The following is a 72,089-nucleotide window of genomic DNA, read 5'->3' as shown; positions in this document are numbered from 1 at the left end:
CTGTACAACATGAACCCTGGCTCATGACAACTACCTCTAGAGGAAGATTCCTATATACATATATATGAATATGAAAGATATAGGAACTCTCTCTCTCTCTCTCTCTCTCTCTCTCTCTCTCTCTCTCATTCATATATATATATATATATATATATATATATATATATACACACACACACACACACACACACACACACACACACACTTATTCATTCATTCATACATGTGTGTGTATTTCTATGACAGTTTAAGATTCTTCATCTGATGCCTGTAAACTAAATTCAGTCTAGTCCCAGCTGCATTATGCTAATAGTATCTATTTATTAATTCAGGGTTACATCCTCAGTCCTAGTTCTGTAATACATTTTGATGAAAACAAATAAGCTTTTTATTATACTGACACGTACATCATCTGGAACTGGACTTTGCCTAACCGTGGTTCAGTCAAGTGCTGTAGGTACTGTTCTCCTAATTTGTACTTAATTTTGTAGCTGCAAACTACAGCTAACAGTAGCCTCCCATAACTAAAGCCATGAAAAAAAATTTAAACCCAGCGGGCAAGTCTACACATACAATTAATGCCCCTGAATTTTCTTCACAGAAAATTCAGGCTTTTTAAAGCACTTCGAGGTGCATGTTTACACATGCACTCCTGTTGGAAGCAGACTGCACCTGACACAAGTGGCCTAGTCCAGGGCTGCTCCTGCCCTGCTCTGCCCCCCTGCCAGCGCCAGCTGTCCTATCCTATGGATCCTGCAGCTAAGGGGCCCCCTACATAGGCCTGCTTACCCCCCCACCCCTGCCACCAATGCTGCCACCAGCTTCACATCTGGCCACTTGTCCCCTGCTCCCTTCCCACCCCACTGCCACCAGCTTCTTCAGGGCAGGGGGCCCAAATACTATTTCTTGCAAGGGGCCCCAAAAAATTGTGGGCCAGCCCTGCCCCCTGCAGCAGGCTCCCCCAGGTGCTAGCCCTGGGGCTGGCAGGGGACACAGGGACTAGTCCTGATCCTCACATGGCCAAGAGAGCCATCCCCATTCAGCAAGGATGCTGCCTCCCAGCCTCATGGGGATTGAGACTCTCCCAAACTTTCAGCTCTCCCAGCTATCCTATACTGGGGCTTAGCCAAGCAGTACCAGGCCTTCTGCTGCCTGGGCTGACCAGCAGCAAATTGCTCCCAGTCAGCATCTACACATGTGTTACTGCACATGGTTAATGTGCCATTAATCTAGTACCTGTATTTCCTGGTACTAGAAAATGATGCATTAGCTTAATTTACTGTGCAGTAAGTCCCATGCATGTATAGACAGTGATGCTTTACTGCACCACTAATACTTGCTGCGTATTAGTCTAATACTCAGCAAGGCATCTTGTGTAGATTCACCCAGTAAGGCCAAAAACAATTCCTCCACTCGAGTGCAGTGAAACTCAGGTTTTGTTAGCATCTGCAACACATAAGCCCCTGCTTTCCAATACAGACTATTTTGTTTTAAGAGGGCCGTGCCAGTGCCCTCTTTTGAGGAATCCACAGACAGCTCAGAACTAAGACCACTAACTCTTTCAGTTTCTAAAACTCTAGATTTGTCCATTGGACATCCTTGAAATGTAATATTTTCAGGTCAGAGGTTCAGCAAGTGAGGTTCACCCCAAACTTCCCTATATAGGATCATAGGAAATTAAGGCTAGAAGGGATCTCATAAGGCCATCTAATCCAGCTCCCTTCTCAAGGCAGAAGCATCCCTGACTAAACTAACCTAGCCAAGTGTCAGCTAGCCTGATCCTAAAAACTTCCAAGGATGGAGTTTCCACAGTTTCTCTAGGTAGCCCATTCCATTGTTTGACCACCCTCAGATACCCTGCCCAGCAGGGGGCTGGGCAGGGCCTGTCCCACTCCTGGAGCTGCAGCCAGTGAGCGTTCTGCTGGACAAGGATTCCCCAGGAGTGGGACAGCTCCCCTGAGCTCCCTGCTAAACAGGGAAGCCCCACTGGGCACAGGCCTCACTGTCACGTGTATGGAGCCAGGACAGCTCTGCTGGCCCCATGCACCTCAGGAGCATCCCCCATGCCCTCTGCCAACCCCCTGACTAGCACCCAAAGGGAGCCTGGAGCTCCTCCTGGCTGCTGCAGTGGGGCAGAGCAGGGCAGGAATAGCCCTGTACCTGGCTGCTCCTATTAGGAGCAGATTTGCTGCCAACAGTTAGTACATGTGAGATGCACTCCTGGGGAAGGCTTACTGCACAGTATCTTACTGCATGGTAAGCCTATATTGAATTAATAGCACGTGTAGACAAGCCCAGTATTCCCCAGTATAATGACCAATTCAAATTATTCATGAGAAATCCTTTAAAGAACACATAATATAGCATTGAATTAGTTGTTTTAGGAGCACAATGGCCAAAAGCTTATTTTTCACTAAATTTGGAACACAAATTTCCATGCATAGAGCAGAAGTGGGAAGGGGGGATTAAAAAAAAAAAGCAGCCCATATTAAAAGACGACCATTAAATGATCTCACAGCTCTGGACAAATGTCATGCTTTTACCTTTTTTGATCTGCCTAGTGACTTGTTATTTGTTATAGCTGGCATCACTAATTGTGGAATTTGAGTTTAAATTAAACTTAGCAGCATACTGTCTGTAAAATTTTAAGAGAAAGAGTTTATCTGCTCCTTAGCTAACTGGCACTACCTTATGCTAGATTTCATAGCACTGGATGAAGTAGGCTGTAACCTACTAAAGTTCATGATGGTTTGAACAAGTTAGTCTATGCAAGGCAGTGATTCTAAAATGGAGTCCCGTAGCAACCTGGGGTGCCTTAAATTCTGGAGTGTAGGTTGTAGCCATGTTGGTCAAAGAACACAGGCAGACAAGGTTCTGGATGCTTACATTCTGGATGTTTTGTTGCTGTGTTTTAATAAACTGGTTTGAGGGACTAAGTCACCTCTGTCCTTGAGAGGGGTTTTTCTTTCTTTAAAAAAAGAGACAAGGATTTCTTAGGGTGGTGCCTTTGATTGGGTCAATTGCATAGTTGGGATAGAATTAGGTGAACTTTAAGCCTATAGTCTCTGAATCAGAACTTCCTAGACCCAAAATATTGGAGGCTGCAAGTGGGAAAGGAATGGTGAGGAGGAAAAAAAAAACTCCTGATACATTCGGGTCACTCTCTTTCAGCATCCGCTGTCTGCCACTGTGTGACACAGGACACTGGACAAAAGGGACCTATGGTCTGACTCAGTACATTGCAGTTCCTATGGTTTTTCTTATGTTTCCAATGCAAGACATTCTTCAGCAGGCCTGACCAGAGCAAGCAAAACACAACCTAGTTAAAATGTGTATTTTCTAAAGTGACTGGAACTGCAAATTAATATTGAATAGTCAGCTATCCTTTTTCCCCAAGAAAACACATAGAAAGACCCCACCAAAAAGATTTCCCCCCCCCACCTCCATTTTGGAATGCAGTCTTTTAAATTGCATTTCCTTTATAAAATCCATGAAAACTGAACATTCTTCAGTTTTGCCCTCATGTCTTAACCCAATTATTCTCAATCAGGGTGCTACAGCACCCTAGGGTACCTTGAAAGCCTTTTGAGGGTGCCGTAGGGTGCCACAGAGTGTTGGCATGGTTAGATGTGCAGACATAAATCACAAGATAATCCAAAGATTTCAAATGGGATTTCACAGTGTTAGAACCAGTCTGATCTGTTGTGGTCTTTCTGAATTCTTTGCAACAGAAACAATGCTGTCTTATTTTTCTATAGACAAAAAAAGAAGTGAAAACTAAGAGCTGGCAGTTTCTGAGGGGTTCCTGGAGTCTACCAAGGACAACCTCAAATCTAAAAGGTTAAGAACTACTGCTAAATAACTGCTGCCCTGCCTTCTACCTGACTTCAGACTAAGATAGTTTATCTCTCTCAGCACTAGATGGTGGTATTCTACTAGGCAAACAATTTTGCAGTTTTATTTATGTATTAATGACTGCAAAAGGAATACTGTCATTTTTTTCCACAGATTCCTTGAGTTGTATTATTTTTCCCCCTCTCGTCTCTGTCATATTGGATACATCCACCCCTATTCTTAGCAAAGTTAGGCTTTACACTCTGTATGATCAAGTGGTCTAATATCCCAAAGTGCTGATAAATGCTCAACAGTTACCATGTGTCAGATATCCAGGTTGTAGCCATATTGGTCTAGAGGACAAAGAAAAGATTGTAAAAGTTCATAAAAGTTTCTACCCAAGAGAACTTTCAATCTTTTCTGCTATGCCTGAAAAAGGGTGCTTGTGCGCAAAAACTTGCAAAGAAAGAAATTTTTTGCAAAACTTGAGTTGGTCTAATAAAAGATACCACCTCTACCATGAGTTCTGATTCCAGCGGTTACCATTGTTTTTAAAATGTTTACCTTTCATAGATTCATAGATGTTAGGGTCGGAAGGGACCTCAACAGATCATTGAGTCCAACCTGCTGTCTAGGCAGGAAAGAGTGCTGGGGTCAGATGACCCCAGCCAGATGCCTATCCAGCCTTCTTTTAAAGATCCCCAAAGTAGGGGAGAGCACTACCTCCCGTGGAAGCCCATTCCAAATTTTGGCCACCCTTACCATGAAGTTCTTTCTGATATCTAGCCTAAATCTGCTCTCTGTCAGTTTGGACCATTGTTCCTTGTTACCCCAAGAGGTGCCCTGCTGAACAGAGCATCTCCGATCCCTTGCTGCATCCCCCTAATGAATTTGTAGGTGGCCATAAGATCACCTCTCAGCCTTCTCTTGCGGAGGCTGAAGAGGTCCATGTCCCTCAGTCACTCCTCATAGGGCTTGTCCTGTAAGCCCCTAATCATACAAGTGGCTCTCCTCTGGACCCTCTCGAGTCTATCAACATCCTTCTTGAAGTATGGTGACCAAAACTGGACGCAGTACTCCAACTGTGGTCTGACTAATGCCGCACAGAGGGGAAGTATCACTTCCTTGGTTGTATTTGTCATGCATCTGCTGATGCATGATAAAGTGTGGTTAGCTTTGCTGATGATTTCATCACACTGACGACTCATGTTCATCTTGGAGTCCACTATGACTTCGAGATCCCTTTCCGCTTCTGTGCTGCTGAGAGGGTTGCTTCCCAGCCAGTAGGTGTGCTGGATGTTTTTGTGCCCTAGGTGCAGCACTCTGCACTTCTCCTTGTTGTACTGCATCCTATTGTGTACTGCCCACTTTTCTAACCTGTCCAGGTCTGCCTGCAATCATTCCCTACCCTCTGGAGTGTACACTTCACCCCACAATTTAGTATCATCTGCAAACTTGGACAGAGTACATTTTCACACCCACATCAAGGTCACTGATGAAGATATTGAAGAGTACAGGTCCAAGGACCGAGCTCTGCAGGACCCCACTACTCGCATCCTTCCAGGTCGATACTGACCCATCTACTACCACTCTCTGCGTGTGACCGCTAAGCCAATTTGCCACCCACCGGACCGTGTAAACATTTATGTCACAGCCTCTTAATTTATTTATGAGACTAGGATGAGAAACCATATCGAAGACCTTACTAAAGTCCAAGAAAACAACATCCACCTCTACTCCTGTGTCTAAGCACTTTGTGACCCTGTCATAAAATGAAACCAGATTGATCAGGCATGATCTACCTGCTACAAATCCATGCTGGCTTCCCTGCTGTCTTAATTTTCCTGCTGGACTCCCACAAATATGATCCCTCAATCTTTTCAAAGACCTTTTCAAGGATGGAGGTGAGACTGACTGGCCTATAATTAGGCCAGTTGGATCCTCCTTCCTCCCCTTCTTGAAAATAGGGATCACGTTGGCCCTTTTCCAGTCCTCTGGGACCTGACCCGAGCACCATGAGCACTCAAGCAGCCATGCCAGTGGTTCCGCTAATTCCTTCAGTACCCTCAGATGCTGCTCATCCAGGCCTGCTGACTTGAACACATCCAGTCCATCCACATGACTCTGCACCAAGTCAGCATTGACAGGTGCAGGCATGACCTGGGTAATATGGATCAGAGATAAACCTGCTCTGGAGTGGCATTAACTTTAAGCTGCCTAAAGCACACTTAAAACTAGCTGCATGTGTTAATGTGTGGACAATCCAGGGGTTAAGAGCTCCAGGAGCTGCCTAAAATTAATGTGCAATGAGGCCCTTTGTCTTTAGGAAAATCTTGACATTATTTTCACAAGTTGACACGTGATTTATTTTTCTTTAGTCTGTAAGGAAAATTGAGTTATACCCATATTTCAAAGAAGATACAAGAGCCAGATATCTAGCAGAACCAGATGTCATGACCCAGAGCATAGCACATAGATGGTGTGAAAACATATGGCATACATACTCTTCCCTTGTGGGAGTCTAAGTGCCAGGATAGTACTCTGGACTTTTTCATTATTTGTTCCTGAATGCAACCTGTGTCAGAGTTTGCTGATGCTTCAGTTTTCTTAACAGAGCAGGAATCCTACATCCTTCTGCTGCTCTTGCCTGCCTTCCTGCTTGCACTGCCAGAGGAAAATCCAGGCAATCACATTACTAATGGGAGAATTCTCTCTCTTCAGAAAGAATTTTTTTCTACCTTTCTTGAACCACCCCAGACTCAACAAGGATGTATTTATCCAATTAACTCCTTTTGTACCGCCATCTGAAATGAGGCAGTATTTACAAACTGATCAAAACAGACCTATCAGTCTAGTCTCTTTTTATGACCAGGTAACGAAACGCCTGGATACAGGAGGAGGGGTGGATGTCGTGTACTTAAACTTCAGGAAGGCCTTCGATATGGTATCCCACCCCAAACTGGTGAACAAGTTAAGAGGCTGTGACTTGAATGACTACACAGTCCGGTGGGTGGCTAATTGGCTAGAGGGTTGCACCCAGAGAGTCATGGTGGATGGGTCGGTTTCGACCTGGAAGGGTGCGGGCAGTGGGGTCCCACAGGGCTCGGTTCTGGGACCGATGCTCTTTAATGTCTTCATCAGCGACTTGGACGAGGGAGTGAAATGTACTCTGTCCAAGTTTGCAGATGACACAAAGCTATGGGGAGAAGTGGACACGCCGGAGGGCAGGGAACAGCTGCAGGCAGACCTGGACAGGTTGGACAAGTGGGCAGAAAACAACAGAATGCAATTCAACAAGGAGAAATGCAAAGTGCTGCATCTAGGGAGGAAAAATGTCCGGCACACTTACAGCCTAGGGAATGACCTGCTGGGTGGCACGGAAGTGGAAAGGGATCTTGGAGTCCTAGTGGACTCCAAGATAAACATGAGTCAGCAGTGTGACGAAGCCATCAGAAAAGCCAATGGCACTTTATCGTGCATCAGCAGATGCATGACGAATAGGTCCAAGGAGGTGATACTTCCCCTCTATCGGGCGCTGGTCAGACTGCAGTTGGAGTACTGCGTGCAATTCTGGGCGCCGCACTTCAAGAGGGATGCAGATAACCTGGAGAGAGTCCAGAGAAGGGCCACTCATATGGTTAAGGGCTTGCAGACCAAGCCCTACGAGGAGAGACTAGAGAACCTGGACCTTTTCAGCCTCTGCAAGAGAAGGTTGAGAGGTGACCTTGTGGCTGCCTATAAGTTCATCACAGGGGCACAGAAGGAAATTGGTGAGGATTTATTCACCAAGGTGCCCCCAGGGGTTACAAGAAATAATGGCCACAAGCTAGCAGAGAACAGATTTAGATTGGACATTAGGAGGAACTTCTTCACAGTTCGAGTGGCCAAGGTCTGGAACGGGCTCCCAAGGGGGGTGGTGCTCTCCCCTACCCTGGGGGTCTTCAAGAGGAGGTTAGATGAGTATCTAGCTGGGGTCATCTAGACCCAGCACTCTTTCCTGCCTATGCAGGGGGACAGACTCGATGATCTGTTGAGGTCCCTTCCGACCCTAACATCTATGAATCGGGGTCCGCTAGGAGTGTTGAGGAAAAATACTCTTTTACCTCAAAGTCAAAACACTTAATATATTGTTTTCAAGTACCATATATTATGTACTAGTTATACCTAATTTCAAAAATCAAGCAGGATGACCCTTAAGAATTACTTGCACAAAAAAAAAAAAAGAAAATCCTCATGAATTTTTAGATGATTTGGGTGTCAATCTTAAATAGCAAAAATGGCTTTCTGCAAATGGCTTTTTGGTTCTCTCAGAGCCGATGTATTTCTCCGGTTATAATCTAGGCACAAAAACATGATAGGAAAACTACAGCGCATGTGAGAGGTGAGCAGAAACAGCATTTGTTTGCATTACTTTGTGATCTAATCATTAGAAGGTGTGGATACTGTGGCACGTGGCTTTGAGTTGATGGGGAAGGGTGAGTTTATGCTTTGATATGTGCCCACAAACACAAAGCCACCAAGAAATGAAGCAAATAGGAAAGAAAAAAAGTATTTTGAGACTGCTTTAACAGACTCCCTGTATACTATGGCATTCACACTTCCCTGGTATGAATGCTATTCAGTGAGCAACTTGGGGCCAATTTGGAACTGGAGAATGAATTGCACAACCAAGGTATCAGAACATTGGCAGCAATTCCAAACGCACATTGAATAGAAACCTACAATGAATAAGGTTTGAGACTGCCACCCGAATCATCTAGCTTGGGCTTGTTAACCTTTCTCCTCTCCTTATCTCTCCCAAAAATACTGGCTCCTGAAATCTACCACTTGTTGTCAAACAGTGCTAATTTGACTGGGCCTCAAAATCTAAGCACAGTATCGAGGAGACTGATCTTTAACTACAATATCAATAGCTCACTGGACTGGGAAAATTCAGATGGGAGTCTTTCTGAAGAGAAGACAATTCAATGTGGGATACAATCCTAGACCATGCTTGTCTTGATAACCTATAGTTATTATGTCATTCACTGTTTGTACCATTTCTTAGTTTTATTTCCTAGTATTGAGTTTGTGTCTAGTAATCTATCAACATTCTAGTAAGTATTACTGCCCTGGGAGAGAGATGAATGTATGTCAATATATACAGAGGCATCAGATAAATATATAGCAAGATGAAAGTGGAAAAGCAAGATCAGTGCATTATTGTCATTCCAGTGACTTATTATATGAGTTTTATATGCATTGAATGTAATGCCTGTGAAGCAAAGATGTTAGCCAATATCCTATGTAGTGTTATGTAAAAAGGAATTTATAAGGATGTAATCTTAGTTAAGTATTCAGAAGAAAACTGTACTTACATGAAGTTGTACAAATAAGACTTGGATTCCCATGTCTTTCTATTAATGCTAAACTTTAGGGAGGAAATTAGTAATTGGATGATTATGACCTCTAGGCCTTATAAAACTTACCAGGAAGACAGAGTTAGAACCTTTAAGTGAGGTATACAGAGTGACAAAAGGGAAAGCTGTGAGAATGTCCTTGTGAAACTTTTAAGATGAATGCAGAGCTAAAAGAAAAAATGACATAATGAAGATAAATATTCTATGGGTACTCTACACATGCATTTACTCCAGCCTAGATTTACTGTTCAGTAAAATACTTCACAGTAAGGGTTTTTGAGTAGGCATCTACATATGCAGGGATTAGGAAGCAGATTTGCTCCCAGTTCCCTGCAGCCCTGCAATGTACCCCCTCGAGGGAACTCCAGGCTCCCCCTGGGTGCTAGCCCAGAGGCTGGCAGGGAGCACCAAGCCAAGAGACAGCTGTCTCTGGCCCTAGGGGGAGCTATCTGCTGCTGGGGTGGAGGCTAGATGCTCCACTGGGGGATCAGGGCAAGGGACTGCGACCTGCCCCACCCCTGCAGCTCTTTCTAAGCCCTATGCCTCGATCACCCAATTGGAACATGGGACTGGGATCTGCCCTGACCACAACAATTCTTAACCAGCACTGGGATGCACAGGGAAGTCTGCATGTGTTTCCCTGCGCAGCTTGGGGCTGGTTGGGAACTGTCCCAGTCAAGAGCAGGTCCCAGCCAGATCCAGGCTGGGTGGGGAATTGTCCCCATGTGGGAAGCTCCCAGCCCCTACTCCACAATTGCAAATGCGATTGTGGAGTAGGGGCTGGGGAGCTTGTAAAAAATTATTCAAAGAAGAAAATTAAAAAATATTTCATGGTCTCAAATTAAACTGACTTACCAAAATTAACAAACTAGTATCTTCCTCTTGTAATGTTGCCTTCAGTTAATTAGTTCAAGTTTACCTGCAATAACTTTACTCCCACAACCATTTTCATACAAGACAGTTTTAGAAAGGATTAAAAATCTACATCTTTTGTTTTAGAGCAAAATAGCTGTGTAAAAAACATACAACTTATATCCTGAATGTAGCTATTTAAACCAAAGAAAGTATATGAATGTTCAGTGGGGAAAAATTAATTCTCTTTAAAGCCCTCATGGACGTTACTGTAACAGGGGCTTATGTAGAAGCCCCGTTACTTGGATAACCACAGGGAGCATTTGATGCAGGTGAAGGGAGTCCGCACACCCTAGGAGTATCAGGGTAATTATGCCTGCTGCCACCTTCATAAGCCCGGCTGCGCGGGACCGTACTTTGCCCTCGGGCACTGAAGGAAGAGGAGGAGACCACAAAGAGACGAAGAGCGAAATGGAGAGCTGGTACCCAGAGGAGAGCTGGGAATCGGGGATGTGGGGACGCCGCAGCCTGAAAGTAAGGAGCAGGGACACCTACCCAAGCCCTGTAGTCGGCACGGACCAACCTAGGAGAACCCAAGGGGTCTTGAAGAGCCAAGTGGAGGAAAGAACCCCAAGGCAGGAGACTCTGGAGTCATGCACAGAAAGGGGAAACCACGTGAAGCCAGTCCCCCCACCAAGCAGTCAGGGCACATGCCAGGTTCAGCCCCAGATGCGGGAAGCCACAACAAGGACGCCACTCTGCCGGGCTATTTGATGGTAAGTTCTACATCCCGTCAATGAGGTAATTGGTGGTGAGAGCCTGGCCTGAGCAAAAATTGACTAACGCAGCCGGAAGACTCCCCGGCTCAACAGTTAATTGGAACAGCCATATCACTTCCCCGCTAATGAGGCAATTAGCGCAGGGAAAGTAACATTGTAACCCTGATACAAATAAAGTGAGCACCAGCAAGTTAACCATCTGGATGGTCTGTGCTGTTTTCTCCCCATCAAGTATTAACGCTGAACATCTTTCCTTCTCAATCAAAGTAGTGGCAGGCTAGTTCTGAGGGGAACTGCGATAGACACAGCCGCCCTCCCACAGTTACTTCAAATTCTGAGTAGAGAAATTTTGTAGAGACGTATTAAGGATAACCGCAGGATTGCAATCTACTTGTGAAGTCACTGTAATAGGAGGAAAAACACCCAAGATAATTTTTCGCAGGACTTTCAGAATAGAAGGTACGTGCAAACTGCCATATTCCATGCAAACCGCCAGAAAAGAAACTCTTTGAACCAACTGGAAAATATGGAAATAGATAACATTTCAAATTTTGACAAATCTGCAAAATATTCAACAGAATTTTGTGAAGTTTTACTCATTTTTCAATCAACTCTAAAACTGACCTTATTCAAAATCTTCAATAAAAAAAATCTTAGAAAAAATTGCAAATTTACGTTCTAATCCTGGACAAAAAAGGAAGTCTTAATACAATGGAAAAAAAAGATGGATGAATGTCAATGCATGAAACTTACAGGTTATTAAATATATGTAAATAAAGTAACACTCTAAAAATTATCTGTTTCCTATGAAAATTACTCCAGGGTTTATAACAACAGTAGTAAATCACACAGCACATCTATCCAAGCTGGTGTTTGCATCACATAAGCTAAAACCCCCAGCTTCCTACAAACTGGAACATGGGTGATTATGCAGTTGTCAGATACATATACTCAGTGAGCAGGACACTTAGGGTGGAAACAGACACTGCCTTTCATTACCTTTATGGTGGCATGGAGGCCAAGAAAACAGATGTACATGCCCCATCATGCCATTATTGCCAACAATTTGTTTTCTTTGACAAAGCTAGCATCAATTTGTGCCTCTATTTAGCAGTGTATGGCTACTTGTTCTGGGGAGGAAAAACTCAAACAACTCAGAGTTCCCTCACTCTCCAGCCATCCCAGACAGGTGCTCCAGGGGCAAAAAGGGCCCCAAACCTGCATACCTTGGGAATTTCCCACTCCCCAGATCACGCTGAAGTTCCACACTCTGGTACAGTCCCATAGCTTAGACCACCCATCAGGTGATTGGCAGTCCCAGCACACTGGCCACACGTGCAATTTAAGGCACAATGGGAGCCAGCCACAAAATTATTACACATACTTTCTGAAATAATTTTTGGTTTATTCCCCATTTTATCATTCCATTAATTGCATGAACATGTGGCCAGGTCACTATGTAAGGTGTGATTAAGTGGATTAAGCTGTGATGGTCCAAGAAATATGTAAGGGGCAATGGGTTTTTTTGGTGATATCTTTATTGGACCAACTGTACAGTTAGGAGAAATGTTAGACAAGCTTTTGGGAACAAAGTGCCCTTCCTCAGTTCAGCTCAGGACACCTGACTCATGCTGTCCATTAACTGTCTCTTTTCACTTGTGTTTCACAAAACCTAGTCACCATTCTGAGACAGCAGTGTAATAGGGTTTTAAAGATTGCCAGGAGTGGTATTCCGTCTTAGACCAATAGTGTAGTACCATGGTTCTCAACCTTTTTAGACTCAAAGTACCCCCTTGGTAGACTCAAGGTACCCCTGGGAAAATTCTAGCTCTCAGCTTTCACTTTTTGACTACAAAAAAAAATAAAAACACAATTCTTCTGTTGCAAAGAACTCAGAGCGCCCACAACAGGTCAGAACGTTTTTGGCACTACAGATTCCCATCTGAAATTTCTAGGTTTATTTGTAATTCATGTGTAGGACTTTGCACACCTAACAGTGCTAACATTTCACAACACCCTTAAAAAGATCTCAGAGCACCCTGGTTAAGAATCAATGGTCTAATGATTAATGTACTTGCTCAGTAAAGATTAATTACTTTTTAGGGATGTTTTTCTAGGAAAAAAAATGACTTCCTAATAATTGGTGACTAACACATTGTCCTGTGTAGTGAGATATGTGGTTCTTGGCTAAGGAGAGACAAGAACCAATTTCTTAGGTTAGAGCTCTATCCATAAATGCATAGGGCTTTTTTTTAAGCATTTGCAGATTTCCTTTAAAAAGGGAACAGACTTGTTACTTCATGGGGGAACCACAGAACTTGCACAATCCAAATAAAGAAATTGAACTCAGGAAAAAATAAGTGAAACTTCACAATTTGTTTTTCCATCTCCCAGGGATAGTGGTTATGAAAAACAAATTGGGCTTTCTGGTCCTTTCTTCAGTGGATACAACGTATACTGATTCTCTCCACAGTTTTTTATTATGTGAGAAAAATGTACAGTTAGAACTCATAGGATCCCTAACAACATAGACATTTCTATATGAACAGGAAACTAAATTTACATTTATTCATTTCTCCATCTTTCAAGTCCTATTCATGAGTGTTCTCATTTGCAAAGAAGTCTCTTCCTCTGGGTCCATAAGACTATCATCTCTGAACCAAAAATTCTAGAGTTTTGCATTTCTATTGGTCTCAGACCAACACGGCTACCAATTACATCCCTGAAACATCGAAGATGCTGAATTTTAGTTTAGACTTTAAACTTCATTGCTGAACAACAAGAAAGATTTCTACACCTCCTTGCCTTTCTACCACATGAAACGACCAGTGAAGGAATCCTGCCTTATCTGCACATCAAAGAGCAACTCACAAAGACACCACCTTCAGCTTCCTCTGTGCAAAAACAAAATTGATTTTCTACCTATGGGGACTTTTTACCATCTTCAATTTTCCCTGAGCCTGAGGATGTACATGTGCCCAAAAGCTTGCAGAAAAAGATTTTTTGCAATTTCTTAGTTGGTCTAATACAAAGTATAATCTCTGAACCAAGAGTTCTAGAGTTTTGCATTTCTGGTTTATTACATTCCATTTTAAGTTAGACCAAACTGTGTGTGCTCTCACTGTGTTTTACGCGGGTGTATCTTAGCTTAGGCAAAGGGGTTTGGTTGTTCAGTCATGTACTTGAGGTTACAAAGTGCTGTGTTCAATACATGCTTGCTTTGGAGAAAGGATTGTTCTTGTTCAAGTTTTTATGAATTCAATCCCATCTACCTTTTTACCCACACGCCCCCCTCCTCAGCCTGGCATCAGCTGTCCCCCAATTTGGAGCAGAAAGTGGGAGGCTGGGTGAGGTGGGGCAGAAGCCTGGCAGGCACTGCCCAACCCTGACCCAGGGTGGGGTCCCTGCCTGGCTACGCCCCTGCTGTTGTTGCTGCTGTTGCATTGGGTTGTTTGGGTTTTTTTTAACTTGAAAGCTTTGGGATATATCCCCACAATTGCACATATGCAGTTTGCAGCACCACAAGCTGCATTCGCTGTGCTGCTAATTAGCTAAAAAGTAGGGTGGCGCGTGCAGCAGCAGCATGCACCACAAGAAAGAGAGCCTGGCCAGGCTGACTTGGCAGTGCTGCTGCCCTGTAGGCCTCCAGGGCCCCAGGTAAGGCTGCTGGGTCCAGCCCAGGTGCTGGCGCCAGCCTCCCCTACCTCACCCAGGTCAATTTGCCAATGCCAGATCACGTGTGAAAGGGCATGCCCTGGGACAAAAAGCAATGGCACAAATGTGTGCTGCTACTATTTGTCCCACGGGGAATGCGTGCTCGTGGGGATGCACTCTTTGAGTTTGTAATATACATCAGGAGTTGATGAAGGCAAATCATCTCCAGCAAACATTTCCAAATTAACTGCTCACTATCATCAAAATAATATATCAGCTTTATTTTTCTGTTGTTCCATAGTGACTAGAAGAGTTTGGCAGCAAGAATACTTCTGAAAAAGGGATATTTTTGTCTGGGTAACATTTGATATCACAAATTTTCTAGAATTTTGTATTTGCTAACTAAGATTTCACAGAGAAGTCCCATTTCCATTGGATAGCCCCATGCTTTTGTTTAACTTATTTGATGTGTTCTGGCATGTTTATGTAGTTCTCTATTTTTCCCAGTTCAGTCCGAATCACTTTAATTTCATCACAGATAAGAGCATTGTACGTGGCTAATTGCTGTTCAGAGGTCTCTTCTAACATGTTATAGCTAGAAATTTTGGATTCTAGAATTACCATGTCTCCTGCTTTGTTTGGTGTTGTCATCAATAATATCAACCACATTTGCAAATAATGCAAGAATCATTAAATATTCCATTTAAAAGTTTTAACTCAAAATATCTTTCTGTTTTTAACAAAGTACGTATTTATGGCAAACTGTCTGGCTTAGAGGCCTGGTAAGTGCACAGAGCTGTTCATCCATTGTTTATTGGTCTGAATCCAATTTACATCTGTAGTAAGAAAGTGATTTCCATCGATGTGTATTTGACATTGAGATCTCCTTGTAACAGGCATCCACTTCATAAATACCCTGTACTTGCACTAATTGGTTCTCTTGTTATCACTGAATTGGTACTTGTTTGAATAAGTAATAACCATCTTGTGCTATTGTCTCATGACAGGGAATTCTCTACAAGAAACAGTTGTCCTGAGACCCTCAGTTCTTAAAAATGGTGAAAGATGAAGTCAACAAGGCTAAATTAAGTTCACAGAAAGTCACCCATCTTTTTCTTTCTCAACATAAACTTTATCAACATAAACAACAGATCTTAAAACAATATGTCCAAACATAAAGACTGCTTTAGGTCTTAGAGAGGCAAGATGGGATCTGAAGTATGATCCCGACAGTTGCACTTCTTGGCATACTACACATGCACAGCAACAGACATGACTGTGGGACAGAGCATCAAATCTCATCATACCACATTGCTGGTGCAAGAGAAGCACAGGATCAGGATCACTGCCGCTGCTGGGGCCCCGTCAGTGATTGGAGCTCCCAGTCTAGGGGTGCACCATGCACTCCCATGACTGGAAGCTCCAGTGAGCCATAGAAGCACATATTACCCCCTGCAACTGAGAGCTCTGATCACTGAAAGGGCTCCCAGGCACGGGAGTGTAAGGGAGTTGATCACATCTTAAAGGTACCATGTGTCAGGGGCCCTAGTTTGGTAAACTCACATGCTTGGGGAGTAGGACATTATATGGGCTCCCCAAGAATCCAATGAATAACATTATAAATAGCCAGGTAAGAAATCATGCTTAACCCTTGCCATGAGAGCAGGGTTTTGGCTTTAGTTTTCCTGGGCACAGAGCTAGGCTTTAGCTCCTCAGCCAGCAGATTGAGTAAGTGCTGCATTCTTGGGTTTAAGATGCAGGGTAAGATCAACTTGTTGTTCTGATATTTTCTCTTGTTTTCATTTGTTCTTCTTTCTCTGTTTGTATCTAACATATGATTATTGATATCTTGTGTTCACTCTTGTTCTGATAAGAAATCTTTTTGTTATAAAATATAACACACTTACTGTTAGTAAAACTGATTGACAAGCATTACACCATACAAGCAGGCTTCTTCCCAGGAACAGGGGATCTATCTTTTCTGAGCATATAACTGGATACAGTTGTGTTCCTTTTATCTAACACAATCCCCTGTGCTGAGAGCTGATAAAACTACATGAGGCAGATAAAGTTGAGGCACCACAGGTCAGGGAGATTACCTTGGGAGAATCTCAGTCTGTCCTCAGTAGTCAAGTAGTAGACTGCTAAGAGGGGTTTAGGGCCGAAGGGCATCAGTGAAGGTGTGAGAACACCCTGAAAGTGTCTCAACAGTGCACCTGACTTTATATGGGGTCATGGCATGTCACAGGGATGTGAACTCACCTCATGCCCTGGGCTGGATTTGGACCACGAGTTTTCTTGCAGGCCAGAGCTAGCCTGTGGCACATGGCAGAAGCTCAAGCATGGAGCATGCAGAGCTTGTAGCAGTCATAGCTTCACTTCTGGCACTGGGTATGGTGACAGCTCCAGCTTTGGCATGGGGTAAGCAGCAGTAGTAAGGGTGGCATCATTGGCCAAGGAGGTAGGGCTATGGTAGTGGTAATGGGCTAGGTGGCTGGAGAGTGACTGGAGCTATATCGGCCTTTGCTTGCCTTCCTGCCACTGATCATCATGTCCACCAGGGCCCAAGAACTTCAGCAGGTCATTTCCCACTTGACTATGCCCCTCAACTTCTGGTTGACTACTGGGTAACCCAGCAGGTTGGATACAGCATCTTCAAGGGTCAGATATTTCACACCCTTGCTCTACTAAGCTTGTGCAGATAAGTTTTCCATAGGCTTCAAACCCAGTCCAATCTAGACAGGTATCTGCAGTAACAACAAAAAGTATGCTTCTCACCCAAAGTCTACCCCTGACAAATATAAAGTACCAGCTTCAAAACTTAAGGATATTATAGGCTTTGAGGAGAGGGAGGGAGGGGTCAAATGACTCTTATATCATGAGCAGAACATTTTCCCAAACTTTGTTCTCAGAAAGGACTGAAAATTCCTCAACAGCTCATCTAAAGTCATACTGCAAGCATGAAAAAGTTCAGCCCAAATGGCTAACGTCTAGCTACGTTAAGTCATGGAAAACAGGATGTTACAATAGAAAGTATTGGAAAACCCAAATAATAAGCGGTGCTGCCAGCCCTCTGATTTTAATTTTCAAGGCTTGCTCATACCAGAGAAATGATGCAACACTTCAGCTCCAAACCCATTTGGAAATGCTCTTATCTTCCTCTTCAAAAACTCTGCTTTTATAATATATACCAATGTCTGGGTACATACAGACATTCAGGGAGGTTAGAGTGAGGTTGGATTCCATTAAAAATGGCCATCTAATCTAGCTTAGTTTACCTATGTGTGGACCTCATACTTAGATCCCTAGTTAAGTCAGTTTAAGTGCAAACTGTACAGAAGTCCCGAGAAGGTTAGATCCGTCAAAAAATAGCTGACCCAATCTAATTTAACTGTAGCTCAAAGGTTCACTAAGTTAGATCAGGTACAGGTAGACTGAACTTCTCTACAGCTCACAGCACAGCCCCTGGGTTGAGAGAGCCTAGCCAACGGCCCCAGCCCTGGGGTTGCACTTTTCCTACCCCTGCCTGCCACCAGGCTATTTTTAGCCCCTTCAGCCCCTTCCCCCAAGGAACAGCCTCTAACCCACCCCAAGCCCACCAACCCCCCAGTCCTGCAAGCCATTCCTGGTCCTGGTTTTACTGGTGTTTGCTGGTGCCAGGAGCCAATCAAAGTCAGGGTGGGGGGAGGAGAAGGCAGGATTGCTATGGGGTTGGGGTGGCTAAAAATAGGTCTTAGTCAGGTGGGAGAGCCCTTCCCAATTATGCCAAATCCCCCCATGAATCTGCCAGCCCCTTTGATCTGCCCACCCCCTACACCAAGATTTACTTCACTTGAGCTCCCAAGAGTGGTGAATGCTGGTAAAACTGGCCTAGGAGCAGTTTGCAGCACTGCAGGGCAGGGGGCGGAAAAGGGGGAGGCCCAGGGCAAAGGTGGGGGGGTGGGCCTCTCCAATCCTGCCAACCCTTCCCAAGTCCTCTGATTCCCCCCCATGGACCCCACTAGCTCCCCAATTCCTCCCAACCTCCCCCACAGACCCTGCTAGCCTACCCAGTTCCTCCAAGCTCCCTGCTGACCCAGTTTGAGTAGCTACAATTTCAGGACTCACTGAGCCTTACACACAGAACTTGGTGAGTCTACTACACTACATATTTGCCAGGCCAGAGTGCAGACTTACTGTGCATACTCAGTAGCTGCATCAACACTTACTAGTTGTCTAAATGCAGGTCTACTCTGGGTACATTGTGCATGCCCAAGTGTTGATGCAGCTACTGAGCATGCCCAATAAGTCTGCACTCTGGCCAGGCAAATATGTAGTGTAGCAGACTAACCAAGTTATGTGCGTAAGGCTCAGTGAGTCCTGAAATTGTAGCAGCTCAAACACCTATGTCTAGCAGAAATGGAATAATAATAAAGATTACCAACCCACCTCTTTGTGGTGTTAGGGGGCCCAATTGAGATGCACACTGTGCAAATGCTATTTAAAAGCTTTAAGTACTTGGAAAAGTCAGGTTTCTTCTCGTTGCTTCAGTTACTCCCCCCCACCCTGGAAAGGCAAGTTCTGGCCTCTGGAGGGATCTGGAGTGTGCTTGAACCCTGTCCAGGAACCTGGTGAAATGTTTGTCATTTTTCTAGACAAGCCAGGGAGACATGCCCTTGCTGAAGTCCGTTAGAGGCTATATCATACAGCCTGGATGGAAATGAGGTGATTTAACAGACTGCTTGATTTCTTTTTAGGAATGGAAAATGCTTGAATGGAAAAGGTTTATCCCTTTGAATGAATATCTACTGGTCAGCAGTGCAAGTGGACATGACCAAGGAAACTACACCTGCAAAACATCATATACTTACAAGGGGGAAAAAGCACAACATTTCACAAGACATCAGCCTGTTTGTTACAGGTAATTTTTTTTTTTTTATTCCTCCGAACTATGATCTAAATTTATAACTTATCAGCAATCCTACATATAGAATACATAACTGTTGTTGTGTAAGAACTGGTGTCTTTCATATTGGTGTGATTCTGCTGCCATATGCCAGGCAACCTGGAGAGCAGCTCCTGCAGGTAAGTTTGGCGAGGGGGAAGGAGGGATTGAGGCTCCCATAGGGAAGGAGGGAGTTGGGCAGGGCTGGGGCTGCTTCCCAGCCAGGTGGTGCCTGGGGCTTGGGGCTGGAATACCCCCAGCCCCAGGGCCCCAGTGGGGAGCAGGACAAGGCCACGGGCAGCTTGTCGAGGGGTGGGAGCATGAAGCCAACTCCCTGCTGCTGAGTGCACTGTGTGCAGGGGGGATTCATGCCCCTCAGACCTGTGCGCAGGGTGGGGAATAAGGGGCACCGGCTGGGCTGGGGGGCTGTGGCAAGGGACTGAGGGACTTGGACCTGTGTTCTGTGAGCAAAGGGAAGGGGGAGCTCTTATTTTCCACGATAAAGAACCCCAAATCAAATGTCAAAATGTATAGGTATTTAGAATTTATTTTATTATAGTGATTGAGGCACTGGTAGACTTCCAAATTGCTTTAAAATTGTAAATATATCAATAAAACATCATGTTCAATTGATCTCTCTCTCTCTTTCTCTCTCTCTCTTTAGATATAGATATATCTATATCTATAGAGAGAGATAGTGGCATTTCATTTTAATTGTGGATGGGGGGTGGGGGTGTTAATCAGATAATTTGTGATTTATTCTCTAATCAGAGAAAACCAGAATCCTTGGTCATGAGATTTTATGTTTGTATTTTTTCACATTTTGGTTACATAATTATGTGATGGTAGCATTAGAACACAGGTGTAATGGGTATATAAGAGAGAGATTTACAGTATATGAAGGTTAGCACACGTTTACTGTTTCAGGAATGATAAAAAAAAAAAATTGAGATGTGCTGTATAGGCCTACTGCTTTATTTTAATTTTAAGAATCACTAATGGTATTCTTAGACTTGTACTCGAGGCTATTGGTATGACCTGTATTTTTCTCATAGTAGTTGACCATGGTGTAGGTACAATGTAAAATATGTATTAAAAAAATAGTCAAACAAGTGTCTACATGACCAGTAATCGAAACCATCATTCCTTTTGTGGTGTTCTTCATTTACAGCAACCCCATGCAGCTGAGTCATTTTCCTAAGGCGGTTGTTTTATTCAGTTTTGTGTGGCAAAATTGAGTAGTGAATTTCGAGATCATGTGTTGTGCTTTATTTATTAATGCACCTTGTAAACATTTAATGGGTCTATGTATTAAAAAGCATTAATAAATTCATATTTATAATGGGGTGTAGGGGGGCTGCATTTTTCTGCTTTCCCAGGGCCCCAGTAAGTTTTAATCTACCACTGGATACAAGGAAGTTTTGGGTGACTTCAGCTACTTTAACCCCTCTGGTTTATTCTCTAGACATCTTCCAAGTTATGCAGCAAGTAACACCAGTCTTACAAACAGCTTCATGCACTACACAATCCTGAATAATTCACTGAGCACCTTCCATTTTCTGCACTGAATGAAGCAGGGGTCTCATGGCCAAACATTAAAAACCATGAACATGTTAAAAGACTGTACCATAAGGAAATATTCTGTCATTTCATGGGTTTTAAGTGATTTACTTTGCAACATTAACAATATTCTTTTATTTTTATTCTGTCATTTTTGTTTAGAAAAAGCAAATTCTATTTGGCCTAACAACAAGAAGCAAAACAAATTAAGGAGCCACTAGTAGCACTCCACACTTGGCTACATGGGCACGAGTAGCCCCATTTTATAGACAGCCCAGCCAAGCACAAAGACTGGCACATGCTTTCTAAGTAGCCATATGGAAAAGAGGATGAGACTTGAGCCTGCCAAATTTGAGGTGTTTCTGTTCATCTGTTTCAAAACTGATCTTGTGCAGCTTCTCAGTGGGGACGAATCCTAGCTCATTAATAAGGTTTTTGGATGACACTAGTCAGTAGAAAAGCAGGTCTAGAATCCATGGGCTCTTAGCTCTCCAACTAGCACACCTTATACAATGCAAGAGAGGATCTGGATGGCAAGGCGGAAAGCAACTACAGCAACCACTGCTATTTTTAACATACCATGTTCTTATAACTTGTAGAGTTAAGGAGCCTTAACACAACAGGGAGAAACAATGACCCCATATTACATAACCACTTCCCTAGGAAAAGTAAGTATTCACTTAATTCTCCTAGGAAAACAAAACTTAGCCAAGGTAGTTGCACCTCATTTTTGAGTGAGGAATACACCACCTGCTGGCCATCTGCTTAGAAATTAGAGCTGAATTTCTGATGTAGTTTATTAAACATGAAGCATGCACTAAACATAGGAGTCAGTAATTAGTATGCATCTTCAGAGGACAAACCTAAAAGTTAATTTTTATATAGTTACTTCTTTGAGTTTTTCTGAAAACACTCTTTCTATATTTAAACATCATTGCATTTTTTCCATTACTAGATATAAAGATCAATAATTTGCATTTTAAAATATTCCATTTTAACTATCAGGACATTCTGACAAAAATACTATTTTTACCTTATACCAATGAATGGGAAAGATAACCTTTTCATCTTTGAGATACTTCAAATGAGGACACACAAACTTTGCACTGGATGAAATGAATGTCTCCTCTCCAATAGCATATTTTTTATTAAAGTAAATAATAGTCTTGAAACTGTTAATGTCAGATATGTTTTGCTATAGTTTTTTTAAATTCCTGCAATGAACATAAAATAGCCAAATTAACAACTTACCATATTTTCTATGGTTACAGCCTCACAATTCTAATATGGAGCTTCTCAGGAAGGAGGGGATTGGAGGGAAAATGACCTCTGCCTACATATTCTATATCGGCTCATTGTGAAAGGATGAAAGAATTCTGATCATATTCTCTATTATATTAATTTAGTCCATCGCAACATTTGTGAAGAAATATAATTATACACTTAATTGCTACCCCAACCCTACAAAAAGATCTATTTAGATATTTTAATCAATCCCTTTGTAGCTCACTTCTGCAATAATACAATTTTTGTTTAAAACAAAATTTCACCTTATGATGCATTCATAAGATCCTGAATTTTCTAAAACTGCAGGAAGAAACCAAATAAAGTTCCTGCACTGATGAATTCTAGAACAGGGGTTGTCAAACAGGGGTACAAGTACCCTGAGGGGTACATAAAAAGATCCTAGGGGGTACACAGACAATGTGGCCGATAAATGCCGCATGCATGCGCGCAGCTGCAGCACAGCATGCAGGTGGCCAGAAGAGCAGCCAGGTCCAGCTGTAACTGTGTTGTGAGGACCTGGGAGGGGGCAGATTAAGGCCCCAGAAGTGGGGAAGGGAGTGGGGCTGGGGCTGCCCAGCCAGGGTGGGGCACTGAACTGAGCCATGTAGGGGACAGCTTCTGCTGCTGTACGCACCCTGGAAGGGCATGTCTCCCAGATCTTTGCACAGGGTGGGCTGCCGCTGCAGGCTGGGCTCTTCCCAGCAGGGGCTGGGCCAGGCTATGCTCAGGGGCAGGCAGTGGCAGCGCTGGGAGGGGGGCGATGAGAGGGGCTGCAGCCACTCCAGAATTCACTGTAACCCCGCCCCATAGCCCTCTCCCAGCACCACCACCCACCCCATGTGCAGCCTGGCCCAGCTCCCCACTGGGCACAGCCCAGCCCCAGCCCCACCCCACACGCAGATCCAGGGGCATATGCCCCCATGTCCTCCAGGGTTGCGTGCCCCTCCTGAGCCCCCTGGACCAGCTGCTTGCAGCTCCATCCCACGCTCTGCACTGGCTGTGCAGTCCCAGCCCCACTCTCTCCCTCAATATGGGAGCCTCGATCTGCCCCCCGCTTAACAACAAGAAAAAATATAAAGGGGTACATGAGCTAGAACTTCAAGAGAGAAGGGCTACACTTGTTTAAAAAAGTTGAAAACCCCTGCTCTAGAGGAAGACAAAATGAACAACTGGACAAAAGCTTAAAACCTGTAAAACATTATTAACGTAGAAAAATAATAATAAAAAATAAATAAAATAAAGTTGACTACTGTTTCCAAACTCATCCTTAAATTAGTTACAGGACAGACAAGTATACTTATGCATCTTCAGAATGGAAATGTCATCTAGTTATATACAAACAGCATGAGGGATGTAGTTAGGCTGCTCATTTTTTTCCGCCCCTGTATACTGAATGCAACTGTCTCCCTTTCTTGTAGGGCTGCTGTTTTTGTGTTTCAGCTAAGGTAGAAAATACTAGCAAATCATGTTTTCACATTCTCACAAACAGACACAGAAACTTTGAGTTTCCCGTCTTTCTGTTTCCATCTTATTCTTAACTTCATCTGAAATTCAAGACAGAATAATGCATGTTCTGATCTTTGCGTATGAAAGCACTAAAATCAATGGAACTTTGAAGTTTAAATTGTTATTGTACAAATGGTTGCCATAGCAACCATTTCCATGTGAGCATTAAGAGTAGGATTTTTTTAAATTTTTTTTTAAGGTTCTCAGCACTGGCAGGATTCGATTTCCATTGAAGTCAAAGAGGTTCAGAAGGGAGCAGAGTTAGCCAGTGGCAAGCATTCTTTAAAATCCTTGTCAGTGAGCTTTTCGTTAGGAGACAGCAATTCTGATCTGGAGGTAGTGTTGCATTCCAGCCAATAATTACCTTCTGGCTATCCAATACTCCTGTCATTTTTAATTGAATAGAATATTCTCATCTTCCTGCCTTTCTTCTGCTACTGTGCATAGTTAAGCTGTTGCTATAATCCTTGTCAGAGTGAAGGATAAGGTTGATCTTGTACCTATAGAGCCAGAACCCTCTCCCCAAAGCTATATTATAAAATGCATATAAATACTTAAAAACATAGTGAGAAATTGAGATCATCCCCTTCTGCAACAAAACTCTAAAATGTTTTTTTTTTTGTTTTTTAATTCCCAGGACAATGTATTTAGAGAAGCCATGCTCAATGCCCTTTCATAGAGAAGGTAAGTTACAAGATGCATTTACAGGCAGAGAGGATAATGAAAGGACCATTACAGCCACCATGGGGAATGAAAACTAAGTTGTACCACATATGAATGACCTTTCCAAGGCCACAAAGACCATGTCTAGAGCGTGGATGTGTAGTATGTGGTACTGTAGATCCATCTGTGGCACCAGACACCACACATGCAGGCATTCCCCATGCTGCTACTTTGCTGAAAAAAGGGGCCGGCTCATGTGGTAGCAGTGTGCACTGCCCAAAACCAGAGCCTGGCCAACTGGAGCCACTCTGGCTGCCATCCAGACTCCCTGCTGCAGAAGCACCATGGTTGCAGCTCCCCTAGGCCCCCATAACCCCAAGTAGGCTGCTGGGGCCAACACAGTTACTGGCCCCAGCCTCCCCTACCCCACCCAGGGTAACCTGCCCCATGCCAGAGCATGCATAGCATGGGCGTTCCCCAGAGACAAGTAGCAGCGGCACAAGGTGTGCCACTGCTACTTGTCCCCAGGGAAATGCGCATTCCTGCTCGTCTGGACACAGCCAAAGTGTCTATACAGAGACAGATACATAATTTGTGTCATCTCCAAACTCATCCCTAAATCTGTGTGCTGCTACAAGACTCTGGATAGGAGGATATCATTTGGTATGTTATCTGTAAAAGCACTTTAAGTTATTTTCACATATATTTTCACATATAAAAGCATTATGATCATTCTTACAATAGTATGAATATGATAGTGCATTCTTACTACTGTTAACAAAAACCAGGTAGCAATGAACAACGTACGATATTACTCTGCAATTAACCTGCTAACGCAAAGAATTTTTTTTTCTAATTGTGGAGGCATAGAGTATCACTTAGGAATTGGAAGGGTCCATTGGAAGGGCCATGAAATCTAATCCCCTATTGCAGGTACCATGCCACAGAAATCTCTTACATAAACTTGCCCATATTAAAGCAGCTAGGTCTTTTGCCTCAACTATCCCATTAAGAAGGCTGTACTTGATTTGATTGCTCTGATGGTTAGGAACAGTCTTCTGATAGTTATGGCCATTTTATACACATTTGTTCTCATCCATTAGCTAAAACAGTTTTATTCTTTCCATCACATTTACTCTACTACAGGAGTGTAACTAAGGGTGGGTGCTCAGTAAAAGGGGGTGCTGGAATGGAGGCAGGCAAGGGGATACCAAAATGAAGGCAGGTAGCATAAAGGCTCCTGCCATGCAGAGAGCAAAGGTACCCTCATCAGCTTCCTCCCTCCCTCTCCTCCCTGCCATGAGAGGTGCCATTGCTGGAGGGGTACTGTCACTGCAAATAGCCAGATTATTCCTTTTCTGGCCCTGCAGCTGCTATCAAATGAAGGGCTTTGCATCATCACTCAGCATATAAATCTGTAGTGGCTGCAGAGCCAGGGAAGGGTCAACCTGGCTGTAGTAGCAATGCCTCCCGTAGGAAGGGAGGACAAGGCTGAGGCTGATGAGGAGACTGCTACACCCACTCCATATGGGTGGAGACTGAAGTCCCACTACCTCCATGCTTGCACCCCAGGACATAAATCCAGTCAGGTACGCCTCTGCTGCCCAGGGGGCAAACTACTGATATAATCATAGAGAGTAACTGTAGAGTGCTCCATTCCACTCAACATTTGGTTTATTAGGCTAAAGCAGCCAGGCCCTTGCATGTGGGTGCAGGTACATATAACAATTGAAACATTCCCAAATATCACTGATTGGGAACTGGTTCACAACTGTGTGTGAGATGTGACCACTCTGCCACCAGGGGTTGGAAGTGAGCACCTAGCCAAGTATGTCTTACAGTGGTGAGGGGGGAAAGAACCTTTACACCAAAGCTTTGTGGGTCCCAGGGTATTAGTGACCAGTAGCCTGGGGTGTTTTCATGTTTCTGCTTTCCCTTCTCCCCTTACACAAGTTCAATAAACTTCAATAGCATTCAATTGAAGTCTGCAGTGTGCTTCCTAAGGTCCAGGGGATTCTGACAAGTAGGGATCTACCTAAATTGTGCCAAAGTGCACTGTGCAGTGGCTCCTTTAATTTTCCTCCTTTTGCCCTGTGCCCCTCCTACACTGCTGATTGACCAAGAGGCCCCAGCAGTCCTGATGCTCATCACTGATCAGGTGGGAGTCAAAAACTGCCAAATATTTTGCCTCCCAGCTGATAAGGAGCAAGTGGCAAGTGGTGGGCCTGCCAGGGCACCTCCGCCCAACAGCAGCATAGATCCCTAATGATAAGCAGTGAGGTCATAGCTAGTTCTTAGGATGGCTTTTATTGAACAATTGAGCTCATTGATAAGGAGGACCAACAAAAACAAAAAGGAGGTGGCAGTAGCGCTCTGGCTGGCTACCAGAGCAACATTGCAGCAGGGTGGGCAGAGTGAGGGGCAATGCAGTGTGGGATGCCTGGAGGACTGACTAGACCAGTGCTTGATTTCCACACATAACGCTGAAGTAGTGCACTGCAAACCAGTTCAAAATAGTACCTCGCTTTCCAGGTATACTTTTCAACTATTCTGGGCAGCTTTAAACTGGCTTAACAAGCCTACAAGTCTCTCTCTCTCAGGTTTAAACCACATTTAAACAGGTCTGAGTGATACATGGCCCTGCCCTCAGTCTTCTCTTATTCAAATGGGTTCTCCGTTCCCCTGAACATCCCTGTAGTCCTTCTCTGAACCTGACTCAGCTTCCATTTGTTTTCCAATAAGCTTTTTTTTTTAATAACTTTATTTGTATGGTATCAAACACAGGTACAAGAAACTGGGCTCTTCCCCCAACCCTCCTATTTTTTTTTCTTTCAGAAGTCTAAACTCTGAATTCCTCCTATTACAACAGGTGATGGAGTATTTTCTGGTTACCATCAAAGAGCAGGATGCTAACTGGGACATACAGAGTGCCTATAGATATGATTGTTAATGTTCTAATTAGATTAATTGAGTTTGTTCCAGGATTAATCAAGTTTGCTCCACATTCTAATTAGAAAGCTCCAGCGTTGCCTCAGCATCACATGTATTAAGTCCTCCTGTGTTTCAAAATGGTGGGGATGCATTAACTAAAGCTTTGTTGAATAAGCTTTAGTTAAAGTGCCCCCATGGCCATTTTTAAAAGGGAGGGAGGGGGCTTAATACACATGACAGTGAGCTATTTAAATTAGAGTGGCTGTCCAGGAACCGTTTGTATTAAAACACCCTCCCCACTTCCGAGTACGTGTATAGGCAGCCACAGAGACCAGCCTGGAAAGAGTTGCATTTGTTTCAATTTCCGTTAATGTGCAAGTTGTGGAAGCGGTGATATTCCATGGAAAGTTAGGTTGGGCTGCAATAATGCATGTCCCATCAGCATCTTATTCAAACCTTGTAAATTAAAAAGTACAAAATATCTAAACTTACCTACCTTGATTGAGGAGTAAAAACAGTTGTTATACTGTAGGAAAGCAACATTGTTGCTGTCATGTTTTTACTACAGGGGAGCAAAAAAAAAAGAGAAAGAAATAGAAAAACTTCTATTCGTCTTATATTGACTTTTAGGAAAAAAACCTTTTCGTATCTGAATTTCAATGTTTTTATTAATGTGATATTATTGTGACTATACATTATTCATGGACTGCTTTATAACAGAAAATTCTCATTGTGATTTACATGTTTGCAACCTATTGGAGTGAATAATCTACCTGCTAGCAAAGTACATCCATTCAGGAGCATGGCAAGGGGGCTGTCCCTCTCCCCAGTCCTTTGGTTGTTCTGTGCATGTGCAATGAGCTCCAAGATCACTGCCCAATCGGCACAGGGTAGTGAGCTCTGAGCTCTCCAGCTGATCGGGATGGGCCTGCCCCAATAACTCTGGAGCCCAGAGGTTGAACGCTGCCACTATTCACCTGCCCCTTCCCTGCTAAATTTAGCAACAACAGAAAAAAAGCAACAAGTGGAGGTACTCATGCCCTGGGCTCTGGAGCCAGTGAAAACAGGAGCTCTGGACAGATCCTGCATTGAGAGCTCACATGCACAGCCAAAGTGGGATGAAACCAAGCTGCTGCACCCCCTCTGGATCTACCCCTGCCTCCATCTTTTAGATGGAGTAATGTGACCATTATGCATCAGTGCCAGTACACAGCACCTCTATTAAAAAGGGAAGTGAAAAATAGCAACTGAAGTTAAACAGAGACTGAAGAATGTAATTACTTAAACTGAATTATGAACAGGATAAATCAAATCTTGTGGCCATGGATTTAGAATCTCAGGACTCAAAGCATGCTTTCAGCTGCATACTCTTTCATTGCACTAGGCAGAAGGACTAATGACGAAGTGCCAGCACTGAATCACTACTAATTCTTGCAACACCAGCCTGCTTCACCGCCTTTATATGATTCTCTTCCAAGTACTGAACAGGCCCAGTCTTGCTTAGCTGTGGCTTCCACAAATGTTGAGCACATTAAGCATTAAAATAAGAGACTTTTAAAACTTTGTTTCTACAAAAAGCCTAGTATATTTATTCACTGTATTCATTACTTAACTTGGAATATCTTGATCGAATGTTTTTTTTTTCTTCTTAACTCTTTTGAGTGTTGATCTAAGACTACAACCCTAAATGATTAGCCTCATTTAAGCTGTAAAGAATTAGGCCCTTCAGAGACCTTTGCATATTAATAATCATTTCTAAGTCATTCCTGAATGCCTTCTCATTAGACAAGTGGATGGATGGAAGGAAGTGAACAAGTCCTATTTCTGCAACATGAAAAAATTAACAGGAAATCAAAATGACATTGTTGTTACTTTAAAATAAGTTAATGCATATTTTGTACCAGCAAATATACACACACACACACACACACACACATATATATATTAATTTCCATGAACCCGGTTGAGAATCACTGGATTAAGAAATGAGAGCAAAACTGAAGAATGTTCAGTTTTCATGGATTTTATCATGGAAATGCAATTTAAAAGACTGCATTCGAAAATGGAGGTGGGGGTGGAATCTTTTTGGTAGGTTTTATTGGTGTGTTTTCTTGAGGAAAAACAGACAGCTGACTGTCCAATATTCATTTGCAGTTCCAGTCACTTTAGAAAATGCACACTGTAACTAGGTTGTGTTTTACTTGTTCTGATCAGGCCTGATGAAGAATGTCTTGCATTGGAAACATAAGAACATGAGAAAGAATATAGAAACTGCAATTTACTGGGTCAGACTGTAGGTCCCTTTTGCCCAGTCTCCTGTGTCACACAGTGGCAGAGAGTAGATGCTGAAAGAGAGAGTGAACTGGATATAGCGGGGGTGGGGGGAGGGGTGTCCCACTGTTTCTCTCCCACTTGCAGCCTCCAATATTTTGGGTCTAGGAAGTTCTGATTCAGAGGCTGTATTCTTAAAGTTTGCCTAATTCTATCCCAACTATGCAGTTGGCCCAATCAAAAACATCACCCTAACAAATCCTTGCCTTCTTAAGAAAAAAAAACAATTCTCAAGGACAGAGGTGACTTTTTCCCTCGAAGTGGCTTATTAAACACAGCAACAAAAGCATCCAGAGGGCTACCACAGGCCCAATCCAGATGTGCCCGCATGTAAGTCCCAACATGACGGTAAGGATTAAAAACAGCTGTGGCATGGGCAAGCCCAGAGCTGGCTTTGCTCTAGTGCCCTGGGGCAGTCACAGTTACCTGGAAGGTTTGCAGGCAAGCAGGTTCCATATATAGCAACTTGTTCCCCTAACAGCCTGTTATGAACCCACTCTGTTGGTTCTTCAGCTTTCCCAAAGCAGCTGAACAAAGGCAAGACCCAAGCTAATGCAGTGCTGGCTAGCAGGGTCCAAGCCTCCTGTAGGGATGCACCTCCCTGCACCCAGCAGCACCAGGGAGGAGGGAACACATGGGCTGCAGCTGAACCCAAGCCTCCCCCTCTCAGCTGAGCCCAGAGCAAAGTGCCCTCAGAGGGCAGGTGCAACCAGGCTCCACGCTGCTTGGGTGCCCTTCCCAGTCCTTTCCCCCTTGCACTCAGCTGGGTTTTCTGGCTGCAGAAAACTCCACCCTCATGCAATTCAGAGCCCACTGGGGAGGGCTTGTCCCTGCAGGCAGAATAGTCCTGGCCAGCACTCCCATGACAGCTGAGGAACTTTCACCAGCTAACACCCACTCAAAAGTGACACCCATGATCCCAAGGTGGACCTTACCCTACTGTTCTCCTGCTATATGGAGTCACTGTCAGGTCTACTGTTCCCTTGCCTATTTCACAGGGCAGAACCCTGCTTCTACTCAGTCCATGGGCTGACTTTGGGGCACAGTCCATCATCTCCTACGGGAAAGGAAGGACAGGGCTTATTCATGCTGTTCACAGAGGGAATTAGCCTGTTAGTCTAATGTCAGTCAGAAGGCAGGGTAGATTTGATTTATAGATTTCTTAAGATATACAGAGAGAGCAGAAGGTTTCATGAAGCCAAGTTCACTGCATCAGACGCTGTGAAAGGACCCCTGCTGCTCCTACAGGGGAGTGATGTATCAGGAGTATTGCTTGGACTCCAGGTTATAGCCTCTTTCTTAAATAGTTGAGAATACACAGATGGTGCAACTTGATGCAACAGTGTGACATTTCCTTTTAAATCTGTCAGTTCCAGCTATTGTAATTTCCTCATCCCACAGGATATTGCCTCACTTTTACATAAATACAATGCATGAAATTCTCATTTCATTATATGCAATGGTTTTGTACACATACCATATCTGAGAGTCATAGAGAAGTAGGGCTGGAAGGCACTTCCAGAGATCATCCAGTCCAACCCCCTGCTTAAGGCAGGTTCAGTCCTATCCAAACCATCCCATATAACCATAATCTAAACTCTACATATGACTACCCTCAACCCTGACACAACATAGACCTAACATCCTAATCTGCCACAATTAAACCAGGAGAATGGCAGCCAATGTCCTGCTTCTATAAAATGTTGCCAACATACGCTCAAGAGGTCTAGGGGTATCGAGTCATGCCTCCCACTACAGAGGAAGGCACAAACTCCCACAGTCCATACCAATCTGGTCATGGGATAAAATTCCCTCCTGACCCCAAATGTGGTGATCAGTGAGACCCTAAGCAGAGGGGCAAGACCTTTAGCCAGGAACTCTGGCTTTGCTCCAAGCAGGAGAATAGGCACACCCCAGTTAAAGTCCCCAACCTTAGCTATATCCAACAACCAATGCCTCTGGGGAGGTTTAAAAACACTCTGACACGTATAGCAGGAAAAAAAAAAAAAGGGGGGGGGGGGGGAGAGGGCAGGAGCAACCAGCAAAGCCCAGAAGCATGGGATATACCCATGGTAGAAAATGTGCACAGCTGTACCTAGATCATGCACAACCACTGGCTGTCCAACCTCTTTTTGACCAACTCCAGTGATAGAGAGTCCACAACTTCCTTAGGCAGTCTATTCTACTGCCCATTGGCCATGCACTGGGGGTGCACACGGGTGCACATGCACCCCCTGCAAAAAGGTGCCGCTGACGCTGCCAGCAGTGCCTGCAGGCTGTCGCCACTTGCCCCTACCCCTGCTGCTGACACCGCCAATGGCATCTGCGGGTGGTCCCCAATTGCTCCTAGCTGCCGCCGACACTGCCGGCAGCATCTGCAGGTGGTCACCACCCCTCCCCCCCGGCACTGACAGCCCCGTGGCTGCCTACAGGAGCTCACCGCCACCACGTTCCCGCCAACAGGGCCACTGCCACCTACAGGAGTTTGCTGTGCCCCCCCAAACTCCAGCAGCACGTGGCATTCATGCTACTGCCTCACCATTCTTACAGTGAAGAAGTTTTTCTGGCTATCTAATCTAAATCTACTTTTGCTGCAACTTCAAGCCAGTGATTCACATCCTTCTCTCTGGAGCAAGAGAGAAAAGGAGTTTTCCCTCTTCTTTATGGCAGCCCTTCAAGTATTTGAAAACTGATATCCTGTCCCCTCTTAATCACCTTTTCCACAACCTGAATGTGCCTAGCTCCTTCAGCCTCCTATGATTTACCTTCCAAGCCTTTGATTACCTTTGTTGCCCACCTCTGGATACCCTCTAAATTCTCAATGTCCTTTATAAAAGTGGAGTCCAGAACTGCACACACTGCTCTAGACAAGGCCTAATCAGTGCTGAGTACAGAGGCACTATCACTTCCCATGTGTTGCACCTAATGCTTCTGTTGATGCAGCCTAAAACTACATTTGCCTTTTGTGAGGCTGCGTCACGCTGCAGGCTCATATTGAGTGTGTGATCTATCAAAGACACCCAAGTCTTTGCCATTGTGCTGCCATCCAGCCAGGTGTCACCCATGATATATTTGTGTTTATGATTATTCCATCCAAAGTTTAGCACCATGGGCAACTGATGCCTCCTGATATGGAGAGGGGGGCGCACCAGCAGCCGATTACCAAAACTGGAAGTGCTGCCGGCAAACCCAGAAGTGTCTCTGGTGTTTCTCTCAGCGCCCCCACAATCTCAGGGGGAGTAGCAGCTGTCACCCCATACTCCTCAGCCAGCAAGGGCCAATCTCAGAGGGAGAGCATATGCCCCCCCATGTGTCACCTATGTGTAGCACCTTGCATTTTTCTGCACTGAACTTTATCCTGTTAGCTCTAAACCAACTTCCCAATCTGTCAAGATCCTTCTGAATTATGCTTGTATAATTATGTTCATAATCCTTCCCAGTTTTGCGTGATCCACAAACTTGCTTAAAAACCGGTCTGTGCTAGCATCCAAAAAGCATGTTGAACGGCACCAGACCTAGCACAGGCCCTTGTGGGACTCCACTCCTGCCATTCTGACATAGACCTGTTAATAATTACCCTTTGTTTACAGCTATTGAGCCAGTTCTCTATCCATCTTGTAGTAGTTTTATGTAGACCACATTTCTCCATGTCCAAATTCCACTCTTTTCCCATTTGGTTTGTATTAAAAAGGCCTAGTTTGTTTGCTTGTTTTTAAATAAAAATCCAAGTTTAAGTAAGTAGGCACCCTTTCAGCTAGTGTTTCCTAATTGTATTTATTATAATTATAAAAATAGACCCAAATATGGCTTTTCATTATTATTTTTTTTAATCTACTTTTTACATCGGAGATAGAAAACATCAACTTTTGAACTTCTCATGGAGGATTCTGACCACTTGAAAGACCTGAATGGTGAAGTTAAAGGTAGGTGGAATCTAACCTTGCAGGGCTGTCACTGCCCCTGGTGGGAGGGAGAGAAAGGTTGTTAACCAAGGCAGAATTCAAAAGCTGCAATCCCAGTTTAGGCTTCCAAAGATGTCCCTGTCTGAAATATAGTCAGAGTCAGTGGGCTCCAACAGATCCAGATCATCCATCATCAGTGTAGAAGCTAGGGGAGAAATACCTGGCCTGGAAAAGAGCCAGATGACAGGCTATATATATATCACAGACAAAGAGATGATGTAGTGGGATAGCAGTTGGTTGAAGCAGACTTCAGCTGCTTGCTACAGGGTCCCTGGAGTGCAACTTACCTTAGAAGAACAGCTTGCATTCCTCTACCAGCCACAATAGAAGATGGCAAGAAGCTCTCTCCAAGGAGAAAAGACCACCAAAAGCCCTGAGACAAGGTCACTGAGCTCTACTAGCATTGGAAGCCAAGGCCTGATATGAAGTTGCCGAAATATTGTTTGTATAGCTACCTGTTCACTCCTTGCTGACCATGACCCATCTGGAGGGCTGAATCACAAAAACAGGTAGACCTCACAAAGCTGCAGTGGCTGTTGCCAGAAGAAAAACTGTTATGCCACATCCAGCCACAAGAGGAAGAAGGTGGACCAGGCAGTTTAAAGCTGCCCTTCTACAGTCTCAGGCTACCTTGTTCTCCCAGGAATTGTAGCTGAGGTCTGGGTCTGAGCTGGAACTGTCTGGGCTCAGAAACTGGGCCTGAAGGTTTGATACTGCATATGGTCACAGCTTGTATTCACAAGGACAAAAGGGTCTATATACCAACCTATGTTCCGCCACAAAACTGTTGAATTCTTGGCAGAGCCACACGCAGGCATAGGCTAGCCGGGTGGCCGCCTGGGGCCTGGACAGAAAGGGGGCCTGAAAATAGTAATTTTTTTTATTATGATCATCATTATCTGTGGCAAAGGGGGGCCCAATACTAAAAGTTCACCGGGGCCACCAGGAGTCTAGGTATGGTGCTGATTCTTGGACCCGTAAAAGTTGTACAGACAGATACTCTCTTCGTTTTCATGAAACAGAATCCTTCACTCAAATGCAATGAAAGGACAAACTGCTGCTCAGCTTGTTAGGCTGGTTCCAAAGCTTAAATCTCAGTTGCCTAGCTAAATGCTTCTCCAAACAGATTCTTCATTCCACTTAATATTTTTAAATGACAAATCACCAGAGACTAACATAGCACCATCTCACCAACACATCCATCTCACTATTGTAACAATTAACAGGAGCAGCAAGTGAGGGACGAAATTGTGATAATACATCCAGTAGTGGAAGAGTAGTCAGCCATAACTCTCTGCAAATAAAGAGGTTTGGGGATATCACTAGAACATGATAATCATGAAATAAAGTTACAACTCTGACACGTGGTGGAACTAATAGAACTCCACCATCTATGCTGTGGTCCCACTTCCTGGCTGCTGGAGAAGGCTGAAAGCAAATAAGGAGAGGCTACCAGAAAGCCTGAAACAGAATCTCTTATAAGGGCTGTTAATGTATAGTATAAGGAAACAAAATTGTCTATGATTAGTATGTTGTGGTAAAATACCTATGAATGAGTTACCTCCATGTATATACATTGGCAATATATGTATGTATATTGCTGAGCTACCAGCAGCAGCATTGTGGTCAGCTATCAGATGCACTGGTGGCTATTTTTTACCCCAACAAAGGCTGAGTTTCTAATCATATCAACTAGGGCAAAAATAAAAATATCACTAGGATAATCTAATGTAAACCTGGACCCACATAAAGAGAGAAGCAGTCGTTTTTCTTAACCTTCTTTTGTTTAATTTTCTGGGAATTGCTACTCAGTTTCTCTTTTGAAAATATATCCTTTCAAAAGCTTTTCAATATTCTCAAAGTTCTGCTGTGTTTGGTAGTTATTCTGGTATCCTTATAATACCTTCATCTTCAGTTATGCTATTGCCCCACAAGAAGATCCTGAACTGCTCTATGGGTTCTTTGCTTGTTTGTGCTTGTAGGCTTTTGCTTGTGCAAGCTGTTGCCAATAATATGTTTGAGGTTACCCACCATTTCCCTGCCATGTCAGAGGGTGTGGGTATTATGCAACAGCTGCATAATACTGGCAACCTCAAGTAGCTGTTTGCATCATTTGCCAAGGTAACTGACTTTTGCTAAGCTCATTTTTAAAAATTAAAATTAAAAAAGTAAATATTGTATGTTCATGGACAAGTTTGTAGAGGAAAATATATTTTCCTTTTCAGACCCTGTCTTGCCTGCAGGGGAAAAGTCCTATACATTATCTTGGTTTAAAAATGGCAAAAATAAAAGATATTAAGAAATATTTAACAAACCTAAGTAGTGGCTGACCTCTGAAATTATTTTAAAACAGAACAGCAATCTAGGATAAGAACTTAGAAATACCAGGACTGTTTTTCACCCTCAACTACAAAGAATTACTGAATCAGACTAGCTTTAGCAACTTATTTTCAAAACAAGAAAAGGAGTTTACAATTAATGATCAGACTACTTTGCATTTCCAAAGTATTCAACATCTTTAATTCCCAGCATTCCTCTTAGGTTAAGTATTATTCCCATTTAACTGGCTGGGGAACCGAAAGTTAAATCCTTGTCCCCTTTAATCAACAGGGGTTTTGCCATTGACTTAAAATGGGCCAGACTTTCCCTCTGAGTAGCCACTATTGAAAGGACTCCTTTCATGTCTCAAAATAGGAACAAGGACAACCTGTACTATTGTGGTTTTAGTTCCACATCAGTATTTGGGCTGAAATCTGTGCATGTTTAAAAAAGTGAATGACTTCCAAAACATGATGTTAAGAGATTCTTAACCTCCTCATTGTTAATCTAATCTCATTTGCTACCAAAGTAATTCCGTCCTTTTATTGTTGAAGAGCAGCATGTAGGCAAATGTATCCTCTAAACCAGGGGTGGGCAAAACGCGACCCACAGGCCAGATGCGGCCCACCAGGCCATTCTATCCAGCCCACAGGACCCCTGAAAAATTTAGAAAATTAATATTTATCTGCCCCTGGCTGCCTGTCACGCGGCCCTCGATGACTTGCCAAAACTCAGCAAGCGGCCCTCTGCCTGAAATAATTGCCCGCCCCTGCTCTAAACTACCTTTGATCAAACCCAGTTCAGAGCACATTGTAGGGCTGAAGTTGCTAAGATACGTATCATGATAAAACCTCAAGACTGTTACTTTTAATAATGTTGGCGAAGATTGACACCACACCTCCTGTGAAGACTGATAAGTATAAAGCCAATTCTAAGGCTTGGATTTGCTCCTTTCAAAGAAATAACAAATGTAATGTTAGGAATCGGAACCCGTCCTATACTTATATTCCTTTCCACTGGTCTTGCTTGCTCCAACAAATTTTGACATTTGCCTCAGAGCATGACTTACTATTATCTAGGAACTATATAATCATTTCCCACATCTGGTTAACTCTTTACCCATCTCTTCCAAATCATTTCAAAATGTCCAATAAAATTATGTTTAAAGTTCAATTGCCATGATATCACTCAAATGAAACATCTCCATCTTTCACTGTTCAGTGTCGCACATGCTGCCAATAAGGTCTGTACAGCAGAGATTATTTTTCTTTAAGCTCTGAAAACAAAAACATTCTTAAGTCTTTAATCCTCAAAAGTTTCCAGTGAAACGGCACTTTTACAACACACGAGAAATTCTGATAGTCCATCAAAAGAAAATGTGCTACCCAGAATCATTAAAATGACATGCCTCATCTTTGTCTTGTCTGAAAGGTGTGTTCAAGGTGACTGGTCGCAAAGGTAGTTCTGAAGAAGCAGAATACCTGGGTGGCATTCGGTATTGCACCTTTTTCCAAAATCTTGTACTTGTTAAGTATGATTTCTGTGTAATGTCTCCTTCCCATTGGATAGCTCCATGCTTTTGCTTAATGTATTTGATTGATTCTGGCATGTTTGTGTAGTCTATTGTTTTAGCTAGCTCAATCAAAATTACTTTAATTCCATCTCGGATGAGAGCATTGTACAAAACTAGTTGTTCTTCAGGAGAGTCCTCTAACAAATTGTAGCTTGATGTTTTTGGTTCTAAAACAATGATCAGTCTTCTGCTTTCTTTAATTGTTTCATCAACAACATTGACCACAGCTGTAAATATTATAAGGAATAATTAAAACACACCAACTTCTAAAGATATAAACATCTCTCTCTCCATTAGAAATAGATGTTTACTTTCCCTTACGCCAGCAGTCTTAAAGTGACAAAGCCAATCTAAGCATAGATACAGTAATACTGATATGAAAGTGCTTATGTGAATTTATTTTACTTCAGAAAAAAAAGCTATATCTGAATAAGCATGTTTATATTGTGTAATGTACCTATACTAGTCAGGTTTTGTTCATTAAAAAAGGATCATCCTTATTGACACAATTATATTGTTACAATTTTAGTTATAAATTTGCAATATAAAGTAAAACCTGATGCATTTTGGGGGGCAGGGGCTTGGTTGGGGTTTTTTTGTGGGTTTTTTGTTTTGTTTTGTTTGGGGGGGGTTGGAGTAACAAAATAAATTTTCAACATTGCAGATTAAAAACATGAATTTAAAAAGTCAACAAAAATTTAAATTACCTAGACCAGGGGTGCTCAAACCCAGCTCCATGGGCCAATGCAGCCCACAGAGCCATGGCATCTGACCCATGGGGCTCCCCACAAGTCAGGAAATTTGGCAATGGAAGAGTTGTGGCAATACAGCAACGCCCCCTGCTGCCAAATTCCCAAACTCCAAGCCCTGCACGGTGGGTCAGAACCAGGTCAACCACCATTCCCCACCATTCCGTGGGTCTGGGTTGAAGCCAAGTCAAGCCCCTATCCTCCTCCTTGCAGCTGTTCAGTCTCACTGACAAGTAAGCCTTTCCTCCTTCCCTACGTACTGCTCTCCCCTTATTTTTTGGCTAGCCTGGAGGAGCTGCTCCTAGGATCCCATCTCTGACCATGACTACATATTCCAAAGTGAGTTGGGAACAGACTGCTGCCTAATGAAGATGGTAAGAATAACACCACAAGGGAGCACTAGGGGCAGACCTCAACATTGTCCATGGAATCAAGGAAGAATGGTGTATCATGAGGACAGACAGATTAGGCAACTTAACTGAATCTGAACTGGAAGTTAACTTAACTGAATCTTCTCAAAAAGAGGCAAAGATGTACAAAATGTCAAGGTCCCGATTAAGATTCAGAAAGGAACTTAGGCACAGCAGAAATCAGTGTTCCCACACCTCAGAATTAGACACCTAATACTACAAGTGAAATTTGCAAACTTGAAGTTAGGCACCTACATGCCACATATTTTAAACTAGGAGAGAGAGGCACTCTTAATACAATGAGATGGGGGAGTACTCTTAAACCATCCAATAGGAAGGGATGACAGGAGGGGTGAGTTTGAAATCGTGCCTCTCCCCTGGACTTGGACTACAACTAAGCACATATGTGAAACAGATTCACATCTCCAAATCCCCACCTATACTAGATAGCTTAAGGCTGCCAGGAGATGTTAATTTAGTCACATCAATAAGATCTAACTTTATCCTGGATCCCACAAATCCAGAGAGTGGTCTGAGAGTGGTCAGGCACTGGAACAGGCTACCTAGGGAAGTTGTGGAATCACCATGCCTGGAAACTTTCAAGAGCAGGTTGTACAGATACTTGGCTGGGATGGTTTAGTCAGAGATGATTCTGCCTTGAGCAGAGGGCTGGACTAGATGCCCTTGTGAGGTGCCTTCCAGCCCTACTTTCCTATGATCCTATATTCCTAAATCATGTGTTGTGCCATGCCAGACTTGTATGAAAGGATGCATGATTTTGGGGATAAATCTCTCAGACCCCATCACATATGGCCAGACCTTTAAAGCTGCACCACGCAGCCCAATGACAGGATTTAGACTTGGATCCTAGGTCCCTGCTCAGCCTGAAAGGGTTCAAACCCACATCTCCCACATGCCAGAAAAGTGCTAGTCTGGTCTGAAGATATTCTCCATCTCTCATGTTGCAGCTGGGCCACCGTGCAGCCACACATGCACAATTCATGGAGCCAAAAAGAGAATACAAACAAGAGAGGCTGGTTCTGTAGCCCAGGAATAAGGACAGTCACTATGGATTACACAGCAGGGAAGTTCTGGGCTATAGTCTCTGTTCCCAATCCAGAAGTGATAGTGGCTGCTGAAGTAAATGGTGGCAGCTGGTAGTAGGCATGCTCTAAGCACACCTATCAGACTGGGGCCCTTTTTGGACTCTGATGCAGGGCATCTAGTTTAGGAATCTCAAATATCTTTAGGCATACATTAGATGCCTAATTATTCAGCTCAACCAAGATGGGCATGCACACTATGTGAACTTTAAGTACCTAAACAGATTTACCAGTGCAAATCTGTGTGTGTTTGGGTCTGTGTGTGGTTGGGGGGGGGAAAACAGATGACAGGGTCCTTAGGTTATATCTACATAGGGTTAGGCAGCACTGTGAAAAATATACCTGAGCTTTGTATATCCATGCTAGCTCCTGAGTGAGAATGAGAAGAGCATTTTTACTGAGAAACAAGGACTTATTAACTTGGCATGTACCGGAAGAATATAGATGTAGCGATAGCAAACCTTATTTCAAATGGGCTAGTCCTACTGCTGAGAAGTTCAGAAGGGGGGGGGGGGGGAAAATGTTTGAACCATATGCCTCCCACACCTAGTACATGATACAATCTGTGGTTCTATGACCTAGCATGAAATGCTCTTGCCTTATTTTAACATCCAATAAAAATTATGAGAAAGTCATAGCTTTATTTTAAAGACAATGATTTTCCATTTTACCTTTTCCTGGTAAATCATCCCTTCCAAATATAAAAAGTGTATATCCACATTGTCTCTCTAAGACCTCAGGAAGCACCCTGAGCACAAAGCTATCTGTTACACAGCTGCAGGTGACTTTGCTGGATTTTGGATACAACACGTATGCATCATATATCTTCCCATCTGAAACTGAACAGAAAATAATTACCATAAATGTGTTTTTTCCTCACCACTTTTGCTTTAAATTTTACTCCAGAAGCTATTTGGCTAAGACATCAAATACTCAGCATAGCTATGTAACAATCTATATTAAATACTTCAATTGCAGTTAATTATTCAGTCAAGTATGAAATTGCCCAAATATGCTGTTTATTATCTAATATGGAAAAATAGTAAGACTTACAAGACTGTTTAGGACCTCTTCAACATTTCCTATCTTGATAGCCCCCCACTTTTAGTTCTAACACTGAGCAACTAATTGTCTTACAATGGCACCCCGTAAACTGCTGGTGACATCAGGCTTTTATTACAAGATCTGGTCTGTAGTTGGGAGTATTGTAGTTAGAACACTTTCTGTTAAAAATGTCCTCATTAAAGCAGGGAATAGGCACAAACAAAGAGATGGGGTGTGTTTCTATCAGATCTTCATACCCACATATTTCTACATGTAAAAGCCAGTGTCTGCTAAACATACAAGGCCTTTCACGCCCTCTGATTAGAGTACATTCAGTCCCAAATTTTCCAGAGGCAGACTCGCTTTGTGCTTTCACATTTTGGCACCAGCAAAACTGCTCTATTTTTTTCTCCACCCAAAATGAATCATCTTACAGTTCAAATTGTAAACTTTTCTAGCAAGCACACTTTCTCCCATGCCGCCCCATCTCTAATAGGTGCTTTCTGCCAATGTCTACAAAATGACACTATTGTTCTTCAAATCCCTTCTTTTCTGAAAAAGTCAGCTACTAGTGTGCTGCTTGAGTGAGAACCTGAGGGAAACTATTTACATACAAAAATGTCACCTGATAGGAATAAGCCAATTACTAGAGATCCAAGTGAAGATGATGGGGACATGAAGTTGGCTTGAGGAGAAAGAGAGGAGGCTGCACAGACCACTCAAAATTCACAAATGCTGAACAGCAGGAGAGCAGACAACTCATAAAAGAACAGGACTAAGAGGAAATAGTGGTAAAGATTAGCTAATGAAGGAGAAAGAGTTGAGGATGAGGTATGCTGCACCAGAGAATGAGGAGCAGACAGCCAATGAAGTGACGAAGAAGAAAAGAAGAGCAACCAGGCTTTCAAGGAGAAAGGAAGAGACAGTGGAGATAGCAAGGGACACAGAATCTGAGGAGATAATGACAGAGAAAACAGAAGACAAAGATCTGCACACACACTGAAAAACAAAAGATATCAGAGAGTCACTCCAACACAAGGAAAAAGTAGGTTTTTGTTACTAAGGCTTCTTAAGGAGAACAGGCCAGTTATCAGAGTGGATCCACAGAAGAGAAGCATGTGCTGTCTTTCTGAAGCAAAGATACAAGGTGCAGACTGGAAGCTGAAAAGCTTCCTAATGGTAGCAAGGAAAAATTCATCAACTGACCTTCATGTTGGGATACAAGACCAGATTCAACCATATTCCCCCTGGAATTGAACAAGGACAACTCTATGCAAACCTGAAGAAGATGATTAAATAAGCAGAGGCTCAGCTGATCTTCAGTGGAATCCTTTCACTTCCAAGAGAATAATGGCAAAGATGCAACAGGATAACAAAGATCAACAGATGGCTCCAGGACTGTTGCTATGATGGAGTCTTTGACATATTTGATCACTGGGAAAGGAAGGAAAGGAAAGGAAAGGAAGAAAGGAAGAGACAGTGGAGATAGCAAGGGACACAGAATCTGAGGAGATAATGACAGAGAAAACAGAAGACAAAGATCTGCACACACACTGAAAAACAAAAGATATCAGAGAGTCACTCCAACACAAGGAAAAAGTAGGTTTTTGTTACTAAGGCTTCTTAAGGAGAACAGGCCAGTTATCAGAGTGGATCCACAGAAGAGAACACTTAGGGTGGCATATTGCAGTAATGCTATAAAGAAATAAGAAAAGATTGCATAAACCAAATACAAGCCATTTGGGTCAAAAACGCTTTGGGGAAGGATTATAAAAGAGGCTGTGGTGGTTGGGACTTGCAGTAGACCTCCTTTCCCCCTCTCCCTCTTCAGATCTGACCTGAGTATAACTAGGCTTCTCTAAAGTAACTGACACAAATACTACCAGAAGTGCTATCCTTATAGAAAACTAGCTTCCTAGCTACAGGTTGGAAGACAAATGCTACTAATAATGGTAGCGCCCAAGTCTTCCTAGATATAACCTCTGACAGATTTCTTCCTATTCAAAGAACACAGGAACTATAGAAAAATCTGGTCTTAGAAAATAATCTTGGATCAAGTGACCCCTAAGCATTTTTAGTTTAAATTAAATGGAAGGAAAAAATGTGTCTATACCTAAGCTTTTCCATTTCAAAATGCTGAGAAATTAAGGACACTAATGATGTTCTGAAGAGCTCCAAGACTTGAACATGGAAAAGGCTTAGAATCAAGGTCAAAATGAAAAGCTGCCTAAATTTTGCAACTTAAGCATGTGGAAAAAAATGTCACCTCAAAGGGTATTAGGAGTAAAAACTACTGAAATTGGGGGGGAGGGAGGGCGGGGGGGACACGACATTTTCTTTGCTCATCAGATATGTCCTAGAGATCAAAAGTCAAAGTAAATGAAACAGTAAAAGGTTCTTTAGCCATATAAATTTTAAAAAACATGCTGTAGAACTGTGCTACTGTAAAGAAAAAAGAAAATAAAGATGATCTAATTATGGCACCAAAATTAAATGAACGTTTTTTTTCATTGTTCCTACTAAGAAATGAGATGTTGAGTGAGGGAGGCAAAGGGGGAGGCAAAGGCAGGATGTCTAATAAGAGTGAGAGTGTAGAAAAGAAAATTACAATATCCTAGGCAGAAGGAAAACTCAACAATCTTAGTATGCTGCAGCTGAGCCAACTGAATAATCTCTATCCTAGAACAGAGAAAGAATTAGCACATGAAATTAAAAGTCTGCTAAATGGATTGTTTTTAAATAAATGGTATCAAGTTATGAATGGTACCATATAATTAAAGAATAGCAAATATATTAACTGTATACAAGATTTTGAAGGCATGATTAGCAGTAAATGGAAAAATGGGATAAAATTCAGAAGAGTTTTACTAAGGGCAGACTATGCCAGACAAATGTGGTATCTTTAAGGATCTAGTTACCGTTGTTTAGAAAAATCAGTTGATCAGGAAAACTAGAGAAAGGGAGAGATTAGGATGAAAATCTTAATATGGGTAAGAAACTGTCTAAAGGGAAGATAACAACAGGTAATCAGGTCGTGCAGAAAATGGAAGTACTAGACTGGAGGCATGGTATTAGTGATTGGTCTCATTTGATATTTTTATTAGTGATGCTGGACTATGCTAGTGAAATCAATAGCACTGTAAAGTTGGGAGGCATCTTCAACACAAGGAGGATCAGCATATTATACAGAAACAATCAGATGAACTTGAGGACTTGTCTGGGATGAAATTTAAGAGGATGATGTGCAAGGTCATGCAGTTTGATACAAATAGGAAAAAAGTTCTGGAGGAGGCTCACAGTTTGGAATAAGAGAAGCCTAGGTACAAAAGTCAGTCACAGGATGCTTAAGATGTGGCTATAAAAAAGCCAAGAGTCATTGGATGCATCAGAAAGGTATTGCTGAAAAAAAGGAGAGAGAGACAAAATAATTTATACTTTTGCAAAAGGTGTGCATCTCTCCAGAATACCAGGAGACAAACAGCAGAGAGAGAGAAGAGTTGTTTAAGCTAAAGGACAACGCTCAGACAAAAATCAGATAGGTGTAACCTAACCACAAATAAATTTAGGTTAAGAATCATATAAGGTTGTAGAACAGTATTTCTATGCACTAGGGAAGCCTAATGGTTTTCATGATGGAGCCTTACAAATTTATGAAAGAAAGTATGTGGTTGTCTGTATCAAATGACTCTGGACTCCGTGACACAGGGAAGACTCTTTAAATCCTGTGTTCCTATGAGAATTCTGGACTTGGGGTGTTACCACAATACAAATAATAAGCATAATTCATCAACATCACTGAGATAGCCACTATCAGGTAGCTGGCAAGGAGGGGGGGGGAAAAAATCAAGAATGCAGATCTTTCTTAAATGTTTATAAAAATATGCAAGAGAAAATCGTGTCTACTGTCTACCAAAAAAAGATGGTGGGCAAAAATTTAAACAACAAATCTAGTGCTGAATCTTTTAATTCTCTTCCCTCCTAAACAGATCTAAAAAGGCAAAGGAACCTTTTAATGTCTTAATAAATCCTGGAATTGTACACCATGTACTCTATGACTACACAGACAACATACCTTCTTTATTCAGAAAAGGACCACAGGACTTTCGATACCAAAGCACAATGTCAATTTTTAAAAGCTTGTAGATTAATATGGCAACAACTATTAGAAACACCAATGAAAGGAATCCGCCGATCAAGTATCTTTGAATATTTCGAGCTATAACAAGGGAAAAGTATAAAGATGACTCTTCAGCATACACCATTTTTGAAACATTAAAACAAATGCTCTACAATTCTGAAGCTTTGAGCTATATGCATTTTTTAATTCAGGCCATAATTGAATACATAATTCATAATAAGTAATCCAATATCTACCTTCTCATCTTTTGCTCATGAATTATCTGTGATTTTCTTGTATGTATTCTTTATTCTAAATTATTTGATAAAAAATGGCTGCAAAAAAATTATAGGTCTGTTTGTAAGCAGTACCTTGCATGCATTAATACTTGAAATTTAATCTGTTTTGACTGAACAGAAGTATGTTTTAATTTCTCAACTGAAGAACCATGTTTCTTATGATCAAATCTAAGACATTATGGAATCTCTCTTAAACTTGCTATTTTGATGAACATATCTGGACAGTAGATTCATTGTTCAGTGTTCCATACACGTTGTTCACACTTACACTGGCATAAATCTAAAACAACTCCTTTAACATGATGATGCAACCCCAGATTTGTTATAATTTTATTAATAAATTACAATAATATATTCTATAGCTTTATTTATCCATATAATTATACTATTTTTTCACATTCCCTTTTCAATGCATTAATCATACCTTCTTTTGTAAATTTATTCTGGTCAGTACATAAATGCCTTACCTGGCCTTTGTAATACAATGTATGCTGAAACTTTGCCAGCACGACACACAAAGTGGTGTCCATAATCTTCATGCTTCACTTCTGTAATGTTCAGCCTCAGAATAGAAAACATGTGGTCCGCAAAGAAAGAGTCTTCTCTATCAAAAAATATGGTAACCACAACAATAAAAGCTGTTTTCAAACAAAGAAAAATATTCCTGGTATAGTGTTAATATATTTTAATTTCATGATTGTCTGCAATTTATCTGAATCTTTTCAAAGTATGCTGACAAATGGAGTCTAAGTAATAATTAATTATTTGTATTGTAGTAGCAGCTTGGACAGTTTCCAACGGCCTGATTAAACTTGTCAATGTACAATTTACTATCAATAAAATAATGCCACTGCCCCCAAAACCTACAGTCAAATAGACAAGAATTTTATCTATGCTGTCACTGCCTAATGAGATGAAGATCAGGCAGTTACACATAGAGAGACATGGCTACTATAGTGTCATCAGCTCACAATGTTATTGAAAGTCTCATAATATTGGGCATTTTTCTTAGTCAGCTCCTGCAATTAAGACATCCCTGAGAATTTCTGGCTTATAAAAAAATTCCAATCTTCCAGTAAAAGAAAAGCTTGAAACGTTGAAAAGTGTATTCCAAAAGTTCACAAAATAGAAGGCTAAAATAAATCAATAAAGTAATTGGTTCTTTTTATCTCATGATTTTTTAGCTAGTTTCATGCTGTTTTAGATGTTCAGCTCATGATTTTAGAACACTTGAGCTGGCAATTCCACTAGCATTCTCTTTTGTCATACAAACCCATTGGATAGATTTGCTCAAAAGAACTCCTGCACTTAACTTAGGATTCATCCATACAGCGAAACCATGCTAAGAAGTGCCATATCCTCTCCAAGAGCACTAGATCCTAAAACTGAAGCATGGCAGCCATAAATATGTAGTGTCAAAAAAACCCTCCTGGTGTCAGAAAACCCCATCATGGTGCTAATTAGCAGTGCAGCAAGTGCCTGCATGTGCAGTACCACAAACCACATGTACGCATTTGTCCATTGTTTTGTGAAGCAATACCTACTCCAGTACCTGTATTACTTTTTTGTTAGAATCAATTACAAAGTTTAATATGATTTCTAGGAATCACAGAAATGGGATTTATCATGTAAAGCAAAAGCAGTCATTAAAAGTCTTAAAGGTATCTTCTTACATTTTAACCAGTGATCTACCAATAAACATTCTGATAGGCTAATATACTTACTGATCTTCCTCTCTTATTCTTTCGTTAAAAAAATAATTGACTAAAGAATTATTGAATTTCCAGGATATAGCAATTGAATAATCTTTGAAACTTGATACATTGCAGTCTATGATGAGACTGGACCCTGGAGAAGAAAAAGTATTAGGAAATGGCAAGAACCACCATTTAATTCTGCATAAACAAGTCTACTCATGTGACCAACAGTAAATATTTAAAGGAACACAAGAAACGGTTTTCAGAATCATGAAACTTTAGCACATTCCTCAGATCATCAACTGTTTTCTTCACCAGAATTACCTGACATGTTACAAAGACTTCACTGACTTAATTCTTCTAAAAGATAAATAGTTGATTCTGTTCTGACCAAAATCATCATCATCGCTTCTTAAATTCAACACATCTATGAGTAAAGTTATTTTTTCTTTTAAATTACAGCTTGAAACAACTGGCTCTGCAAATCAAAGGCAAATACTGAAGCAAAATAGTACATGCTTTAGTCAGAAGCTTGAGATAGCTCTAGCAGGTGATGAAGAATGACAAATGCAAAATATTTCCATCCACAAAAATTGAGAGACTTAACTATACTAAGAACCTTGACAGTTTCTGCATTTGCCATCTGACCTAGATACGGTATATTAAAAAGGCCAAATCATCCTTGCAAAAAATTTAAGTGTGCTGGACAGACCTTTACTGCAAAACTAATTACTACATTAATTGAAAGCAGAAATCCAGAACCACTTACATAACACATAGCACATACAAGATGACTTGCCCTAAGAATTTACAATCCATACAATAAATACACAAAGCAAGGGGAGATATCAAGCAAAAAAGCAGAATGAATGATGTTTGTTAGCCACATGATATTTACTTGAAATGCCTGGCCACAGGCGATGATCTGGTAAGGGGGCTCCAGGTCCTTGACCACCTGGGTGAGAACGATCATCATTTGCTGGAATTCATCATCCAGCGCAGGGTGACAAGGGCCTGCAGTAAGGCGGTAGCCCTGGACTTCAAGAGGGCCAACTTCAAGGAGTTGAGGAGATTGGTGGGAGAGGCACTGGGGTTCTCGAGGGCAGGGGAACTCAGTGCCCAAGATGAGTGGTCATTCCTTAAGGAGATGATACTCAGGGCCCAAGAGGTGATGATCCCAACTAGAAGCAAGGGGGGAAAAGAGTGCCCAAAAGCCTCCCTGGCTCACCAAGGATATCCGGGAATACCTGGTTGCCAAAAAGGCGGCGTACACCCAGTGGAAGGGGGGGGGGGGGTCGATCTCCAAAGAGGAGTATACCTCCACTGCTCGGGCCTGTAGGGGGGCTGTTAGGAAAGCTAAGGCGGACATAGAGCTAGGGCTAGCGTCCAAGATCAAAGATAATAAAAAGTCCTTTTTCAAATATATAGGGAGGATGAAGAAGGCGCCGGGAAATGTGGGGCCCCTGCAAGATACGCTGGGCAATCTGGTGGTCGCGCCAGAGGAGAAAGCAGACCTCTTTAACAAATTCTTCACCTCCGTTTTCTTGTGCAGGGACAGGGACTCCCCCACCGTGATTCAAAATGGACTCGAGGCGAATGCTTCAAGACCTAAGGTTGAGGAGGACCAGGTTACAGTGCTACTGGAGGGGCTGGACATGTTCAAATCAGCAGGTCCAGATGCTCTCCACCCCAGGGTGTTGAGGGAGCTAGCAGGGGTTATTGCTGGGCCCTTGGCACGGCTTTACAAGCGCTTGTGGTGCTCAGGCCAGGTGCCAGATGATTGGAAGATAGCCAATGTGGTCCCCATCTTTAAAAAAGGGAGGAGGGAGGACCCGGGCAACTATAGGCCCATCAGTCTTACCTCAATCCTGGGGAAACTCTTTGAGAAGATCATCAAGGAGCACATCTGTGACAGGCCGACATCGGGGATGATGCTCAAGGGCAACCAGCACGGTTTCATTAGGGGCAGGTCATGTCACACCAACCTGATTGCCTTTTACAATCAGGTCACAAAAGCATTGGATGCAGGTGTTGCCGTGGATGTAGTCTTTCTGGACTCCAGCAAGGCCTTTGACACTGTCTCCCACCCCATCCTCATTAAAAAACTAGGTGACTGTGGCATTGATGCCTACACGGTCAGATGGATTGCGAATTGGCTGAAGGGCCGTACTCAGAGGGTGGTGGTGGACGGGTCATATTCAACCTGGGGGGAAGTGGGCAGCGGAGTCCCCCAGGGCTCAGTCCTTGGGCCTGCACTGTTCAATTTCTTTATCTGCGATTTGGACGACAGGGTGAAAAGCAACCTGTTCAAATTTGCTGATGATACCAAAATATGGGGAGAGGTGGGCACGTTAGCAGGGAGGGAGAGACTGAAGAAAGACCTGGATAGGTTGCAGGGGTGGGCTAACAAAAACAGGATGAGTTTCAATACGGACAATTGCAGGGTGCTGCACTTGGGCAGTAGTAACCAGCAGCACACTTATAAGATGGGAAACTCCCTTCTTGAGAGCACAGAGGCAGAAAGGGATCTTGGAGTCATTACTGACTCCAAGATGAACATGGGCCAACAATGCGAGGTCATGGTCGGCAGGGCTAACCAGACCTTATCGTGCATCCACAAGTGTATCTCAAGTAGGTCCAAGGAGGTGATCCTCCCCCTCTACACGACACTGGTCAGGCCGCAGCTGGAGTACTGTGTCCAGTTCTGGGCACCCCACTTCAAGAGGGATGTGGACAACATTGAGAGGGTTCAGAGGAGGGCCACCCGCATGATCTGGGGACAGCAGGGCAGACCCTACAACAAGAGGTTATGGGACCTGAACCTGTTCATCCTTCACAAGATAAGGCTGAGGGGGGACCTGGTGACCGTCTATAAACTCACTAGGGGAGACCAGAAGGGTTTGGGGGAGACCTTGTTTCCCCCAGCACCCCCCGGGATAACAAGGAATAACGGCCACAAGTTGTTGGAAAGTAGGTTTAGATTAGACATCCATAAGAACTACTTCACAGTTAGGGTGGCTAGGATCTGGAACCAACTTCCAAGGGAAGTGGTGCTGGCTCCTACCCTGGGGGTCTTTAAGAAGCGGCTTGATGCCTACCTGGCTGGGGTCATTTGAGCCCAGTTTTCTTCCTGCCCAGGCAGGGGGTTGGACCTGAAGATCTGCAAGGTCCCTTCTGACCCTACTTCTATGATTCTATGATATGTAGCAAAGAATTTCAGTTTGAGTCTCTGAGAATTCACCTAAGTGGAAGATTAGCCTTAAAAGGTGACCAGTAAGGGAAACCACATGGGCTTGCTTGTGCCTTTCTTCTTTCTTTGTAATATAAAAAGGTGCCTTAAACAAACATTTTCATGGAGCTTTTGATTCACAGGATTTTTCTGCTTGTAATTTTTACCTAAGAAAGTCTAAGAAAATAGGGAAGACAAGACATGACAAATTCCCTGGATAAGTACAAAACTGGTAGGAATAAGATTCCCCAGGTACTTAAGAAGGGGAATCTGATTAAGGCCCAGGCCAGCAAACAGTTAGACATGTGAATATATGTTTGTAGAATCAGGGCCTAATTTATCCAGGCTGTGTAAAGTTGTTGTGCCTGCCTCTGATCAACTCTTTAGGTAAAACAACTTGTGAAAATGTAAAGATCTTCATTAAAAAAACCAAAAAAAACAAAAAAACAAGAAAACCCTACAGCAAATTATTGCCTAGATGAGGAAGTTCGTAACACATACCTGAGTTTGCCAGTAACCATACATACAGAACAAGACAACACATGACAATTTAAAGGCATAAAGATGCAATGCAGGGTCTAGGTTTTATTTTTCAGCTTGAACCCATATAGGAGGATTTCCTCCTACACATTAAACAAGTGGCAAACCTTGGTTGTATGACCCCCTCAACATGAGATGACTCAGATGTATACCTCATACTTCCCAAGAGAGTGCCATAAATCACCAAGCTATATAATACTCAAGGGGTGCATTTACATGTAAAATTAATATGATGCAATAAACTCTGGTGCATATCATGCCAGAACGTATTGCTCCTGGGTGCTACATTTACACATGCACCCAGGACTGTGGCACACTGAGCCAGGTCAGAGCAGCACCAGCTGACAGGGTCCTGGCGGAGTCAATCTACCAGTTGCTCTGTCCCGGCTCAACGTGTTGCAGAGGGGCTAACTGGAACACATGGGTGCTAAAGTGTCGTGCTAACCAGCAGCCAACCCTCACACTGAAACACCCTGGTGCCCCAGCCAGCCCCGTCAGCATCTACACATGCATTGCTGCACAGTAAACAATGCCACCACAGGACAGTACTTGTACTTGCAAGTACTAATCTATGGCAGCATGTATGAGATTACTGTGACCTAATAGGGCCACATGTATAGATATGGCGACTTTACTTTTGAGCTAATTAGGCAACTTTGTAGTAAATGTCTCATGTAGACATGCCCAGGGTCGCACTCCAACCTTCCTGTTGAATCTAGGCCACTGGGCAGCCAAGAATGCAATGGGGCCAAAAACAGAAACAAGCAGAAGGGAAACAGCCTCTGTAAGCCTAGTGGTTATGGCACTCCAAGATTAATGATTAAATGTAAAATTCATAAACGTACATTTACATATCTTGGTTAAGAAATAAAAACAACAGCCTCGAGAGCAAGGACTAGAATCTAGTTCTTCCCCTTCCCAGGGCAGTGCCTTAACCAAACAAGATCTGACCCTAACATCTGACATATATAGTTTCATATCCTTTCTAAAATGTTTGTTGTTATAATCATGACAACTTTGGATATTCTTATCTAAATAAATGTCCCAAATTTTTTTTAATCTTACTCAATTTTTGGTGTTATTGACTTCGTGGCAATCAGTTCTACAGTCTAATTACACAGTGCATGAAAAAAAATATCAACTTCGAACTGGCCATTTTTAACTTCCATGCTAAGCTCTTGTGTTATGAAAGAGAAAGCTCAATCCAATACACTTTCTCTATACCATTCATTCTTTTTATACTTTTACCTATCTTCAGATTTTATGTTGCCATCCGTGAACAGCACGTGCCCCCAATGTGGTAAGTGCAGAGCTCCCGCAGATGCCACCGGGGTGAGGTGGGGAAGCACCACCAGGGGTCAGCGATCACCCACAGGCGTCACTGGCGGCGGCAGTCAGCAGCAATTGTGGACCACCCACAGATGCCACCGGCAGTGTCAGCAGCGGGGTGGTGAGCAGCAATTGCCCACAGGCGCCACCAACAGTATTGGCAGCATCTTTTTGCAGGGGGTACACTGCCTCACTCAGGGCATGCACGTCCACCCCCTACCTGTTGCCCCTGTTGCCATCCAACCTGGGCATCTCCCATATAAAATCAATAGCTCTAGCAAAGTCTTTGACTCATCTTCCTTAATAGGTCTAACTTAAAACAGAGTGGATTTTGAAAAGGAATTGGGACTTTTTATTTTTCTTTCTAAAGTAAATGTTCCCAACCTCTTAATCTCTCTTTATTCAATGTGTTTTCTCTATTTCTAATCAGTCATTGTCCTTACCTACAGCCCTCCTTAAACCTCCTCCTTGCATGTTACTTGATCTTCTATAGATGGGTTAACAAACACCAGTTAGATCTTTTCGCTCTTGTTACTACAACTGCACACAAAGTCCAGCCAGAGCCTCAGCCAACTTAGCAAACCAAGGAAGATGGGCAGGGGTTATGTTTATTATAAATACATAAATAAAAATGAATATAGTAAATAAATAAATGGAAGTCCATTGATTTGGGAGAATATGGAGGAAAATTCCAAATTCAAGAAGTTTGAAAACCACTGTAAAGGGATCATGCATTGACACAGATAATATAACCGTACATAATTGCACCATCTCAGATTTTTATGATACTTGACTTACCAAGTTTAACTTCAATTGTATTGTTTCTTGGATAAAGAATCTCAGTGTTCTTCTTTGCTGGGTTCTCTAAAAACATGAAAACATACACAAAAATATAAAATATTATCAGAAATAATTATCAATCTGCAAGCAACTGCAGAGAACCAGTTTACCGCCTAGATGCAGGGACACATTTAAGTTTAAGTGTACTGCAAAAGAAAAAAAACCCCACAGAAACCATTTTAGGACTGTATACTTTGTTGCTCCCTTGCAACAGATTAAAAGAACAAATAAGTTTGCTTTGTCTGGTTTGAAAAACAGATCTAGGAAAAAAAAGTGCACAAAATTGAGAGAAAAAAATTGTTACAGTCTGCTAAACCTCATTAACCCTTCACTACCACAACTCATCCCTTTTGGTAACAATGTTCTCTTTAAACTGCAGAATTTAAAAACAGGAAAATAAATCTATTTAAATACTAGAAATACTTACAGATATCTTAATACTGTTCTTTGTAGAAAATTCAGATAGATTTCTGAGAAAATGCCTGGCACATACAGCATCCATAGCAGTGCCAAACTCAGGCTAATAAAACCTTTATACCAAACTACTCCCTTATACCTGGCTTCTTAGTAGAAGGGCACATGGAAAAGGACAGTTCCTCCCCCAAAGGGCCTTACAATCTAAGCAGACAAAACAGAAAAGGATGGTAGAGAAAGGAGAAGAAAAATTTGTTCAGTTGTACAACAGGTCAGTGGCAGCCAAAGTCTTAATGGTCCCCCATATCCCAGACTACAATGCTTCCCTGTCAGAGGGCACAGTCAGCATTCATAACACATTTTTATGGAGCCACATGTCAGTGAAGCAATCCCTTTGGCCCCCATATCCCTTGTATCTATACAATTTAGAGTTGGAGTTTGGCAACAGGGATAGAACAGGGAGGAAGACAGAGAGGGGACTGTGGCAGCATTATTACCATGGTTCACAGATCTGTGGCAATTAATGATGCCTACTGCCCAAATTTCTGGACCCATAGGGAACTCTTCCTTGCATATAAGGCACACCCCAATTTTGACAGCTAGTTTTGGGGGAAAGGTGCTGGTTTGGTTATATGCAAGAAAGTACAGTATTTCTTAACCATTGTCATATACGGTCTAGCTATCTTATCACTCATGCTTCTCTAAACATTTCTGATTAACTTAACTGAAATACTGCAATAGTATAGGCATTAATAACAGACCAAACATTTCTTTTTGTATCCCAAATAATCCCAGAATATTTGACGAGCCATACCTATACATACACACACCCAGATAATGTGTGTACACACACACACCTTTCTTTCTTGGGGGGGAATGTGTGTGCGTGTGCACGCACACATACACATTCCTCCCCCCAAAAGAAAATGTATTTAACTCAGTATTGGCAAACCTAATGATCACAAACCATAAATCTGGCATCAAAATATTCATAAAGTTAGCTTAAAAATCATGAGGTTAAAGAAAAAACCCAGCAACAATAAGTCTGGAATTCTTTTTATCTATGTTTTCAAATCGTCTCCTGTAGACGTAAAGGGTAGAAACTTTAAGTTGTCATCAGAGATTCTCACAATCAAATGATGCAAGGGGTCACTGAAAGAAGATTAAAAGTGGGGAAAAAACCTCCACAATCGAATATTGAAAGGCACTAGCATCATAATTTAAAGTTGCTGGACTGCATATCGCCCCCTCTCAACTGCAATCATTACAGAAAGAATGATAGGCTATTAAGTTATTCAACATGCAACACAAGTTCCAGTCCTCAGTTTGCTTCAATTTCTCATAACCTAGGCTACCTTTTTTTTTTTTTATCATCCATATGCCTCTAAATTGTTCTAAATTATTAAGTCATTTTAATACGGAAATTACAAAACTGAAGCCTACCTGTATTCACGTGATCATCTTTTACATTTATGGCTGAAGTTAAGGAGGTTCAGAAGTTAAACCATAAGGCTAGGGCAGACATTCAAAAAGCCTGAGCCTGAATTGGTTCAAGCTTTGCAGGTTAGTCTAACCTGCAAAGCTTGAACCAATTTGGAGGTGGATAGATGTTCCCTTCTCATTCCAGAAATGCAGGCACATGCCCGCAATGACTCAGGCTAGAAGCCAGGGGGTGCTAGAGCAGCCTTCCCTTCCATTCCACAGTGCTAAGCTGAGGGGGGACATGGCCAGACCGTGGCAGGACGCTTTGATTAGGGAGGGGTCCGTCCCCAGATCCCCCAGGAGGGAGCCAGCAGGGAGTTGATAACAGAGCATTGAGTTACACAGCAGGGAGTTGTTAGCATTTAGTATCCCATCAACCAAAACAAAAGCCTCTCTCATCGATTTCATAGACATTAGGGCTGGAAGGGAACTCACAAGATCATCAGGTCCGGCCCCCTGCCCAAGGGCAGGAAGTCAGCTAGGGTCAAAGGACCCCAGCAAGATAAACATCCAAATGTTTCTTAAACGAATTCAGAGTAGGTGTTTGCACCACCTCTTAGGAGAGTCTATTCCAGACCTTGGGGGCTTGGAAAGTAAAGTAGTTTTCCTTATGTCCAGCCTAAAATTGTCTTGGTGGAGTTTGCGTCTCATTAGTTCAAGCTCTTCTTAAACAACTTTTTCCAAGGAAAGAACAGAGGGACATTACCAGCTACCTGCTGATTAGCTCCAACAAGCCCTAAGCTGACACTGTCCTGTCTGCCTTTGTCCGGTCTTCCATATATGGACCATAGCTAGCATGTGGTCTGCTAGCTAATGCTGAGAGGTGTCTGTGTAAGACAGAGGGGAGGGTGGAATCCCTGCCTGAGCAGGGAATTGTGAGGGTAATGGGGGGAGCAGAAGGAAACCAGGCAGACACTTCTGTCCCTGCCATCTCTGCCAGAGCTGCATCAGAGGAGTGGGGCCAACCCTGTTGGGCTTGAGTAGAGAACAGAGCCCTGCCCAGCAAAGCATCCGAGATGCTGGAGGTTTCTGATTCAACTTAAACCAGGAAAGGGTCTGGGACAGGATTTGCGTAAACTGGTTTGACCCAAAATCAGTTAAGTCTGATGCTACATTCAACCAGGTTTCTCTCAAACTGTTTTCAGCCATTTTCAAACTGGTTTACGTGCACTGAACATCTGTTCTGTTACAAGTTTAAACCAGTTTCTGATCACTTAAACCAGTTTGTGTGTAATGTCTGTCCCTAGCCCAAGGGTAAGAACTGGAATGTTTGAGGCAGAGACCAAGCTGAGGGCCAAGAGCCAACATTTGTATTCAAGACAGTACCAGAGATATGGAAGCAAGGAGTTCAGACTATAGGGAGCAGTTAGGCAGGAACAGAGCAGGGGTTAGGAACAGGGCTGATATGGGAAAGAGTGCAGGACTCAGAGACAAAGCTAAAGAATGATCCAGGACAGGTACTGGAGCCGTTGTTAAAGCAGGAACCAGGGCAGGTCAAGCAAGGTTTGAAGGCAGACAGGAACCAAGCAGAGCTGCAGGGTTGTGAAAAATTGAGCAATCAACATTCTTCTAGTTTCCTCATCTCCTGTTCTGCTGATCAAGCTGGTTGTGAAGTTGCATCAATCACCCCAGGCCCACTAGAACAGGTGTGAGAGTTATGGATGGATAAAGTAGCAACTGAGAATGAGAAAGGGAACCAAAATTAATAGAATAGATTAGTGGGATGGAGGAGGAGAGAATGCACTGCTTCCCTCTGATTTTTACAGTTTTGAGTCAGAAGGTTATGCAAGCAGGCAACTTTAACTGAAACTAAATGCAGTATTTTGTTTGGGAGATTTTGCTGCTTTATGTACAAACACTGACAGCTATTCCTATGCGTAGCTACTGGGCAACATGTATTTGGATGCTCTGGATGGCCCTAAAATATCTCACACTTGCCTTCTCTAACCCACTTTGCATTCATCCAGGACACCTGCAGAGTTGCATTCCTTTTGCTTTAGAGCACCTCCCTTCCTCCACATACTCACACCTTCTCCATACCCTAACTGCTCTAATGCACAGCACACTACACAATTCCAACACTACCATTTGTACAGGAACCCTTGAAAACTGTACACATATCTCCATGTTAAGACATGACTATTATGCTATCTACTTAAAACATGAGTCTTCTTACGTGTTGGTTTATTTCCTAACACTGTACTGAGGCCTCTATTTAGCACTAAAACAGAAACAAAAGTACTAATGGAGTTTTTCAGTTATTCTGGTTCTTTTTTACATCTAACAATTACAAAATAATTATTAGCAAATGATTTTCAGGTGGCTCTTTATGTATATGTATAGTGTTGCGCTGAAGAACACAACAGGGACTTACCTACAACAGTTACATAAATGTTTCGTGAAACATTGTATTGTTTTCCCATATAATTATATGTTGCTTGACATAAGTAATTTCCTGCATCTTTTCCACTCACGTTAGTTATTATAAGTTCATCTCTCTGGGGTAGAAATCTTTTGTCTTCAAATAGGTTACATTCCTGAACACAACAAAAAGTATTTGTCAAATCAGAGGAAGAAAATAAAAATACTGTATTAAAAAAAAGAAAACTAAACCTCAAATATTCCTCGCCTTAAATGGAGCAAGGCCATTTCATATTGAACCTTACAAGGTACTGTTTCCCTGCTTATACACTATATGTAGCCTGAGTTATCAGTAGGTATTGGTTTTAAACTTCAATAAGCTCTGCCAAACCACAGGCATCCACCAAGAGCATGCTATAGGATGAGGGCTCTGTGACTAAATGTGGTGTTTTTGCAGGTACCCTCAAATCATGCTGAATTATAGCTATGCCTCAGACGACCATGTTCAAGAACGGGCGCACTATTGTGTAAAAAGTATTTAAGGCCACCTGTTTTATTCAATATGGAGGGGGGGCTGAAATCACTTTCAGAACAATAGTATTCTATTTCCCATGTGTTGCATAAGTAGGTAAAATAGTCACACCTATCTACAGTATACTATAATATTTTTCCCATGGCATAAGTTCCCTGACATTTCTGATTTTCCAATGTTATGGGCTTGTTTGCATTTTAGAACAGAAGTCAAACTTGCTACTTAAATGGCACTACTGGGAGACTGGACAGAAGATCCTTTCACATTGAATATGTTCATACCATATTAAAACATTTTCAGCAACAATCTTAAAACTCTGAGAATCATAACCCTGTTTACAGAAAATAAAAGTTATGCAATCTAGCCCCCCTCTTAGATGTTGTTAGGGCCGGAAGGGACCTCAATAGATCATCGAGTCCGACCCCCTGCATAGGCAGGAAAGAGTGCTGGGTCTAGATGACCCCAGCTAGATACTCATCTAACCTCCTCTTGAAGACCCCCAGGGTAGGGGAGAGCACCACCTCCCTTGGGAGCCTGTTCCAGACCTTGGCCGCTCGAACTGTGAAGAAGTTCTTCCTAATGTCCAATCTAAATCTGCTCTCTGCTAGCTTGTGGCCATTATTTCTTGTAACCCCCGGGGGCGCCTTGGTGAATAAATACTCACCAATTCCCTTCTGTGCCCCCGTGATGAACTTATAGGCAGCCACAAGGTCGCCTCTCAACCTTCTCTTGCGGAGGCTGAAAAGGTCCAGTTTCTCTAGTCTCTCCTTGTAGGGCTTGGTCTGCAGGCCCTTGACCATACGAGTGGCCCTTCTCTGGACCCTTTCCAGGTTATCCGCATTCCTCTTGAATTGCGGTGCCCAGAATTGCACGCAGTACTCCAACTGCAGTCTGACCAGCGCCCGATAGAGGGGAAGTATCACCTCCTTGGACCTATTCGTCATGCATCTGCTGATGCACGATAAAGTGCCATTGGCTTTTCTGATGGCTTTGTCACAATGCCGACTCATGTTCATCTTGGAGTCCACTAGGACTCCAAGATCCCTTTCCACTTCCGTGCCACCCAGCAGATCATTCCCTAGGCTGTAGGTATGCTGGACATTTTTCCTCCCTAGGTGCAGCACTTTGCATTTCTCCTTGTTGAACTGCATGCTGTTGTTTTCTGCCCACTTGTCCAACCTGTCCAGGTCTGCTTGCAGCTGTTCCCTGCACTCCGGCGTGTCCACTTCTCCCCATAGCTTTGTGTCATCTGCAAACTTGGACAGAGTACATTTCACTCCCTCGTCCAAGTCGCTGATGAAGACATTAAAGAGTATCGGTCCAAGGACCGAGCCCTGTGGGACCCCACTGCCCACACCCTTTCAGGTCGAAGCCGACCCATCCACCATGATTCTCTGGGTGCGACCCTCCAGCCAATTTGCCACCCACCGGACTGTGTCCGGTCCAAGTCACAGCCTCTTAACTGGTTCACCAGTATGGGGTGGGATACCGTATCGAAGGCCTCTTACCCATCTAAACATTAGTTAAAACAGAGTAGACACCACAAGATCTTATACCTTAAGCCAGTGCACAGGCCAAATATTTTTCTTATCTCTGAAGTAGTAGAGATCAGGACACACAATACTTGCAGTTGATGACTTCAGTATATATTGAGTATAGGAAAATTTCTTATTGTAACACAAACCATTAGCAGTTTTGAAAACGTTTATATTTAAATATATTTTGTTGCAGCTTGTTACATTCCTACAATGAAAATAAAGTAGCTAGATTAGTTGTAATATATTTCAACTTTATATTCTTTTCTTCTAGATAGCTAGCTCTCCTTGGTAACTTCGAAGGAAGCTCTGAAATCAGACTGGAAAGCTGGGAATGTAGCTCCGTCCAGAAACAAAACCATTCCTTTTTGTTACATGAGAGCCCCGAAACAAGAATAATCCTTCCACTGGCATTTTCCTAACAGTCGTGTCCATAATACATTCCTAGACCAACTAAAACAGAAAGGATGTGGTCATGTATGATATGGCACAAAACGTTACTTGTGCTTATGAAAAAATTAAGAGACATATCCTGAGGTGCAGCTGATCTGCTCAGAAGACAAATCAGTGTGTGTGAATACACACAATGGCAGCATGGAACTTAAACCATATTAAATCTGTAGAATGTTAAGCAGTCTTAAAGTTAGAACATGCTTTGAGCACTTCCATGTTCAGGGTCAATACTGTTTCTTACCTTCACGGCTGACTCGCCACTAGAATGCTCGTGAGCAGGGCATGGCCAAGAGCCAGGACACCTGGGCTCTAGCCCTGTTCTAGGTAGGAGGAGGAGGTAGGGAAGGGAGGCTGGGAGCAGTGCATCCTTGGATACTGGAGGGCTACATATTGTTCATCTTATCTCTGTGGAACAGCCTGAAGTTACCCTAACACAAGCTAGGTAGCACAGCCCATAGTTAAATCTCCCCTGAAGTGGTCCTCTGAGCACCTCAAAGTTGCACACTTGGCATGAGTTAATGAGCTTGAATGTGCCCTTAAGTATGGTCCCCCCGGGGCAGGTGCAGACAGGGCGAACCCCAGCCCACTGCTGCTACCACTTTTGCTATTCCCAGCTGAGCCCACCCCCACAAACAGCTTGGCTGGAGCAGGTAGGAGAGGCTTTGAAGCTGCCCCCTGCCCCTGGAACAGCGGGGAAAACAGCAGCAAGCAGGGGAGGAGGAGAAGAGGAGGGCAGGGGCATGGAGAGGAAGGTGGCGAGGGATTCTTACATGCTTTGGGGACTTTAAAAAAGGCCCCAGAGCCTCCGGCAGCATGGAATACCCTCGCCGATAGATTGGGAGAGGAGGCGGGGGGGAGTGCAGTCACCCCTGCAGCATGAGTGACTCCTCCTGCACCCATCTTTGCCAAATCCTGGATCCATCCCTGGTAGATATATGAATATATATGGATTTACATAGATCTCTGATGAACTGAGCTTCAGCTCATGAAAGCATGTGCTATATATGTACATACATACTTTGGTTAGTTTGTAAGGAGCAAAGCTACCCTGCTTTCTACTTTACTTCAAACTAACACAGCCAATATGTCTCTCTACATCATTTTGAAGAATGTCAGCATAGGCATAAGTCTGTAATTCTGGGATTTGGGATGGAGTCCCCTCCCACCCATCCATCCCACCATCAAAAAAACCAACACAGACAGATCCATCTTCAGCTGGAATTGTTTTTCATGGTGCCGCTGAAGTGAATGAATGTATATTTTTATAAACTTTCTGTCAGTAGGCCCCTATTGCACTGATTCCCTGTTAGATTTATTCTGACCAAAATCTCACAATCACAGCTGAGGTATATTAAAAATTATTCCTCTGAAAGTTTTTTCAGTGAAGAATGCTTTTTCATTTAACATCTTTCCAATGTTAGTTATGATTTTTTACTAAATGATTCAAAACAAAATTTAAAAAGTGTATCAACTCCCCCCCACCACCAAATGCTTTAATTTCATCGGATTCATTTGAGATAATTTTATAAAAATAGAAAAAGTTAATATTTTGTAAATAAGTTCAAACTAAACCAAATGTTTTCCTTTATTTCAAAAGTTTCCATAACCAATACTTACCATTTTCCAACCAGCCTTAATTCTGTTGTATTGCCCCTTAAGATAAATATAACAAGCTACAGCCCCATCAAAATCAACTCTGCTAAAGTATAATATACACATGGTATATAATATACTCTATAAAAGTGCTTGTGAAGGGAAAACTACAAAGTAACTCTATATTACTATCAGAAAATATTTTAATTATTTTTTAGCTAATTTCTACAACAGTGTAGAAAACTAAAGAACCAAAAGAAATTAAAACAATTCCTTACTCTACAATACATTCATAGGATCCAGAGTCTTCTAAAGTTGCAGGCATAAACCAAAGGACATTCTCTTCCTGATGTACTCTGGAATGTTTATTTTTAGTTACAGGCATTTTTTCTCCACTTCTGTACCAAGTCAGGTTCTTTTTCACCTGTTGAAGATTCAATACATTACCCAATAAACAATCAGTAGCGAGAGGCTGCCCTGTCGGTACAAATATTGAACTTTGATTATGCTGTTCACTCAGGTCATATATTTGGCACTCCTCTAAAAAACAGAGACAAAAAAAATAAGTGAGTATGAAGCTAGGGAGGCAAACTCTTTACTTTTTAAACAGGTTTTAAGCATCATTTTTCAGTTTGAACAATTCCAGCTATGCATGCACAAAACAGAAGGTGCACTATAATGACACTAAACAACTTTTGGGGGAATTTTAAGCACAGGAATCACAGTTTGCATAACAATCTAAAATCCTATCCTGACATCTATTTTATACACAGGTATTAAATTAATTTCATTAAAAGACATCACCTTCCATATCACAGCCCAAAATTGTTTCAGCAACTACTGTATGTACCCAAATCTAAGACAACTTTGAATTTAAGATGAACCTCCATAAATACATTCTATATATGGAAAATTATGTTATAATTTTGTTGTAATTTTCCATGTATAGAATCTAATTACCTTAAATTTAAGAGAAATAAGAGATCAAACAGTAAAACAGCTTTGTAATGCGAATATTGGAATGCCCTAAATATTACCATATTTACTCAAATCCATGATGGGATTTTCCCCCCACATTTCTCATGGGGAAAAGACTCGTCACCTTATATTTGAGTACGATGCAGTATGGGGGCAGGCAGCTGGCGAGGCTCCAGCCTCAGCTCACAGCCAGACATTTGTGGCATAGAGTAAAAATTCAGGTGACATTCGGGTAAAAATTCAGAACCAAGTTACTTTTACATGTATGCGTAAAAAACAAACCAACAAACACTGGTCAACCTACCTGTCTTGACTAAAAAGAGAAAAACTAGGCTTATACTGCAGGCAAACAAATCTGTGTCCATTATGTTGTACTACAAAGGAGAGAAAAGAAAAGATTTTCAGCAACATCTTTCTAGATCATCTTTCATTTCAACACATAACCAAAAAATGACAAGAATCCAAATTAAAACTTAAAATTATCTCTGTTCTCATCTAAAAAGAAATATAAAGGTACTTTATAGTGTCATAAAATGTAGAGCTGAAAGGGACCACAGGAAACTGTCACAACCAAATTAAGTAGTGCCCATGTCACAAACAAGTAAAACCATTCAAAACAGTTTTTTTCTGCACTAGGTTAACTAAGGGTTAACAATAATGATAGTAACCACTTTTTTGCTGTGCACGTGAAAAAGAAATTTATAACTGCGACACTAACATAAAATAGAACTTAGCCTTCTGTGCTGTACATAAATCATTATAACTGGTCAGAGAAAACAGGGAGTAACCCTGTAAGATAACACCCTAGTGAAGACCGCTAGATAATTGGCGATTCTAATTAAATTTATGACGTGGCAAAAAGCAATTGGCTATTACACAAATAAAACCCGTCTTCACTTCCGTGAAGAACGGGAGACCTCCGCACACACACCTGAAAAACCTCTGAACGTATGCGTGAGAATAACTGACAAATTGATCGCTTGTCAGTCTCCCCCGTCTCGACCTTATCAGACGTAAATCAATGACCTGCCGGCCTGATTTTTTCTCTGTTTATCTGCCCGACCAAAGACTTTCATGCAGACCGACCTTCGAACCTTAAGCTGTAACTAACCAAGTATCTCTGACCTCCGCTATTCACCACCTTGACGGCATGAGTAAATAATCTTGCTTTGCAACCAATAAGCGTCCGCCTAATTAATTCCGCTCCAAGCATCACAAGTACCCGCCTGACGGCCTTCTAAGGCCCCAGACCCTTATCTGCCCGGGTGGGAGTCAGGGAGAGCTGCTGGCCGGCTGCCCTGGGTCCCGACAGAAACCATCTAGCCCCCTGCTCAAGACAAGATCATTCCTGATTAAACCATCCCAGTCAAGTACCCAGTCAACAACTATAGAGGAGTATAAGAGTATTGCCTCAGTATGCAGATATGAAATCAAGAAGGCCAAAGCACAACTGGAGTCGCAGCTAGTAAGGGACATGAAGGATAACAAGAAGGGTTTCTACAAGTATGTCAGCAACAAGAGAAAGATCAGGGAAAGTATGGGTCCCTTACTGAATGAGGGCAGCAGCCTAATGACAGATGATACAAGTACTCAATGTTTTTTTCACTTCTGTCTTCACAGGCAAGGTCAGCTCCCAGACTACTGCACCTGGCAGCACAGTTTGGAGAGGAGGTGAGCAGCCCCCAGTGGCAAAATAATAGGCTAGGAACTATTTAGAAAAGCTGGAAATGTACAAGTCCATGCAGCCAGATGGAATGCACCTAAGGGGGGCCGATGTGATTGAGAGCCACTGGTTATCATCTTTGAAAATTCGTGGCAGTCAGGACAGTTGCCAGATGCCTGGAAAAGGGCAAATAAAGTGCTCATCTTTAAGAAAGGGAAGAAGGAGGAAGATCCAGGGAACTACAGATCGGTCAGCCTCAACTCAGTCCCTGGAAAAATCATGGAACAGATCCTCAAGGAATCCATTTCCAAGCACTTGGAGGAGAAGGTGGTGATTAGGAACAGTCAGAATGGGCTCATCAAGGTCAAGTCACGCCTGACTAAACTGCTTACCTTCTATAATGAGATGACTGGCTCTGTGGACGTGGGAAGAGCAGTGGACATGATATACCTTGACTTTAACAAGGCTTTTGTTGTGGGAGACAGTATCACTCTCACAAACAAAGGAAGTACAGGCTGGATGAATGGACTGTAAGGTGGACAGAAAACTGGCCGGATCATTGGGTTCAAAGGGTAATAATCAATGGCTTGATGTCTAGCTGGCAGTCAGTATGAAGTGGATTGCCCCAGGTGTTGGTCCTGGGGCCAGTTTTGTTCAATATCTTCATCAGTGGCTTGGAAGATGGGCACAAGCTGAATGAAGATTGCTTCAGACTAGATGCAAGTAAAAACTTCTTTACAAGTCAAGTACCAAGGTTTTGGAACAGGCTCCCCCCAGAGGTGGTAGTCACCCACCCTGGCAATCTTCAAAAAGCATCTTGATGCCCATCTTGCTGAGGTCATCTGACCCCGGGCAGTCTTTCCTGCCCAAGTGCAGGGGGCTAGACCCGATGATCTGTAAGGTCCCTTCCAGGCCCTAAAAAACTATGAGACCATAGAGTGCACCCTCAGCAAGCTTGCAGATGACTCCAAGCTGGGGGGAGTAGTAAATATGCTGGAGGGTAGGGCTAGGATTCAGAGAGACCTAGACAAATGGGAGGATTGGACCAAACCAAATCTCAGAGAGTTCACTAAGGACAAGTGCAAAGTCCTGCACTAAGGATGGAATAATCCCATGTGCCAATAGAGATTGGGGACCAACTGGCTAAGAAGCAGCTCTGCAGAAAAGGACCTGAGGGTTACAGTGAACAAGAAGCTGAATATGAGCCAACAGTGTGCCCTTGTTATGAACAAGACTATCAGCACACTGGGCTACATTAGTAGGAGTACTGCCAGCGGATAGAAGGAAGTGTTTCTTTCCATCTATTTGGCACTGATGAGGCCACATCTGGAGTACTGTGTCCAGTTTTGGGCACCCCACTACAGAAAGGATATGGACAAATTGGAGAAAGTCCAGCAGAAGGCAACAGAAATAGCTAGGGGGCTGGGGTACATGATGTATGAGGAGCGGCTGAGGGAACTGGGCTTATTTATTCTGGAGACAAGAAGACTGAGAGGGGATTTAATAGCAGCCTTCAACTACCTGAAGTGGGGTTCGAAAGAGAATGGAGCTAGACGGTTTGCAGTGGTGGCAGATGACAGAACAAGGAGCAATTGGTCTTAAGTTGCAGCTATAAAAATTTAGGTTAGATAGTAAGAAAACCTTTCACACGAGGAGGTTAGTAAAGCACTGGAACAGGATACCCAGAGAGGTGGTGGAATCTCTATCCTTGGAGTTTTCTGGATCTGGCTAGACAAAGCCTAGGCTGGTATAATCTAGTTAGGGAGTGCAGGGGGTGGGGATCCTGCTTTGAGCAGAGGGTTGAATTAGATGGCCTCCTGAGGACCCTTCCAACACTTACTTTCTATGATTGTGTACTTGTTTAACCTGCCCTTAAAAATTTCCAGCATAGAAATCCCACAGTCTCTCTGAATAGCCTGTTCAAATGTTTATCCACCCATTAACCAATCAATGCTCCTTGTCCTGTCCCCTGCAACCACAGTGAATAGACTGCCTCCATCCTCTTTATAAATGCTCCTCGGGTATTTAAATACTGTTATCAAATCCCCCATCAGTCTTTTCTTCTGCAGCCCACACAATCCTAGTTCTTTCAGCATGACTCATAAATCATGCTTCCCAGACCTCTATTTAATACTTTTGTTGCTCTCTGCTGGAATCTTACTGATTTGTCCACATCCTTCTTGAAATGCTCCAGGTGAAGCCTCAACAGTGCAGAAGAGAGCAGGAGAATCATTTCCTTTATTTGGAAGTGACACTCCTGTTAATACTGCCTATTTTGCTGTTGGCCTTTTTTTTGTAATAAGAGTACACTGTTGGAAGATATTCAACTTCTGACACTTTATAACCCCAGGTCCCATTTTGAAGTAGCGCAGCCTTGCCATACATTCCCCAGTCTATTTGTACAAGAGATTTTTCCATCCTAAATGCAGGACTTTACGCATCCACCTTGCAGTACTTTAATCTGACCTGTATTTCTTTAGCTTTCTAATGAGAACATCAGGGAAGATGGATCAAAAGTCCTGCTAAAGTCAAGATGCATCACATCCACTGCTGTCCACGTAGCCTGGCACTCTGCTGAGAAGGAAATCAAGTTAATCAGACATGACTTGCTTTTGCAATTTGATCTTGCACTTACATTTTAGCTGCTCCTGAGCACGTTGTTCTCCTCCAGGTGTTTAGAAATACACTCCTTGATGGCTTGATCCATAATCTTTCCAGGTCAGACTAACCAGCCTGTAATTCCTCAGACTCTCATTCTTCCCTTTCTTAAAGATGGACACTGTATTTGCCCCTTTTTCAGTCATCTGGGACCCCACTCAACCCTCCATAGGTTCTCAAAGATGATAGCCAACAATTCTGAAATTTCTTTAGCCAATTCCTTCACTACTCTAGGACATATTCCATCCAGCCTAGACAACCTGAAATGACCAGCTTCTCCAGAAATGAAACCAGGATTTTACAAAGCGGATACTGGAGCAGCAACTGATGCAACAGGGTTGGCTACATCCCCCAGTCTGAGCCTCCTCCCAAGGATAGACAGGCTGGGCCACAGAAGCATTAGTCAGGGACTTTTTTAGTCCCCAACCCAGGTAAGAATTCCCTCCTTTCCCTTCCCTGCTCAGAGGCATGTCCCCTTCCACTCTTGCTGTTGCCTTGGGCTGAGCTCAGCCCCCACACAGGCCAACTGGAGCAGCTCTGAGCTTACCTCACCCCCAGACAGCAGCAGCAGTGGAAGGTGTTCTACTGAATAAATAGTCATCTGTAGACTGGAACTTGGCAATCTTTCTGTAGCAACAACACAGCAGCAGGTTTTATGGGATTTTGTTTGTTTACTTGTTTTTAAGAAAAATTAAGAATGACTTCTATGAAAACTGTCACAACCCAAAGTTGTGATTTTTTGTTTGTGTGCGCGCTTCGGCACCGCTAAATTATTTCCCGCCATTTTTGTCACTTTCTTTGCACGGTAGAGCTCTCTGCTGCTAGAGAGAGCTCTGGTGCAACGGGGGATTTCCTGCCAAATTACAGCTTCTTTGCAGTGTGCATTCCTTTTGCATCGTAGTGATGCTCGCTGCAAAGAAGTTCCCGCCATTTGTATTAGAGTCCACGCCATGTTATTGGCCGACTCCTAATTTAGGCATACGTGGCGGCTAGCGATTGGCTTGCTAGCCATACATAAGGCTTGGGTAGTTTCCGCCCAAGCTGGGGGAGGGAGGAGAGAGAGAGATTCTGTGTGAAGATCTCCAAGCGCTGTGGACCCTCGCGGATCCGGCGCGCCTCCCCTAAGCAGGCAGAGAGGCAATAGAGCCAAGCCTACGGAGCTTTCGCTTCTCGCCTCTCCCCGTCGCCCAGCGCAATCCTAGACGTATCCCTTTCCTATAATTTCGGACCCCGCGGACCCTAGCAAACTCCGGGGAAAAACTTATCGGACCCGCGGAGCCTGAATAGCTCTGGGGAAACTTTTCGACTTCAACTTGACCGGACCCGCGGAGCCTAGCAAACTCCGTGGGAGCAATCGTTTTGTCAGAGTCCTCCAACGAGGGTTCAAGCGGGAGCTGTGCCTGGAAACTTATCCAGCCTACACCGATACCATCTTTGGGTGTAAGTAAACAATCTTTTCAATCAACCGTTACGCCTCCGTGACTAATTCTAACTCGCGTGCACAAGACCATCCCGCGGTTTCTCCCACCCCGCGTGTCCGGGCTGACAGCCACAGCCCGCGTGCACCGGAGATGGGTCCAGTACGACCCCGGTTCGCCCCCGGCTTGCCCATGGCAGCCAGAATGGGATCGAAATCATCGCCGCGCATGGCGACGAGGGCGGGCTCGGGGCCCAGCCCGCACAGAAACTACAAGAGAAGTTGACAGGTTGCAAAACACCAAGTTAAAATCTGAACAGGATAAAAGTTAACTACCTAATTCCTTGTGTTAGTCTATTAATAATAATTTCTCACACGCATCAAAATGTTGAATTGTTTTTGGAAATTTTCTGATTAGTTCTATTAGCTTTAAAATTAATCTATTTTAGCTACCAAATACATAATAAAATTAGTATAGGTAGACTTTATGCAAAACCTTACCGAAAGAAAGGATTTTTGTGGATTCCTACATGGAGTTCACTGAAGCCAGATCAGGGCCTCAACATCTAAAAGCCTTACCTATGACACGGTGTCTGTGCTGTACAAGCTGGGAAAGGCAATAGATTCTGCCTCTGAGTGGAAGGGAGAGCAATTTCTGTTGGACAAGTTTCACAGACATGCTTACTGGTCTATGTTGCAGTATCTGATCTAGTTCTAGATCGGCTTTTATTGACCACCCATACACATAAAAAAATCATACGCAACACAGCTTTGCTTGACCACCCAATGGTCCCCAAAATGAGCCTTCAAAACCAGAATTCCTATTCCCTGCCTCTTCCACCTAGACCCAGTTTAACTATCTGTTTTCTAAACACTTACCCCTGCACCACTTCGTGTTTACTTCCATCTTACCAGGTTAGTTTCACAACAGGATTCTTTGAAAAGAAAACTGTGCAGCAAAAGCCACAAATCCTTCCCTGTAAATCTCCTATAGTCAGTTCATCCAAGTTCCTGAAACATATACATTAATTTCTCTAGACCTGCCCTGCCTACTTTTGGACTCTACAGAAGTAGGTGCAAGATGAGGAAGAATATCTAGATCCTGTCCTAGGCTCCCACATCTCCTAGAAACTGCCACACCAGGCACAACATCTAAAAATACTCCTTCTAGCACATGCATCCATTTCACTGGCGCTTTCTCTGTCTCCCTTGTATAACTCTCAAAAGCCAGTTTGTCTGTTTCTGTTCCACCTTCTAACCATGACTCATGACCATGACTTAAAGTTGAACCGCCACTTCCCACTATTTGATTTTTATTAAAAAAACAAACTTATAATTTCTAACCAACACATTCTGATTTTGCTACACAGGAATAATTAGACATTCTGAGCGTACAAAAAGAATAGCTGAAATGGTCATTCCTGCCCTTGATCACAGTTGCAAATGTGACAAAAATTGTCTAAGAATTCTTCTTCCTGTTTGGCCAATTTCTCTGACTTTTCACCTGAATTGTTACCTACAATAGCAAAAATTCTTATTGGAAGTGTCAATCACTCCTAAAATATTAGAATACTACACAGCATTTATTCCAACATACCTACAAGTTTCAACAGAGAATATTAATAGCACTTCTTAAAGAAAGATAATGAATGCATGGCCTGAGAAATAAAACAAACTAAAAACTATGTGGAATGTGTTATGTTTAAAGGAACAATAGAAAGGAAATATCGTACTTTTCATTTTAATGAGTGACTGGGTACCAGCAAATTTAATTTTGGTTATTTTTCTGGCTTTATACAGGATTGTGTTTAACATAAAAGTAATATGTACATTTATTTTATAAGCAAATCCAGTAAGGATCAAAGTAAAGCAGATAAATCAAATAAAAAAAAAATCTCACCTCTTTAGCTCCTGCACCATTGATCAGAGTATCTAAATGAGCTAGATCCCAATAAATCCTTCCAAGTGGCACTTAAGATGCTTGCAAAGAAAAAGGAATACATGCTGGGAGCCTGTTAAAAGGGTTTGTTTTTTTCATTTGTCTGCAACAAATAACCACCATTGTTTAAAGTCTGTGACTGCATATAGCTTCTTACAGAAAAGACATGAATTGCAATTTGGTGTCATTTTCTTTGCTATTTTAAAGTACAAATTCCCCACACTGCACTTAACGTGGATTGACTCGAGACATGATACCTGTGTTAAATGTTTCTAAACATCAGAGTAAAACAAAACACTAGGCATTTTGATTGTGTAGTCTGTTTGAGAAAAGGCTGCTGCTGTTTTTCTTATCTAGAGCCTTTGGAATAAAGAAGTCTCAGGGGCTCCATAAAAGGGTTATTTCCATTGACCTTCACTTCTGGTTTAAAAAGCAGTTGGACAAAGCTGAAGACAGGAGTACAGCATACTTAGGAGTTACCTTCTCCCATAAAATAGGGGCATTTCCACCTTTGTCTCCTCTGCACTAAGAATTTCTCACTCATAGGTGTTAATGGAATAGGGGTAGAAAGACATAAATATGCAGCCCTATTCGAATGCTAAAGTCTGTGCTGCCTTCCTCCTTGTCACATGTACTGGCCTCAATCACAAAAATAAACTTTGATTGCTTTTTCTTTCCTGCCGATTGTACTGTTTCATGTCCTTCAGATGAGCTTGAGCAAGGCAGGTTTCGGTGATATGTTTTACTTATCCAGCGAAGTCCAACTTCTCTCCCAACCATCTCCTAAGAGATCACCAAGAAAGCCTCTTGCTTTTCGCAAACTGCCTGGCCCACTGGGGCTACAACAGCACTTCAACTCCTTATGATTTAATGCCCTGGGACAGTTTCACCTGCCTGGCCCCACTGAGGACAACCAGCCACAGGTATTGCTAGCAACGGTGGGGCGGGAGGGGGAAAACCCCACTTGGAGCTGACAGTCTTGAGAGTTACAGGTAGGCCAGCTCACCTGTCGGTTCACCAGGGACAAGGCAGAAATCAGTGGCAGCTGGGGTTGAGGTGAGGGACCCCTGCACCTTCCAGACAGAGCCAGGGCTCGACTGACTTCAGCAGCAGCAGCTCTGCCCACCCCCGAGCAGAAAGGGAGCCACAGGGGAGAGGAAAACAGGGGGGCGGCAACAGCAGGAGCCGGCTGCCGGGCAGCTCCCAGGGCAAGAGGCCCTTACCTGAGGCAGGAGGCAGCTGGGACCGCGCTGGATGCGGAGGTTGGTCCAGCCGCAGAGCCACAGCCCTGCCTCTACCCCGGCGGCAGCACAGCACGCCCCGCCCCGCCCCGCCCCCAGCGCGCCTGCGGCCAGCGGCGGGAAAGGGGCAGGGCGGGACAGACACAGTCTGCGTCCCGCATTGCCGCCCGTCTCTCGCTTATACAGTGTGCGCGCAGACACTTAACAGCGTGGGGCCAGGGTTTCCATGGAGACCCCCAGCCACGCTGACTGGGCATACAGCTGGGTGGGCAGCTGCTCTGAGGCTGGGATCTTGCAGCCGTGGCAGTGTGGTCCAGAGCTGCGATCTGCTGCCTGCACGCCCCGGGTTGTGGCTCTGCCCTAGCACAGTACTCTAGATGCGGGCTCACCAGTATCAAATAGAGGGGAATAATAACTTCCCACCATCTGCTGGCAACACTCTTTCCAATGCAGCCCAGGATGCCATCTTACAGCAAGAGCACACTGTTGACCCATATTCAGTTTCTTGTCCACTGTAACCTCCAGGTCCTTTTCTGCAGAGCTGCTGCCCAGCCAGTCAGTGCCCAGCCTGTACCGGAGCTTGGGACTGTTCGGTCCTCAGTGCAGGCCTTTGCACTTGTCCTTACATCATCACATTGTGGGACAGGTACTCTGCAGCTGGTCTCCATTTATGGCATCACTGACTGATGAGCTCCACAATATGTTTAACACATCACAGGCCCTCGCACGTACACAGGCTGGACCTTGTTCCAAACCAGCCCAGCCTCCAGGCAGTGATTCCTACAAGCCCTCCAGAAGAGAAAGGCAGCGACTTCCTTATATGCTTGGGACCCCTCCAACAAGATGCTTGAAACTGGAAGAAGAAGCCACTCCTGGAGGACGTAGGGGGTTC

General features: G+C 43.0%; 1 protein-coding gene and 1 long non-coding RNA gene across 2 annotated transcripts in view; one reads left to right on the top strand and one right to left on the bottom strand.

Annotated features, from left to right (window-relative positions):
• Positions 1–24,572, top strand: part of LOC132247769 (uncharacterized) — a 28,507-nt gene extending 3,935 nt beyond the window's left edge. Inside the window, exons 2-3 of the long non-coding RNA XR_009459172.1 lie at positions 19,255–19,418; positions 24,433–24,572. This is a non-coding gene — a long non-coding RNA (uncharacterized LOC132247769). The remainder of the gene's footprint in view (positions 1–19,254; positions 19,419–24,432) is intronic.
• An 8,952-nt stretch (positions 24,573–33,524) lies between these two features.
• On the bottom strand, positions 33,525–71,361 carry LOC102558330 (interleukin-1 receptor-like 2). The gene is made up of 11 exons (XM_019485038.2): positions 71,180–71,361; positions 62,584–62,653; positions 61,580–61,841; positions 59,277–59,463; positions 57,202–57,364; positions 52,890–52,955; positions 47,021–47,144; positions 45,764–45,900; positions 44,953–45,096; positions 40,508–40,675; positions 33,525–37,801 (listed from the first exon to the last, which is right to left on the bottom strand). The coding sequence occupies exons 2-11, from the start codon at positions 62,642–62,644 to the stop codon at positions 37,383–37,385; spliced, it is 1,731 nt and encodes a 576-aa protein (XP_019340583.1). The 5' UTR covers positions 62,645–62,653; positions 71,180–71,361; the 3' UTR covers positions 33,525–37,382.
• Positions 71,362–72,089: the final 728 nt, after the last annotated feature.

The sequence above is a fragment of the Alligator mississippiensis genome, chromosome 1 (genome assembly GCF_030867095.1).
Source record: "Alligator mississippiensis isolate rAllMis1 chromosome 1, rAllMis1, whole genome shotgun sequence".
Taxonomy (NCBI): Eukaryota; Metazoa; Chordata; order Crocodylia; family Alligatoridae; genus Alligator; species Alligator mississippiensis.
This window is presented reverse-complemented; position numbering and strand designations above follow the sequence as displayed.

What these genes read in the sequence shown, in the direction of transcription:
- LOC102558330 (XM_019485038.2), bottom strand. Translation starts at nt 62,644, where the DNA reads ATGGACACAGATTTGTTTGCCTGCAGTATAAGCCTAGTTTTTCTCTTT. An exon ending in TCTCTTTTTAGTCAAGACAG is followed by an intron (nt 61,842 to 62,583) that starts GTAGGTTGACCA and finishes TCTGTTTTTTAG; the next exon opens with AGGAGTGCCAAATATATGAC. An exon ending in CATTTATGTAACTGTTGTAG is followed by an intron (nt 52,956 to 57,201) that starts GTAAGTCCCTGT and finishes TCATGTTTTTAG; the next exon opens with AGAACCCAGCAAAGAAGAAC.